The sequence below is a fragment of the Pelobates fuscus genome, chromosome 13, assembly GCF_036172605.1.
Source record: "Pelobates fuscus isolate aPelFus1 chromosome 13, aPelFus1.pri, whole genome shotgun sequence".
Taxonomy (NCBI): domain Eukaryota; kingdom Metazoa; phylum Chordata; class Amphibia; order Anura; family Pelobatidae; genus Pelobates; species Pelobates fuscus.
Genome location: NC_086329.1, coordinates 41,348,972 through 41,421,060, shown reverse-complemented (window position 1 = coordinate 41,421,060; position 72,089 = coordinate 41,348,972). Strand labels below are relative to the sequence as shown.

The 72,089-nt window shown below is 43.6% G+C and overlaps 3 protein-coding genes and 1 long non-coding RNA gene across 4 annotated transcripts; 2 read left to right on the top strand and 2 right to left on the bottom strand.

The window, feature by feature from the left end:
• The first annotated feature begins 20,148 nt into the window (after nucleotides 1–20,148).
• Nucleotides 20,149–21,081, top strand: LOC134582579 (olfactory receptor 11A1-like). The gene has a single exon (XM_063439254.1). The coding sequence runs from the start codon at nucleotides 20,149–20,151 to the stop codon at nucleotides 21,079–21,081; it is 933 nt and encodes a 310-aa protein (XP_063295324.1).
• Nucleotides 21,082–51,322: 30,241 nt separating this feature from the next.
• On the top strand, nucleotides 51,323–52,282 carry LOC134582578 (olfactory receptor 5G3-like). Its single transcript, XM_063439253.1, has one exon. It carries the CDS (start codon nucleotides 51,326–51,328, stop codon nucleotides 52,280–52,282), a length of 957 nt encoding a protein of 318 aa, XP_063295323.1. The 5' UTR covers nucleotides 51,323–51,325.
• A 1,134-nt stretch (nucleotides 52,283–53,416) lies between these two features.
• Nucleotides 53,417–55,303, bottom strand: LOC134582576 (zinc finger protein 239-like). The gene is made up of 2 exons (XM_063439252.1): nucleotides 55,240–55,303; nucleotides 53,417–54,375 (listed from the first exon to the last, which is right to left on the bottom strand). Exons 1-2 carry the CDS (start codon nucleotides 55,301–55,303, stop codon nucleotides 53,417–53,419), a joined length of 1,023 nt encoding a protein of 340 aa, XP_063295322.1.
• A 7,717-nt stretch (nucleotides 55,304–63,020) lies between these two features.
• LOC134583183 (uncharacterized) lies at nucleotides 63,021–66,204 on the bottom strand. The gene is made up of 3 exons (XR_010086307.1): nucleotides 66,029–66,204; nucleotides 65,805–65,878; nucleotides 63,021–63,070 (listed from the first exon to the last, which is right to left on the bottom strand). It is a non-coding gene; the product is annotated as an uncharacterized LOC134583183 (long non-coding RNA).
• Nucleotides 66,205–72,089: the final 5,885 nt, after the last annotated feature.

The window sequence follows — 72,089 nt, the reverse complement described above, 5'->3', positions numbered from 1 at the left end:
TCCACATAAGTCCATCCCTACAAGCGCGCTGTCTTGGCGTCATACTTGACTCTGGTCTCACCTTTGAGTCTCACATCCAGTTTGTTGCCAAGTCCTGTAGGTTCCAACTCAAAAACATAGCCCGCATCCGCCCCTTTCTTACGCAAGATGCTACCAAGGAGCTTGTCCATGCTCTAGTAATTTCCCGCATGGATTACTGTAACCCTCTCCTGATTGGTCTCCCCAAAAGCCGTACTGCCCCGCTACAGTCTGTAATGAATGCTGCAGCTAGACTGATTTTCCTATCCAGTCGGTCCTCTCACACCTCGCCCCTCTGCCAGTCCTTACATTGGCTCCCTGTATTCTATAGGAGTCAATTCAAAGTGCTAACCCATACATTTAAAGCACTGAACAATTCCAGCCCCTCTTATATCTCTTCACTGATCCAGAGGTATGCCCCTCCTCGTACCCTCCGCTCTGCCCGCGACCACCTCCTGACCGCTGCTCGCACCCGTACGGCCAACTCACGCTTGCAGGACTTCTCACGGGCGGCTCCTCTCCTATGGAATAACTTACCTACTGCCATCAGACTCTCCCCTAGTCTTCAATCATTTAAGAAGGGCCTTAAATCCCATCTCTTCAGGAAAGCGTATGGCCTCCCAGAGTAATCTCTCCCTTACATACCTGTCCCTATGGGATAGTGCTTTGCTCTCTCCTCCAGCTCTGCTTCACTCCTACTTGATATTTCCTATCCTAATGTTTCTAATACCCCACCTCCTATAGACTGTAAGCTCATTTGAGCAGGGTCCTCTTCAACCTATTATTCCTGTAAGTTTTCTTGTAATTGTCTTATTTATTGTTACATCCCCCCCTCTCAAAATATTGTAAAGCGCTACGGAATCTGTTGGCGCTATATAAATGGCAATAATAATAATAATAATAATAACCGAACACTTGTGGATTATGCACTAGAGTTCAGGTCTCTGGCGTCAGAAGTCAAGTGGAACGAGCCGGCGTATATGGATGTATTTTTGAATGGCCTATCTGATGTAATCCTTGATGAGGTTGCTACTAGAGAACTCCCTGAGAATTTAGAAGATTTAATTTCGTTCATCTCTCGTATAGATGAACGTTTAAGAGAGAGACAGAACACTCGAGAGAGGAACCGGAGACCTTCTTTTAGGTTAGCTCCCTCTTTTCCAAGTCCTGACTCCACGGTATCTTTGCTTCCTGAACCTATGCAGATAGGGTATACCCGCCTCTCTGAGGAGGAAAGACAGTACAGAAGAAGAGAGGGTTTGTGTATGTATTGTGGAGCCAAAGGTCATTTACTCTCGAACTGTTCTAACCGTCCGGGAAACGCTCGCACCTAAGTCTCTCTAGAGGACAGGCCTTGGGTGTTTCTATTTTGTCCTCTACTCCTAATTATAAAGATCACAGGCTTCTGCTACCAGTTTCCTTGACTTGGGAGAGGGAAGTAGTAAGGGCTATGGCATTGATAGATTCCGGTGCTGCAGAGAATTTTATCGACCAGGCCTTTGCGATTAAAAACAACATCCCATCCCAGCTAAGGGAGACACCCTTGGCCGTTGAGGCCATAGATGGTAGACCACTACTAGACCCTGTTATCTTTCGTGAAACCATACCCATTGATTTAAATGTTGGTATCCTACACGTGGAGAATTTATCTCTTATGCTCATTTCGTCCCCTTCCGTTCCCATAGTTCTAGGGTACCCATGGTTGAAGAAACATAACCCTATTATTGATTGGGAGTTAGGGGAGATACTCTCGTGGGGCCAGGGCTGCCAGGATAGGTGTTTAAGCAAGGTTTCTCCCTTAGCTAATATTAACATACCGGAGAATCCTACTCAGTTCACAGAAAGACAGATACCGGACCTTTACCTATACTTAAAGGCAGTATTTGACAAGAAGAATGCCGATTCTTTGCCGCCACACAGGTCATTTGATTGTAAGATTAAGCTTCTACCCGGGACGATGCCTCCGAGGGGCCATGTATATCCTTTGTCTGTTCAGGAAAACTCAGTTCTGGAGGAGTATATTCGGGAGAATTTAGAAAAGGGATTCATTAGGAGGTCTTCTTCTCCGGCCGGGGCTGGGTTCTTTTTCATTAAGAAAAAGGATGGCACGCTGAGACCTTGTATCGATTACCGAGGCTTGAATAAAATAACTGTCAGAAATGCCTATCCTATCCCACTGATTACCGAGTTATTTGATCGTCTTAAGGGCTCCAAGATCTTCACCAAGTTAGATCTTAGAGGGGCATACAATTTGGTGAGAATCCAGCATGGTCACGAGTGGATGACGGCATTCAATACCCGGTATGGCCACTACGAATACACGGTTATGCCATTTGGACTTTGCAATGCTCCTGCAGTATTTCAAGATTTGATTAATGAGGTACTTAGGGAGTTTCAACATGATTGTGTTATTGTTTACCTGGACGACATACTAATACACTCTAAGGAGATTGAGACTCACCATAAACAGGTCAGAAAGGTATTACACAAACTGCTGCAACATGGTCTATACTGCAATTTGGAGAAATGCAGTTTTGATCAGTCTCAGACAGACTTTCTTGGGTACATGATTTCTGGGGAAGGTTTTAAAATGGACCCTGAAAAACTCCAATCTATTTTAGACTGGCCTTTGCCCAAAGGACTCAAGGCTATCCAGAGGTTTATTGGTTTTTCCAACTACTATAGGCGCTTCATTAAGGGATACTCCTCTATCATTGCGCCTATTACCAATATGACCAAACAAGGGGCTGATACTAAGGTCTGGTCTAAGGAGGCTCTTGTTGCTTTCAAGACTCTCAAGGAACTTTTTGCCTCGGCTCCCATTCTAGTTCATCCTGATACGACCCTGCCTTTCTTGCTCGAGGTCGATGCCTCTGAGACAGGAGTTGGGGCTGTTCTATCCCAAAGGTTAGGGGTGGACAAACCGTTACACCCTTGTGGTTTCTTCTCTAAGAAATTATCTGGGCCTGAGAGCAGATATGACATCGGGGAGAGGGAACTGTTAGCGGTCATTAAGGCTTTAAAGGAGTGGAGACATTTACTGGAAGGGACATTACACCCTGTTACTATATTAACGGATCATAAGAACTTGTCTTATATTGGGGAGGCTAAGCGCTTATCCGCCAGACAGGCTCGCTGGTCCTTGTTCCTCACTCACTTTAATTATGTACTTACTTATAGACCTGGTTCTAAGAACTCTAAAGCCGATGCTTTGTCTCGTCAATATGAACCACCCTCTATAACTGAACCAGTCCTGTCCTCCATAGTTCCTAAGGGAAATATCATCGCAAACACGAATCTCAGGATTCACTCTCCATTGCTTTCCGAGATCATGAAGTCTCAGCATTTGGCACCCAAACAGACTCCTGGGATCGACACTTCGTTCCTGCCACTCTCCAACTGGAGGTGCTACGCTGTCTCCATAACAGCAAAGTGGCGGGGCATCCGGGCATCCGCAAAACATATGCTCTGGTCTCTAAAGATTTTTGGTGGCCTGACTTACGTAAAGATATTAAAGAATTAATCGGGGCATGTGAGGTTTGTACCAAGACTAAGCAACCTCATTCGCTCCCATGCGGATTTCTGCATCCTTTAGAGGTCCCTGAAAGGCCATGGTCCTGTTTGGCTATGGACTTCATTGTTGATTTGCCTATCTCTAAAAAGCAGACTGTTATCCTCACTGTGGTGGACAGATTTACTAAGATGGCTCACTTCATTCCCTTACCTAAACTCCCATCTTTGCCTGAATTAGCGGAGATATTCGCTAGGGAGATTTTCCGTTTGCATGGGATACCTTCCCAAATTGTCTCTGACAGAGGCTCCCAATTTGTTTCCCGTTTTTGGAAATCTTTCTGCTCCCAACTAGGCATCAAATTGAATTTCTCCTCTGCCTATCATCCTCAGTCCAATGGAGCTGCTGAACGCACTAACCAAAAAGTTGAACAGTATTTACGTTGTTTCGTTTCTGAACACCAGGACGATTGGGTCGGTTTGATTCCTTGGGCGGAGTTTGCACATAACAATCTCATTTGTGATTCTACGCAGTCTAGCCCTTTTTTCTTGAATTATGGCTTTCATCCTTCCATCCTTCCTTCGGAGTCTTCTTCTCAAGGGGTACCGTCGGTGGATATTCATGTTGCCAATTTAAGGAAGTTGTGGGATCAGACTCGACAAATCCTTCTGCACAATTCCATGCTGGTTAAAAAACACGCTGACAAACGTAGAAGGGCAGCACCGGTGTTTGTTCCAGGCGATAGAGTATGGTTAAGTACTAGAAACATTCGGTTAAAGGTGCCGTCCATGAAGTTTGCTCCTCGATATATTGGACCTTACAGGGTACTGTCTCAAATTAACCCAGTTGCGTATCGTTTAGCGTTGCCTAATGCCTTACGCATTCCGAATTCATTTCATGTTTCCTTGCTAAAACCACTAATATGTAACAGGTTCTCCTCCACGATCGCCCCTCCTCGCTCTGTGCAAGTGGAGGGTCAGGAGGAGTATGAGGTCAATTCCATAGTTGATTCTCGAGTCTCCCGGGGGAGACTGCAGTATCTGGTCGATTGGAAGGGTTATGGTCCTGAGGAGAGAAGTTGGGTACCTCAGGAGGAGGTGCACGCTCCCCGTCTCCGCAGGGCGTTCCACTCTCGCTTCCCTTCTCGCCCTGGTGTCTTCCACCCGGTGGGCGTATCTGAGAGGGGGGGTACTGTCAGGGTACCTGTGGTCTCTACCTCCGAAAGAGGTAGAGACTTAGCTGTTCCTCCATCCGGACGGTCTGTTGGCTCCCTTCCTCGCGGTTTATCCGGTCATGCAAAGCCGGCCGCGAGGGAGTGACTGCCTTTTACAGCATCACGTCTGGAAGTACGGCAGGACACTACCGGAACGACCTGTCAGTCAATTGCTGCAGGACCAATCAGGATGCCGCAGAGGCGTGGTTACTTTTCTGAACAGGGTATTTAACGGAGCTTCTCTCGTCAGCTCATTGCCCTGTCGTGGTTCTAGCTTGTTCTAGTCACTCAGTGCTTGTATTCTGCTTATCCCTTTTGGTTTTGACCCGGCTTGTTTATTCTACTCTGCTTACCTCTGTATCCTTGATTCGGCTTGTCTCTCGCTCTCCTGTCTTCTGTTACCCTCGACCTCGGCTTGTCTTTGACTATTCTCTCAGTACTACTTACGTTAGTCCGGCCATTCTAAGGTCCGGTATACGTATCTGGCTACTGTTTGTACGCTGCGTGTTGGATCCCTGTCCCGATCCTGACAGGCAATGAGCAGGGGCGTATTAGCCACGAGGCAAACAAGGCATTTGCCTTGGGCGGCATTTTCCAGGGGGCGGCCCCCAAACGCCCAGGGCAAATGCCTTGTTAGCCTTGCGGCTAACTGACATGCCGTCTGGGCGGGCGGGCGATCTGCTGGGCAGTGCTGGCGGCCGGCGAGGGAGCACTTTCTCTGAGCTGTCTGCTCAGCTCCCTCGCGCGCCGCACAGTGAGGCTGGGAGCCGGAATATGACATCATATTCCGGCTCCGCCTCCCAGCCTCACTCTGCGCGCGCGAGGGAGCTGAGCAGACAGCTCAGAGAAAGTGCTCCCTCGCCGGCCGCCCGCCAGCACTGCCCAGCAGCCACTGGACCACCAGGGAGAAATAGGACCCCCCCAGCATTCCCAAAGGTAAGGAGGCTGGGGGGGGGGGGGTAAATTAAAAAAAAAATGTGTTAAATATGTGAGTGAGTGTGTGTGTGAATGTCTGTTAGTGTGTGTGTGTGTGTGTGTGTGTGTGTGTGTGTGTGTGTGTGAATGTCTGTTAGTGTGTGTGTGTGAATGTCTGTTAGTGTGTGTGTGTGTGTGTGTGTGTGTGTGAATGTCTGTTAGTGTGTGTGTGAATGTCTGTTAGTGTGTGTGTGTGTGTGTGTGTATGTGTGAATGTCTGTTAGTGTGTGTGTGTGTGTGTGTGAATGTCTGTTAGTGTGTGTGTGAATGTCTGTTAGTGTGTGTGTGTGTGTGTGTGTGTGTGTGAATGTCTGTTAGTGTGTGTGTGTGTGTGTGTGTGTCTGTCTGTTAGTGTATGTGTCTGTCTGTTAGTGTGTGTGTGTGTGTGTCTGTCTGTTAGTGTGTGTGTGTGCCTGTCTGTTAGTGTGTGTGTGTGTGTGTGTGTGTGAATGTATGTTAGTGTGTGTGTGTGAATGTCTGTTAGTGTGTCTGTATGTCTGTTAGTGTGTCTGTGTATGTCTGTTAGTGTGTGTATGTCTGTTAGTGTGTGTGTGTGTGTGTCTGTGTATGTCTGTTAGTGTGTGTCTGTTAGTGTGTGTGTGTGTATGTATGTCTGTTAGTGTGTATGTATGTATGTCTGTTAGTGTGTGTCTGTTAGTGCGTGTGTGTGTGTCTGTTAGTGTGAGTGTATCTGCTAGTGAGTGTGTCTGTAAGTGTGTGTGTGTTTCTGTTAGCGAGTGTGTGTTTCTGTTAGCTAGTGTATGCGTATCTGTAAGTGAATGTGTGTGTGTGTATTTAGAAGGCGGGGCGGGGGAAGGGTGGGGGTGGTGCGGGCGGGGGGAGGGTTTGATGGGGGTGGCGCGGGCGGGAGGGGGGCGCCTGAGTTTTGTCCTGCCTAGGGCAGCACAAAACCAGGATACACCACTGGCAATGAGGTTAGGGGTTACACAGTATACAGAAATCTTTATAGTGTATACTACAATATTTACACTATATATACAACAAGGGAAAACAGCCTTACTATCAAATAAAAGGGGAGAAGGAAAAACCCTCATTAAGACCTCCTGGAGATAAAGTTTTGCGTTTATAAATCCATCTGCACTCTTTCTGGCGTAGGATTTTATCAAAGTCACCACGTCTTTGATGTCTTCTAACTAATTCTAACCCACAGAAACGTATGTGCTTTGATGAGCCACCATGACACCTTTAAGGTGTCTGGAGACCTGAGTGTCCAGACAGTTTCTAGTAGATCTTACATGCTCCTTAATACACTCTTTAAACGGCCTAAAGGTTTTGCCTACATACATCAGTTTGCAACTGCAGGTAAGAAGGTACACTAATCCTGCAGAGTTGCAATTAAAAAAATTAGTAATATTGAAGGTCTGTTTCCCTTCACTATCGCTCACCTTCTTGGAATCTCTGAGGATGTGTTTGCAGGCTACGCATCTGCCACAGCTATAGGACCCTACAGGGACTTTACATCCAAGCCAAGTGGTTGGTGGAATCTGTTTGGTTGTAAAGTGGCTGGGAACAAGGATATCACAGAGGTTTCTACCCCCCCGTGCTGTAATGGTGAGCCGGGGGCCTAGAACCTCTTTGAGATGGGTGTCTCTAAGCAGAATCGGACAAAATTTTTGTTCATTTCCGGTCAGCCCCCCTTTTGGTTCGCCAATGGGGACTGGCCACGATCGAGATAAGGGGTGTGTCTTAATGTCCCTTTATTAGGAGCTCCAATTGCAGTATGCCGGTTAGTTCTTGACAAAGGAGTGTGAAAACGCCGAAACGCGTGTCGGGCTTTAGTTTATATCGATGTATCTTATTTGACGTGTTTACTTCATTTTATTTTAATATCTGGAGATCTGCCCGATGGGGGTTAATCTGTTGGTTGCCGTCTTAATCCGTTTACTTTTTATGGGGCTTTAAGAGTTAGGCTGCCTCGAAGCAGCAGTGGAGGGATGTCTTATAGGTAGACAGGTTCTGATGTCTGTTATGGTCTTTTGTTACTCTATAGCTATTGAGCTCTATTTGACTATACCTCTTTCCTACTATCTCGGGATTTGAGCGTTATCTAGCCAGCCCTACAATACACTTGTCAGGAGAGCGCCTCCAGCCTAATAGATCTACTATTAATCTCTTAGATAGAAGGCATCTCTGAAGCTAGTTTTGCACCCCACCATACTCTATTATGAATTTGTCATGTCTTCTAAAGTAGATATAGTTTTGCACTGATATCTACTTATTAGAGATATCATTTGCAAGTTATTTATATATTAAGGCTGACAATAAACATTACTACGAACTGAATATTCCCTATATACTGCTGTATACAGTTTGTATAAAGTGTAGCATTTCAACTATACTGCTATATCCACTCCTGTGAGAGATTCACAATTATCACAAGTTTACATGGGATTACCACTAAGTATACACGGTAATATATTGACACGATTCTGACAGACTTTATATCAATTATAACCCCGTCTTTAGAATTATCTACTAATAGGATGGTCCATGCAATAATACAGTGATCCTTTTTCATTGGATCAATATCATACGTTAAGCTGGACCCTGGAAAGATGTATTAGTTATTTTTATAGCCAGGACAGATCTATCCAGATTTTTAAAGGTGTAGCACTTTTCACTTTATCACTTTTTTAGTTTGCAGTGACTTCACATATATGGTTTAGATTTTTTTGTTTATCTCTTTGATCTAATAAAGGTTTATACCATGAATATGGTATAACAGAAGGTTCCTATTCTGTTAATGTGACATTTATTAGGAGGTAATTGTGAATGAAATGTCTCCACACATTATTTGTGGGTGGATTTCCCCTCTCAGACATTTCTTGTAGTTTACCACCAGGTTTGCACACATCTCAGGAGGGATTTTGTCCCACTCCTCTTTGCAGATCCTCTCCAAGTCATTAAGGTTTTGAGGCTGATGTTTGGCAATTCGAACCTTTAGCTACCTCCACAGATTTTCTATGGGATTAAGGTCTGGAGACTGGCTAGGCCACTCCAGGACCTTAATGTGCTTCTTCTTGAGCAATTCCTTTGTTGCCTTGGCTGTGTGTGTTGGGTTATTGCCATGCTGAAATACCCATCCACAACCCATTTTCAATGCCCTGGCCAATGGAAGGAGGTTCTCACCGAAGATTTGACGGTACATGGCTCCATCCATAGTCCCTTTGATGCAGTGCAGTTGTCCTGTCCCCTTAGCAGAAAAACACCCCCAAAGCATAATGTTTCCACCTCGATGTTGGACTGTGGGGATGGTGTTCTTGGGGTAATAGGCAGAATTCCACCTTCTCCAGCGAGTTGAGTAGATGCCAAAGAGCAAAATTTTGGTCTCATCTGACACCAACACTTTCACCCAGTTCTCCTCTGTATCATTCAGATGTTCATTGGCAGACTTCAGATGGGCCTGTACATGTGCTTTCTTGAGCAGGGTGACCTTGCCGGCGCTGCAGGATTTCAGTCCTTCACGGCATAGTGTGTTACCAATTGTTTTCTTGGTGACTATGGTCCCAGCTGCCTTGAGATCATTAACAAGATCCTCCAGTGTAGTTCTGGGCAGATTCCTCACCGTTCCCATGATCATTGAAACTCCACGAGGTGAGATCTTGCATGGAGCACCAGACCGAGGGAGACTGATAGTTATTTTGTGTTTCTTCCATTTGTGAATAATCGCATTAACTTCTCACCAAGCTGCTTGGCGATGGTCTTGTAGCCCATTACAGCCTTGTGTAGGTCTACAATCTTGTCCCTGACATCCTTGGACAGCTCTTTGGTCTTGGCCATAGTGGAGAGTTTGAAATCTGATTGATTGATTGATTGCTTCTGTGGACAGGTGTCTTTTATACAGGTAACAAGCTGAGATTAGGAGCACTCCCTTTAAGAGAGTGCTCCTAATCTCAGCTCGATACCTGTATAAAAGACACTTGAAAGCCAGAAATCTTGCTGATTTATAGGAGATCAAATACTTATTTCACTCATTGACATGCAAATTAATTTATCATTTTTTTTTTTAACTACGAGTTACATAAAGCAATGGATTACATTGAACATTGATTATATTGAACAACCATTGTCACAATTATGTCGTTATTCCAACAGTTAATTAAGGTTGTGGTCATGGGTCTTGCTGTGTGTTTCAACTTTGGGGCTGTTGCCCCCGCTTAACTCTATTTAATTAACCAAAACCAATTGTCAAGTATAGAGTGCATATCGCTGTATTGGTGTACGTGGGGGGGGGAGAGGGGTTTGGGTATCTGGAGTGTGGGTCATGAAGGGGAAGTGGGAAGAAAAAATGATCTGGAGTCCGTTGTTTGGGCCAGTGTTCTACAGGGTCGTGCTATCTCTTATGAGTTATTTTTGAGGTATTCACACCAAGGTTGTCAAGTATCTGTATATACTTGGTATTGTTCTGTCATGGAATAGCATGTTTCTTCTAGACCACGTATCATTTCTACTCTTTGAATCCATTCGCGGATAGAGGGCGGATTTGGTTGCTTCCATAGTGTGGGGATGAGGGGGTTTGCGGCAGATATTAGGTGCATTAGCAGGGCTGTCTTCCATTTCAGTATTGTTTGGGGCGGGATAAGGAACAAGAGAGTTTCTGGTGTAAATGGGATGTGTGTGTTTAATACTGTTTGTATTAGACCATGTATGCGTTTCCAGTAATTATTGATGACCTTGCATGTCCACCAGATGTGTGTGGTGTTTCCATCAGGAGCATGGCACCTCCAACAGAGGTTGTTGAGTGCAGGAAAGAGTGATTTTAGTTTTGATGGTGTATAGTGCCACCTCGCTATCCTTTTGTAGTTTCCCTCTTGGGTTAATGTGTTTCGGGAAGTTCCGTGTATTTGTTTGAATATGAGGCGCCAAGTGTCTGGAGCTATACTGGTATTAAGTTCTTTCTCCCATGTTGTGGTGAAGGCAGGTGGGTGGTGAGGTTGCGTTTGTGCTACTGTTTTGTACATCAGATTATTTTTTTCTTTAATAAGTGTTCCTTGCATTGTTGTTTAAATCGTGTTTTAGCTCGTTATGGTTTATGCGCTAAAGGTCCTGTGCGGATGAAATGGGTGAGTTGTCTATATTGGAATAATTGCATTGCATTTTTTTTGTCTGTGAGGTCTCGTATTGGTTTTATCTGGTCTCCTGTGTCACCCATGAGGTCTCCTAATTTCAGGTAGTCTGTATGGGGGTAGTGTTTGAACATCCTACCGTCTTCCCCTGGTTGGAACAGTGGATTGTGCGTAATAAGGTACAGCGGGGATGGGTAGGGGGATATCAGGAGGTGCGTTCTTATTCTGGCCAACATGCGGAGTGTTGGGGTGATTGTAAGATGGGGGTTATGACATAGGAATGCTTGTCCCGATTTATGCCAGGGTATCGTAAAAATAGTGTGATTGTTGCGTTTAAGGCTTGGGGGGGGGGGAGATTGTCATTTGTGAGCAGTGAATTGAACAAATTTTGGAAGTGCTGTACTAGTATGTCGGCGTAATTCTTGTAATATTTGTCCATTAGACCATCTGGGCCAGGGCTCTTCCCTGTTGGGAGGTGTTTGATCGCGTCTAAGCATTCGTCTTTTGAGATAGGTTGGTTTAGGGATTCCCGGATATTTTGTGGAATGGTGGAGTGTATTCTTTGTGAAAGGAAATTGTGGATGTCTGTTGTGGAGGGGGGTGTTTGTCTTAGGTTGTAAAGTGTTGAGTAGTAGTCTTTAAATGCCTTGAGAATGTCAGTCATTGAGTGTGATAGTTGTCCCTCTGTGTTACGGATGGCTGCTATAAATGTGTGTTCCTTTTGTTTTTTTAGTGTGTGTGCCAGAAGTCTCCCACATCTGCCCCCATGAGCATAGTAGTTGCCTCTGGTTTTAGCTAGTGCTTATTTGGTGTTAACATTGAGAATTGTGTTCAGTTCTGTTCTTTTTTCTACCAGTGATTTGTATGTGGCTAATTTTAGGTCTTTTTTATGTGTCCCTTCCAGCTCCCTGATCTCCCTGGTTAGGTTTAGAGTACGGGATTCCCGTTGCTTTATGAGTCTTGAGGCTGCTTGGATAATTGTGCCTCTGATTGTGCTTTTGTGTGCTTCCCAAATTATAGGATATAAGGAGTCTGGTTGTACATTGAGTTCAAAGTATTGGGTTAGTGATTCCCTAATTCGGTTTTGGATCTCCGGGTGATTTAGTAGGGTGTCAATTAGTTTCCATTGTGACCTGGTAGGGTATAAGGAAGGGATAATGATATTGGGGGCGTGATCAGACCATGTAATTGAGGCGTACTTGCAGGTATTTACCAGTTTAAAAATCTGTGCGGGAGAAGAAACAGATCAATTCTCGAGTAGGTGCCTGATGAAAACGAGTAGTATGAGTAGTCTTGTTCTGTTGGGTGTGTTATTCGCCAACAGTCATACAGGGAGTGCAGAATTATTAGGCAAGTTGTATTTCTGAGGATTAATTTTATTATTGAACAACAACCATGTTCTCAATGAACCCAAAAAACTCATTAATATCAAAGCTGAATATTTTTGGAAGTAGTTTTTAGTTTGTTTTTAGTTATAGCTATTTTAGGAGGATATCTGTGTGTGCAGGTGACTATTACTGTGCATAATTATTAGGCAACTTAACAAAAAACAAATATATACCCATTTCAATTATTTATTTTTACCAGTGAAACCAATATAACATCTCAACATTCACAAATATACATTTCTGACATTCAAAAACATAACAAAAACAAATCAGTGACCAATATAGCCACCTTTCTTTGCAAGGACACTCAAAAGCCTGCCATCCATGGATTCTGTCAGTGTTTTGATCTGTTCACCATCAACATTGCGTGCAGCAGCAACCACAGCCTCCCAGATACTGTTCAGAGAGGTGTACTGTTTTCCCTCCTTGTAAACTTCACATTTGATGATGGACCACAGGTTCTCAATGGGGTTCAGATCAGGTGAACAAGGAGGCCATGTCATTAGATTTTCTACTTTTATACCCTTTCTTGCCAGCCACGCTGTGGAGTACTTGGACGCGTGTGATGGAGCATTGTCCTGCATGAAAATCATGTTTTTCTTGAAGGATGCAGACTTCTTCCTGTACCACTGCTTGAAGAAGGTGTCTTCCAGAAACTGGCAGTAGGACTGGGAGTTGAGCTTGACTCCATCCTCAACCCGAAAAGGCCCCACAAGCTCATCTTTGATGATACCAGCCCAAACCAGTACTCCACCTCCACCTTGTCGGACTGGAGCTCTCTGCCCTTTACCAATCCAGCCACGGGCCCATCCATCTGGCCCATCAAGACTCACTCTCATTTCATCAGTCCATAAAACCTTAGAAAAATCAGTCTTGAGATATTTCTTGGCCCAGTCTTGACGTTTCAGCTTGTGTGTCTTGTTCAGTGGTGGTCGTCTTTCAGCCTTTCTTACCTTGGCCATGTCTCTGAGTATTGCACACCTTGTGCTTTTGGGCACTCCAGTGATGTTGCAGCTCTGAAATATGGCCAAACTGGTGGCAAGTGGCATCTTGGCAGCTGCACGCTTGACTTTTCTCAGTTCATGGGCAGTTATTTTGCGCCTTGGTTTCTCCACACGCTTCTTGCGAACCTGTTGACTATTTTGAATGAAACGCTTGATTGTTCGATGATCACGCTTCAGAAGCTTTGCAATTTTAAGAGTGCTGCATCCCTCTGCAAGATATCTCACTATTTTTGACTTTTCTGAGTCTGTCAAGTCCTTCTTTTGACCCATTTTGCCAAAGGAAAGGAAGTTGCCTAATAATTATGCACACCTGATATAGGGTGTTGATGTCATTAGACCACACCCCTTCTCATTACAGAGATGCACATCACCTAATATGCTTAATTGGTAGTAGGCTTTCGAGCCTATACAGCTTGGAGTAAGACAACATGCATAAAGAGGATGATGTGGTCAAAATACTAATTTGCCTAATAATTCTGCACTCCCTGTATAGTTGGTGTGCATCTAGGAGTTTTTGGATCTGCCCTCTCGTGGATGCTTGATATGATTGTGTGTGAGATGTCGTGTCCAGTGCCCCATCTAGAGAGATGTTGATGTCTCCCCCTAAGATCAGAAGGCCTTCTGTGAAGTACTCTAGGTTTTTGATTATCGATCGTAATGCCTGGCATTGTTTTCTATTAGGGAGATATATGTTTGCGAATGTTGTTGATGATGATCCTGCATGGCCTTTCAAGAATATATATCTACCGTTGTCGTCCGACATGTGTTCTTTGTAGGTGAATGGTAAATGGGGGGAGAGGAGGATTGCTACACCCCTAGACTTTGATTCCGTGTAATTTCCGAAGTATCCCTTTGTGAAGTGTCTGGATCTAAGAGACGGGGCTGAGTCTTTTCGGAAGTGTGTCTCCTGTATAAAGACTACTTCGGCCTTACGTTTGTGGTAATCTGTGAGAGCTAAGTGTCGTTTTTCGGGGGTGTTTAAACCCCTGGCGTTGTGGGATAAAACTGTTATGGTTGCCATTATCAAGTTTTGAAAGGGGGAAGGGGTGGGGTGTGTTGTTAAGTGTGTACAAGTGAACCTGAGTACACCTTGGACTTTCGCATACAGTATACAGTGAATGCAGTATACAACTAAACAGATTATCGAGTTCTTTGTGTGTCGAAAACCAGCAGGAAGTTAGTACTATGACAAGTAATTTAGGTAGTACAATATAAACATAAACAAAACTATATACAATACAGTGAGTCGGTCGTGTGTTTGGTTTTTTAAGTTGTTATGAAGAGTGGGTTGTTGTGTCCGATCAACTGTAGGACACCTGGGGTCTGCCCCTGTGAATTCCCGTAGTCTACAGAGGGCTAACTTTAAATGACCCCGATATTAATAAAGGTTGGGGAGCGTGTGGGGTACTGTATGAGCGGATTATTTTTTTAAAAAATATTTTTAATTTTTTTTATTATTGCCGCCAGTCGTCTCCTGGTTGGTTCAGTGTCTAAAGTGTGATGAGCTTTTAAATGAGCTCACGGAGTATAATCACTTGAAAGGTTGTGGTTGCTTCTTGGAGGTTTGTGTGTGTCATTAGTGTGAGGTTAGGGGGGATGAGAACGTGTAGTATGAAGCGATGGTAGTTCTAATCCCTGGTATAGGGGATATGATAGTATATATATATATATATATATATATATATATATATGTAAGTATACATGTCTATTACCATTCGATTTTTTTTTTTTTATGTATTCATTTATTTATTTATTTATTTATTTGTATTATTATTTTTTATTTATTTTTTTAACGGGATATTATTGGTTTCCCATTCGCTAAGTTGTTGGGGAGTGTAATGTTAGTTTGTCACCGGGTAGGTTATTTTCGGTCCCTTATCCTTAGTCAGTCCCCGGCCCTGTTGGTTTTACTCTTACAGATCCGTCCTCACTATCGAAGATGTGTGGGGCCCTGTTATCTACCTTGTGTCTAGGGTATGAGTCAGTTAGGGATCATCGTTGATATGTCAGTAAAGGGTCACATTTTGTTCCAAAGTTTGGGTACATACAACTCATTATACATACAACCTTGGACGATGAGTCTAGCAGAGTTATTCTTGTACGAGGGTGTCTGTGCTTAATCACGACTGGTTCGGTGTGGTCGGCAAATGTCCAAGCTAGTACATTGACCGTATTTGGTACGGTATCTGGAACTGTTAGTATGGTAAGTGAGTACGTGAGGGAAATGTGAAATGTGATGGTTTAACTGGGAATGTCTATTGGAGTCCGTTTTAGTCTTTCTTGGTATCGCCTGTTCTTCTCTCTTCCCACTGCGGAGTTCCTATAGGGTTCGTTCTTTGTCTCTTAGCCAGAGATCTCCATCTTGTTCGTTGCTGCGCTGACAAAGCTGACAAGGCCGGATCAGGTGTGTACCAGTCCATGATAGATGTTTCTGCCAGATTTAGCGCTTTGGTGAATGGGATGATGTCTTGATGAGCTGCGATCGTGTAGGTGGATCCACGGATGTTGACTATTAGGGCGAAGGGGAACCCCCATCTGTATCTTAGGTTGCGTGTGCGTAGTTGGTCCGTTATGGGCCTCAGGGCTCTTCTTGCTTGCTGAGTGTGCCATGAGAGGTCCTGAAAAATTTGTATTTCATGGTCGTGGTATAGCATTGAAGTGGAGGTGTACCTTAATTTTCTCAGTACCTCTTTTTTAAGAGCAAAGTAATGGATGCGACATATAACATCTCTTGGTATTTCTCCCGTCCCCATTTTGGGTTTTAGTGAACGGTGAATTTATAACATTTTTGACATGCGTTTTTCCGGATTATTCTTTTGTTATTCTGTCTCTCACCATGTAAATACACCTACCATTAAAATTATATACTGATCATTTCTTTGTCAGTGGACAAATGTTCAAAATCAGCAGGGGTCAAATACTTTTTTCCCTCACTGTACATATATATTTTTTTTCTGCTCCTTTTTTTCCCCTCTGTTGGTCACCGGTACCACTCACTTTATCTGTGAATAAAACCCACATTTCATATAACCATCCTATTTTCCATCAATCAGCTTTTTTTTTTTGCGCCTCTGACAGAATTAGGAAGCAGACAAAACTGTTCATCCGTTGTATGTTTAATTTGTTTTGTGATTTGGTCATATGGCGATTCAGAGTTATGGAATTCGGACAAATCGCCTATTATTTGGACGAACTAGAATTCAATAGAAAAAGAATGCACAAGTCTATTCTCATTTGCGTTAAACTGGAGAGTTTGTTTTATGAAAGACATTTTTTTTCAATAATTGAATATTGTCTTAAAATAAGTTACTAGATTTTTGTCCCTGCACTAATTGGACTATTACCCAAGAGCTTTATGTTGCCTAGTTATTAATTTATTACCTATTCCCTACATGTTGAAATTCACAACTAAATGATGCAATAAAGGCACATAAACTGTTTTAAATATGTGTGCACTAGTCTATAAGCCGATGCAAAGTGTTCTGCTGAGCATTTGAACCTGCTAATAGTTCAGCACCATCTTTCTCTAGAATCACTTAAAAGATGTAGTTCACAGTTTGCATCATCTTTGATGCTTCAGGACCTAAAGGACCTATATGAAAGATTTATATCATGAAAATATATATAAATGGTAAGTTGATCCTCCCTTCGTCCTGTCTCTGTTGGAGTCACCCAAAGCTCTGTACTTGGTCCCCTTCTATTTTCTCTTTATACTGCCTCTCTTGGCAAACTTATTCCACTACCACCTGTACGCTGATGACATTCAGATATACCTCTCCTCCCTGGACCTCTTCTCTTCAGTCCTGCAATGTATCACTGCTTGCCTTTCTTCCATCTCTGACTGGATGTCCTCCCGCTTTTTGAAACTCAATCTCCCTAAAACTGAACTCTTTGTCTTTCCTCCTGCTGGTCTTTCCTCCTGCTGATACTGTTCCCCCTCTTTCGCTCTCCCTTCATTTAAGTGGTACCAACATCAGTCCATCCTTGCAAGCGCTCTGTCTTGGTGTTATACTTGATTCTGGCCTCACATTTGAGCCTCACATCCAGTTACCAAATCCTGTAGATTTAACCTTAAAAACATAGCCCACATCCGCCCCTTTCTTACACAAGATGCTACTAAGGAGCTTGTCCATGCTCTAGTAATCTCTTGCATGGATTATTGTGACGCCCTCCTTATAGGTCTTCCCACAAGTCGTATTGCCCTGTTACAGTCTGTAATGAATGCTGCAGCTAGACTGATTTTCCTCTCCTGTCGCTCCTCTCACACGTCTCCCCTCTGTCAGTCCTTACATTGGCTTCCTGTATCCTATAGGAGTCAATTCAAAGTGCTAACCCATACCTATAAAGCACTGACCTAGTCTAGCCCCTCCTATATCTCTTCACAGAGCCATAGGTATGCCTCTTCTCGATCTCTCCGCTTTGCCCATGACCTTCTCCTGTCCGCTGCTCGCACCCGTATGGCCTACTCACGCTTGAAGGACTTCTCGCAGGTGGCTCCTTTCTTTTGGAAAAGCCTTCCTACGACCATCAAGCTCTCATTTAAAAAGTGCCTTTAAAACCTTTACCTCACATACCTGTCCCTTGCTCTCTCCTAAAGGGCAGCACTCTATTCTCTCCTCCAGCTCTGCTTCACTAAACCTTGTTTGATTGCTACCTCCTGTCCTGTTGGGTTTTACGTCCACTTCCTATAGACTCTAAGCTCGTTTGAGGAGGGCCCTCTTCAACCTATTGTTCCTGTAAGTTTTTGTAATTGTCTCATTTATTGTTAAATCCCCCCCTTTGATAATATTGTAAAGTGCCACGGAATATGCTGACGCTATATAAATACCAGTAATAATAATAATATTAATAGCAATTAGAACAGGCTGAGATTTAGTATTTTTTCACAATTCTTAACACAATTTTGCGTAGTTTCATTTCTAAAATAATAAGCAGCTATTATTTTTTTTCACTTTATAGTCCTGGTTAATGCCTTTGCTTACTATGATTGATTTATACTAAAATGTCACAATATATTTTCTAATAATCTATCACCTTTGCTGTTAGTATTTAATAAGGTAGCTATTACAGACTGCCAGCATAATATTTTGTAGAATTCTTCACCCTCTTTCACCTCAACACAAAACATAGTTATGTAACTTTATGTTTATATATATATATATATATAGATAGATAGATAGATAGATAGATACAAGGTGCTTGCACTCCAGTTATATAATGACTGTGATGCCCGGTGCAATTCCAGCAAAAAATTATAGGTATCCAAAAAAACGGAATGCACTCCAGGGTCTTTGTAAAGTAAAATGTAATTTTTAATTTATATACAAAATAAAAATATATACATCAACGTTTCGGCTCACATCTGGAGCCTTCTTCAGGATGGCAGATATATCATTCAGTTTTTTTGGATACATATATATATATATATATATATGTATATATATATATATATATATATATATATATATATATTTATTTATTTGTATTATTATTTAATTAATAAATCCATTTCCCCTTGTTTTCCTGATGAAGTTGCACGGACAATTCTACATTCAATAAAGATGTGGAATAAATTAATGAGAATGGATAACCATAAACATGTAATCAATATTACTTCCACTAGTCAGGTAAGCTTTTCGAATCTTATAGCTATACTTAAAGGAAAATGGTCATCATTTTTATTATTGATTTTAAATAAGAAACTGCATGCATTATATATTATTTTTTACTTTATATTACTTTTTTTCAGTGCATCTCTTTACTTAGCCTTGACCTGTGGACCTATGGGGGCATCCATCTTTAGTCCTCTTTGGTCAGATTGAACATTTTTTTTTTTTTTGTTAATGTATTTTATTTGGGTTTTTAAATTCATCAAACGTTAACACAGTATGACACTCAGGTCTTAAGGATTAAACATAAATAGGGCCACGCATGCATCAAGTCAAAAAACAACAATTAGAGAATGGACTTGCAGGATCTTATATATGGCTAGAAGCCACGCTGGTAATCAATAATTAGTGAACAAATGCTGAAATCATGAGAAAGAGCTAAGCATCTAAAAAATGCACTCTAGAACAATACATACCTTCAAATTGTGTACAGTTTTAGCATTTGGTGCTCCTGACCAAACACAGCCAGAGGTGGCCACAATATCAAACAATATTTTAAAAAAACTATACACACAGAGGCTTTGTTACATGCAAATTTTTATCTTGAATAATTATAAAAAATGGTGATAGTTTTCCAGTGAGTTGCAAATGTTTTTTATACTTGAGAGAGGTGTTACATGTTGCTTATATTTTTCTAAACTTGTTAGAAATATATATATATATATTTATTTTTTATTAAACCCAAGCTTAGAGCAACTAAGAGATAGGGGTGGCTGGGTGGTTTTGTGTGGGCTACAGCTATGCGTCAACTTACTTAATCCCCGTTACCTTACATGCACATATAATTGAGTCGCCATCTTATTTAATTGAAATGAAAGTATAGTTTTGTGTTTTTGCCTATATAAATATGTGTTTTTGTTTATATAAATAGAGATATTTTAACAGGAACATAAATTGCACCTTCCTGTGATGGTTAAGAGAAGAATACAAGAGATGACTCTGATCTGATCTGTTCTACTAGGGCCTATCTCTAAATCAAAAAGTTTAGATAGGTAAAATGTAGATTTGTATGTTTTTATTTAGTCATTAATTACTACTTGTTATCGAGTGCAATGTGATGTTCTTTGACGGATGCCAGGTTTTGTAAATGTTTTCCTAATCCTTATCTCTTTCAGTACTAAAAAATTGCTATAAAATAATGATTTATATGATAAACGTGTTGCATTAAATGTATTTCACTATGATTAAGTACTTTGATTTATGGCCAAAATGATGTATTTATACATATATATACATATATATACATATTTTGGAAACTCACATTTGTTATTGCCTGGCAGGTGATGGATAGAGAAAAGCTGACTTTGGTTAAAGAAATTCATCTTTTGGGATTCCAAGCTCTTCAGAGCTTCAAAATAATGTACTTCTTACTATTTCTTACGCTATACATTGTGACATTGACTGGGAATATCATGATTGTCATACTGGTGTCAGCCAGTCCCAAACTAAACCATCCAATGTTTTTCTTCCTTGGTCATCTTTCTATAAGTGACATCATACTAACCACAAATATTGTTCCTAATATGCTATGTATCATACAAAGAGGACACAGTAGCATGTCTCTTCCATCTTGCATTGTCCAACTTCAGTTCTTTGGAATTTCATTAGGTACGGAATGCCTACTCCTTACGGTAATGTCCTACGACCGTTATTTGGCCATATGCAGTCCATTGCACTACAACACGATTATGGACACCAGACTTCGTCTTTCCCTTGTTGTTTCTTGTTGGGTATTAGGGTTTATAATATCCTTTGTAACCATAATACTGGTAAGTCAATTAAATTTTTGTGGACCAAATATCATTGATCACTTTTTCTGTGACTTAGTTCCCCTTTTACAGCTTTCTTGCTCAGACACTTCTGTTGTGCAAATAGAAAATATTGTCCTGGCCACTCCATTGACACTCTTTCCAGCTATAATTATCACTGTGACCTACATTTGGATTTTCATCACCATCCTTAAAATTCCTTCAACCTCTGGGAGACAAAAAATGTTCTCCACTTGCAGCTCCCATCTGGCCGTTGTATCTACTTTCTACGGAACGCTGGTCACACTCTATGTTATTCCCGCTAATGGTCACTCGTTGAATGCTAACAAGGTTCTGTCTCTGATTTATACTGTTTTGACTCCATTATTTAATCCTATTATTTATAGTCTGAGGAACAAGGAAATAAGAGTTGCGTTGGATAGATATGTATCTTTATTGAAGAGATAAAAATTATGAAATACCATATTTACTTGAATCTAATGCGCACCTTTTTTGGAAAATAATGTTTCCAAAATTTGAATGTGCATTAGAATTGATAACGCATTACATTCAGAGACAAAATTCTAAATTTTCCGGCAAAATAAAACTGGTGAATTAAAACTAGTGAATTCAAACAGACAAACTCAAACGAACTAAATCAAACAGTCAAATTCACACAGGCGAATCTCATTCTGGCGAATTCAAATAGGCAAATTTAGTTCTGGCGAATTCACACAGGCAAATTTCTTTCCTGAAAGAGGGTTTAAGAGAGACTTAACATGTAACACTAAAATTGAAATACCACCAATGTTACTATGGTATATGGCAATAAACATTTTCATTGTAGCACAATGTTGTATAGTAGTATCTTCTTGTATAAATGTGTATTACATTCGCCAGCAAATTTCTTTTTCAGATTCCAGGTTTAAAAAAAATCGAGGTGCGCATTAGATTCTAGTAAGTACAGAAATTATTTACCAGAGTGAGGAAGACAGAATGACCTATAAGATTAGGCAGAAAGAGGCTAAGCAAGTTATAAGAGCTTCCAAATCCCACACAGAAGAGAAAATAGCACAGTCAGTAAAAAAGGGGGACAAAACTTTTTTTAGATACATAAATGAGAAAAGAAAAGTAAAACAAGGATTAGTTAGATTAAAAACAAAAGAAGGAAGGTATGTAGATGAGGATAAAGGTCTAGCTGACTGCCTCAATGAATATTTTTGTTCGGTATTTACAGATGAAAATGAAGGAAAGGGACCTCTGTTAACAAAAAGGATAAATGAGTCATTTATTACACGTGAGTTTACAGAGGAAGAGGTTCTATTTCAACTGTCAAAAGTAAAGACAAATAAGTCAATGGGACCTGATGGAATACACCCAAAGCTATTAAAAGAGCTTAGTGGTGTACTAGCAAAACCATTAACAGATTTATTTAACCAATCATTGAAAACAGGAGTAGTCCCAGAAGATTGGAAGTTAGCGAATGTTGTGCCCATTCACAAGAAAGGTAATAGGGAGGAGTCGGGCAACTATAGGCCAGTAAGCCTTACTTCAGTAGTGGGGAAAGTGATGGAAACCATGTTAAAGGATAGGATTGTTGAACATCTAAAAACACATGGATTTCAAGACCAGAGACAACATGGGTTTACTTCAGGGAGATCATGCCAAACTAATCTTATTGATTTTTTTGATTGGGTAACTAAAATTATAGATCAGGGTGGTGCAGTAGACATTGCTTACTTAGATTTCAGTAAGGCTTTTGACACTGTTGCACATAGAAGGCTTATCAATAAACTACAATCTTTGAGTTTGGATTCGAATATTGTTGAATGGGTAAGGCAGTGGCTGAGTGACAGGCAACAGAGGGTTGTAGTCAATGGAGTATATTCGAAGCTTGGGCTTGTCACCAGTGGGGTACCTCAGGGATCTGTACTTGGACCCATTCTCTTTAATATTTTTATTAGTGATATTGCAGAAGGTCTTGATGGTAAGGTGTGTCTTTTTGCGGATGATACTAAGATATGTAACAGGGTTGATGTTCCAGGAGGGATAAGCCAAATGGAAAATGATTTAGGTAAACTAGAAAAATGGTCAGACTTGTGGCAACTGACATTTAATGTGGATAAGTGCAAGATAATGCATCTTGGACGTAAAAACCCAAGGGTAGAGTACAAAATATTTGATAGAGTCCTAACCTCAACATCTGAGGAAAGGGATTTAGGGGTGATTATTTCTGATGACTTAAAGGTAGGCAGACAATGTAATAGAGCAGCAGGAAATGCTAGCAGAATGCTTGGTTGTATAGGGAGAGGTATTAGCAGTAGAAAGAGGGAAGTGCTCATGCCATTGTACAGAACACTGGTGAGACCTCACTTGGAGTACTGTACACAGTACTGGAGACCCTATCTTCAGAAGGATATTGATACCTTAGAGAGAGTTCAAAGAAGGGCTACTAAACTGGTTCATGGATTGCAGGATAAAACTTACCAGGAAAGGTTGAAGGATCTTAACATGTATAGCTTGGAGGAAAGACGAGACAGGGGGGATATGATAGAAACATTTAAATACATAAAGGGAATCAACACAGTAAAGGAGGAGACTATATTTAAAAGAAGAAAAACTACCACAACAAGAGGACATAGTCTTAAATTAGAGGGACAAAGGTTTAAAAATAATACCAGGAAGTATTACTTTACTGAGAGGGTAGTGGATGCATGGAATAGCCTTCCAGCTGAAGTGGTAGAGGTTAACACAGTAAAGGAGTTTAAGCATGCGTGGGATAGGCATAAGGCTATCCTAACTATAAGATAAGGCCAGGGACTAATGAAAGTATTTAGAAAACTGGGCAGACTAGATGGGCCGAATGGTTCTTATCTGCCGTCACATTCTATGTTTCTATGTTTCTAAGTTCCCTTTATGGAATGACATAATGAATATAGTGAAAATAAATTGTAAAATAGATTGAAAGTAAAATAAATGCAAATGCATAAAAAATAATCCATAATATAAAATGTATCAATAATTGTTCAGGATTTACATTTTCCAAAAGAAGATCATAAGAAGTAATAATAATAGTACAATAATTATGCACTAGAGGTAAAATTAACAAGTAAAGCTAAAAAGGCACGCACAGGAAGTTGTAGATAGAGACATTTTCTCTAAATTCAATGTATTAACATGACTGCACGACAACAATAAAGAAAAAGATTTAACACTGTTCTCTTTGATTTTCAAGTGGCTAACAGCTTTGGCAAGTATGCCACTGGGATAGAAGCCGTCGAAAAAGGGGGCCCATTTCATTGTACATATTGGTTACCATTTTCTATTCATTTACCTAGTATGGCCTCAATATAAAAGACTTTCTTAACTTGAGAATTCCTTCGTTTTGCAAAACTTGATTTATTTAGTCCGGTGTGCCCTCTCGCCCGGTCTCTCGTCCGGTGGGTTTACTCTCCTCCACCTGTGTCCCCCTAGGCAGTGGTCTCTCCGACCCTCTCCACGCTCCCACCTGTCGCAGTCTGGGGCAATCTCTCATGATTTGCTCCTGGGGCTGTAGGTTAGCTGTCAGCAAGTCAGGGTGCATCTCCTTACTATTCCATTGGGGTTCCCCCGGGTGCCCCACCCAATTTCTATCGATGCATCAATTAGGATGTTTAGTGGCCTGTTGAAGGTCCCCTTTTCTACGCTATTCTCAGTGTACCTCTCTCCGCGCCATCCGTGACATGTGTTTGCTACATTCACTTCCCAGCAAGGCCCGGACCAGCAGATTGCCAGGTCAGCCGTGGGGATGGAACCACGTCGGATGCAGGGGCGGAGCTAAAGGTAGTCTCTTACTGCTGCACACAGAGGGGAAGCAGTAAGGAGTCCCTGCTTCCCCAACTCCAACCCACCAGGGACTCACTGAATCCACTCCTCATCTAGCCCAAGCTGACTGTGAGTGAGAGAGAGTGTTTGCTGTGTGTAACTGTGATTGTGTCTGTCTGTGTGACTGTCTATGACTTTGTGTGTGTGACTGTCTATGACTGTGTGTGTGTGTGACTGTCTGTGTGACTATCTGTGACTGTGTGTATGTGACTGTCTGTGTGACTGTCTGTGATTGTGTGTGTGGTTATGTGGGTTTATGTATTTGATTGTGCATATATATATTTAAACACTGCTCAAAAAAATAAAGGGAACACAAAAATAACACATCCTAGATCTGAATGAATTAAATATTCTTCTGAAATACTTTGTTCTTTACATAGTTGAATGTGCTGACAACAAAATCACACAAAAATAAAAAAATGGAAATCACATTTTTCAACCCATGGAGGTCTGGATTTTGAGTCACACTCAAAATTAAAGTGGAAAAACACACTACAGGCTGATCCAACTTTGATGTAATGTCCTTAAAACAAGTCAAAATGAGGCTCAGTAGTGTGTGTGGCCTTCACCTGCCTGTATGACCTCCCTACAACACCTGTGCATGCTCCTGATGAGGTGGCTGATAGTCTCCTGAGGGATCTCCTCCCAGACCTGGACTAGAGCATCTGCCAACTCCTGGACAGTTTATACAATATGGTGGATGGAGCGAGACATGATGTCCCAGATGTGCTCAATTGGATTCAGGTCTGGGGTGTATAAATTCGGCACACCATGGCAATCAGCTTTAAAGGCATAAAATTGGCACATCACAGCAATTAGTTTTAGAGGCATACAATTGGCACACCATGGCCATCAGTTTTAGAGTCATACAATTAGCACACCATGGCAATTAGCTTTAGACGCATACAACTGGAATATCATGGCAGCTTTAGGTGCATAAACTTGGCACACCACGGCAATTGGCTTTAGATGCATAAGTTTGGCACACCATGGAAATCAGCTTTAGATGCATAAAATTGGCACACTATGGCAATCACTTTTAGATACATAAACAACCTCACGTTGTGTATCTTAGAGATGGAACTAATGTAGAGAGGGAAACTCAACATGTACAGGCACTCTCTTACTCGTAGTGGTGCTAGGTATCAAGGTAGCCCACATTAAATACCATGGACATATAAAAATAAATACGTATTATACCGCATTCAAAAACTGATATAAAGTAAATGTATAATTATTACCCTGCCTATTGAAATTAGTCAGATTTATCACAATCTTTGTGAAAATATACAAATATTGCAAAAAAGTAGATTATCACACAAAACTATATCCTATATGGACACAGCAATGCAATACCGTGGGTGATATACAAAACATAATTGAATAAAATATCCCCAATGTTATATTGCAATGTAGAAGGCCACTGTGTAAGTGAAACACTGTCTGCAACAAATACACAAAAAGGAAAAATTATTTTAGAGAATTGAAAAAAAATGCAAAAAGGAAAAAGGGAAAAAGTGGAGAAACAAAACAAAACAAATGTATATACAGTCCCAGGGTGTACACACTAAAAATCCAAAAACATGCATCCATGTGTGGATGCTCTTGGACAGATCTCACCACCACTGATGTTATAGGAAGTCCTGAATGTTGTTCAATCTCTGGAACGTGGTATGGTGGTTTGACCAGGTTTGTCCAGATGGATGTCCAAATGTGTATTTGGGTGATTACAGATGTAGGGCTGTCAAGGTGAGTCTCTGGTTTCCATATATCACAGCTATCAATAGGGATCCTTAGGCTGTGTGCTCGGGACTTGGTCCGTCCCTTCGAAGAGAGAGAGCCCTGGTGCAAGTATGTTTTCTGGGAACCCCTCTAGTGCAAGTGTGACCAAAAGGTGGATCCCCATCTGTCGGAGAACTTCAACAATGCTATGCCAGCTGGGGATCTTCCATTTGCCCATCGTTGCAGGCTTGTATTTGTGAGCAGTGTTTGAGCATAAGCATGTTTTTGTATGAAGTATATGTGTGCATGTATGGGTGTATTGGTATGTACTGTTGCCTTTGGAATGTAGTGGTGTACTTGTGTGCAGGGGTGTACCTAGAGCATTTGGCACCCGGGGCGGATCCTGTGCTTGGCACCCCCTTACCCCCTCTCCCCCCCCCAAAAAAAAATAAAATAACGTAAATTTTTTTTAAATGTTTTCTTTTTTTTTTACAATTTGTAAACTTTGCAAAACCGCTGTCAGCCCCTCCTACAAAACCCTTGTCCTGCTCCGCCCCCTCCTACAAAACCCCTGTACTGCCCCCTTCTACAAATCCTGTACTGCCCCCGTCTACAAAACTCCTGCAACCCCCTTCCACAAATCCCCTGCTTATCCCCCCTTATAAAGACTCCTGTCCCAATACAAAACCCCTGCCCCCTTCTACAAAATCCCTGCAGCCCCACACTCACATTTACAGGCAGACAGTCACACACACAGTTACAGGCATACAGTCACACACAGTTACAGGCAGACAGTCACACGCACACAGTCACAGACAGTCATGCACACTGTTACAGGCAGACAGTCACATACACAAAGGGCAGCAGCAGACAGTCACATGCACACAGTCACAGACAGATAGTCTGATGTTACAGGCAACATCAAACAGTCACAGGCAGACAGTTACACATACATAGTCACATGCAGTCACACACACAGTTATAGGCAGACAGTTACACACACAGTCAGTTACAGGTAGTCACACACAGTCATAGCCAGACAGTCACGCACACCGTTACAAACAGTCACATATACAGTCACTCACTCACACACACAGTCACAGGTAGAGAGTTACACACACAGGCATACAGGCAGATACACACACACACACAGTTAAAGGCAGACAGTAACAGACACAAAGTTACAGGCAGGCAGTCTCACACACACATACACATACACACAAAGTTACAGGCAGACAGTTACACACACAGTTACAGGCAGACAGTCTCCCCCACACACACACATACACACACAGTCACAGGCAGACAGTCTCTCTCACACACACACACACACACACACAAAGTTATAGGCAGACAGTTACACACACAGTTAAAGGCAGACAGTTTTACACACACACACACACACACACACACAGACACACACTCTTACTTACAGACAGTGGGCTGGAGGAGGAGTGGATTCCCTGAAGTCCTATCCTGAAGCCTGTGAAGAAGCAGGGATTCCATCCTGCTGCACCTTTATGTGCAGCAGTAACAGCAGCGGGTAAGGGCCGTATTAAGCCCCGCCCCCGCTGACAGTTTGGCTCCACCCCCAATTTTGCTTAGCTCCGTCCGCACTCTCATTCCGTGCGGCCAGTTCAGCTGCTCCTTGTATGTGTGAGCTGTTCTGGCCACCCGACACCCTAACTACCATGGGGCACTGTGCGACCGTACATCTCACACAGCCCCCTCCAGCCCCCAGACTCAATATAAGATATATTGCATTATATGTATTATATAGATATTAATCCTTATCTCTATCTTATAGATGGATATTGAACCAATTCCACTTTATATCTGCATGTTGTTTAATTGTATTTATTTATTCCATTTTACAATGTTATATAATTTTGACAGTTTTCTATGTATATTTTTATACATATAATCCTCGATACATGTTTAGTTATTATTAAATATTTGTCTATGTTGTTCCCATTGTACATTGTGGGCTAGAATTTGAATTGTATATTTAGTTTTTTATTCATTTTTATTATTATTATTATTTAATTTTTATTTTTTTGGGCTTCATATTTAAAAAACCCTTGAAGCAGGGCCGGCGCTACCTGTTGGGCGGACAAGGCAGCCGCCTACGGCCCCCCTTGGGAAGGGGCGCCGCCAGGAGCACCGCCCCCCTGAGGCTGCAGCTGCCCGAGCGCTCTGCAGAGAGCCTCAGGCGGCTGCAGCCTTGCCCGGGCTGGTGCGTCCATGAGGGCGCACCACCCGGGCGCAGCATGAGGAGAGGGGCTGACAGGAGGTAAGCGCTCAGCGCTCCCTCCTTTCACTCCCTCACTGTAGCGTGGCCGAGCCCTGTATGGTTCGCGGGTACAGGGAGCATCTGTCTCCTGTACCCGGCCGAACTAACAGGAAGTGAACACTGAGTGTGCACTTCCTGTTAGTCTGGCCGGGTACAGGAAACAGATGCTCCCTGTACCCGCGGACCATACAGGGCTCGGCCACGCTACAATAGAGGTAGGGGAGGGGGGGTAAATTGTAAGGGAGGGGGGTATTAATTGACAGGGAGGGGGAAATTGAAAGGGGGGGGGAAATAAAGTGACAGGGAGGAGGGGGGATAAATTGTAAGGGGGGGATTAATTGACAGGGAGGGGGGAATTGAAAGGGGGGGAAATAAAGTGACAGGGAGGAGGGGGGATTAATTGACAGGGAGGGGTAGAATTGAAAGGGGGGGAAATAAAGTGACAGGGAGGAGGGGGGGATTAATTGACAGGGAGGGGGGAATTGAAAGGGGGGGAAATAAAGTGACAGGGAGGAGGGGGGGATAAATTGTAAGGGGGGATTAATTGTGAAGGAGGGGGGTTAATTGACAGGGGGGGAATTGAAAGGGGGGGAATAAAGTGACAGGGAGGGTGGGGGGGATACATTAAAAGGGAGGGGGGATACATTGAAAGGGGGGGAATAAATTGACAGGGAGGATGGGGGGATAAATTGAAAGGGAGGGTGGGGGATAAATTGAAAGGGATGGGGATACATTGAAAGGGAGGGGGGAATTGAAAGGGAGGGGGGAATAAATTGACAGGGATGGTGGGGGGATAAATTGGAAGGAAGGGGGGATAAGTTGAAAGGGGGGGAGGGAATTGAAAGGGAGGGGGAATAAATTGACAGGGAGGGTGGGGGGATAAATTGAAAGGGATGGGGGGATAAATTGAAAGGGAGTGGGATGAAATTAAAAGGGGGGGAATTCAATTGACAGGGAGGGGAATTGATGGGGGAGGAAGGGAGAATAAGAGTGGGGAGGGGGGAAGAGAGTGACAACGGGGGAGAAGAGAGTGACAAGGGAGGGGGAGAAGAGAGGGACAAGGGAGGGGGGAGAAGAGAGTGACAAAGGAGGGGGAGAAGAGAGTGACAAGGGAGGGAGAGGGGGGAGAAGAGAGTGACAAGGGAGGGGGGAGAGATTGACACCCATCACACACACACAATGCACCCCTTACACACAGAAAAACACACAATGCATTACACACACAGACACACACACACACACACACACACACAAGCAATGCATCCCTTACACACGCAGAAACACACAATGCATTCCTTACACACACTCAATGCACCCATTACACAGACTCAATGCACCCCTTACAGACGCACACACTGCATCCCGTACATACACAGAAACACACCTTGCAGCCCTTACACATACAAACACAGATTCACACAATGCATTCCTTGCACATATCAGGACATCCCCTACACACTTCACCCTCTGTGAACAAACTCATTGGTGGAACATGAAGGTGGACCCTGGGACCCAGACCTTGAGCTGTGTAAAGGGCTCTCAAAAAATGGATCTGCTTCCCGTTCTCCCAGAACATTGATTTTTGTGACCACAGTTACAAACAGCCTCCAGAGAGCCTGTTCTACACCAGACCAGTGGAGCCAAACTGCAGCCAGAGCCCATCACCATCCTCATCTGATTGTAAGTAGGCAATCTAGCATATTATTCATGGCACTTATCTCTAATTTACCTCACATTAAAGAAACACTATAGTCCCCAGAACCACTGCAGCTTAATGTAGTGGTTCTGGTGTCTATAGCCTGTCCCTGCAGGCCTTTCAAATGTAAACACAGCGGCACTGCAGCACTGGCGTTAGTTAACATGGCAGATCATATGGGTGGGGCATTGTGATGTCACATGGGGGGGGGGCGGCAAACTTTACTTTTGCCTAGGGCGGCAAAAATCCTTGCACCGGCCCTGCCTTGAAGCCATGTATTCTGATACCACAGAGTATATACTGTATTAGAATAATTATTTTTTACCATGTTTTGCATGCCATGTTTTAGATATGACATGCATTATTCTGGATTATATTATATTATATCCATTAACCTCCCTGGCAGTATTCCTGAGCGTGACTCGGGGTTAATTTTCGCTGCCAGAAGTGGTAAACCCGAGTCACGCTCGGGGTAGATAACAGAGCCCCCGGAGGTAAGATGTACTTACCTCCGCCGCGATCCGCTTCGGGAGGACTGCCTCACAGCCCAGGCAGCCCTCCCACGGCAAATCAGGCCCCCGGGGGCCATGTAATAGCTCTCAAAGAGCGACCACATGGCCCTCTATAGCTGGCTGTGGATCTGCCAGCAGGGGGACTGTTGAAATATCAGACAGTCCCCCTGCTGGTGGGAAGTATAAAAAAATAAATAAAAGACAAGTGTAAAAATAAATTAAATATATTTATATATATATATATATATAATATGTATATATATTATATATATAATATATATATATACATATTATATATATGTAACGTCATACAAAGTGTATTTTAATATTAATGCAAGTATATATATTAATATTAAAATACACTTAGAATGACGTTACATATATATAATATGTATATATATTATATATATATAAGATGTACATATATATATTATATATGTAACGGAATGCAGTATATTAGTACACGATATCCGTTGGTATCTTCAGGAAATCCACAGTCAGAGTAGAAAGCAAGGCAATATCCCCAATCCTCCCAATAACCGGACGAAACACAGTTTGGGAGTCAACTAACTCGGTTTATTCACAAGCAGCGTATTTATGCAGTTCCCCATGCAAGGGGTTTCCATACAGATATTCCAGGGGATTTCTCCCAACATGCATTGTGACTTTCCCAACAGGCATCGCTGCACGAGAAGGATACTCCCACTAAAATGGACGATTAAGTGGATTATCCCCTCGTGCAGCAAAACCGACAATTGACATTAAAATACATAATTCCCGTAATATTCGGCACTTTAGAATAACCGAACGTTCGGTAGATAGCTGGGGTCGGGGCGCACACTTTGTGAGAATACCGCTCCGATCCCAGCTGAATTGACCGAACGCCGCACATAATACATTTAAACATCAAGGTGAGTTTAAAAGTACCGAATAAATACGGGACACATAATGTACCGAACGCGGTACTCCCGAACGCTCTGGAGGTCCAGCGGTGTTCGGATCACTGAGTAGCCGTTTTCAGTTCCAGGCTCTCGACGACCGAACACCGCTGCAGAGACAAAGGATCCAAGATGGCCGACCGCCGCATGGTCGGTAGTGGATCGACGGCCACCTAGGAGAGCCCTTATGTACCGATTGCAACAATGTTGCAATCGGTTAATTGGTGCCACACGACCTGGGAATGTGTGGTCTACCTGGGGAGTCCACATTCGTACGGCGAACGGCCAGGATAGCCGTGTTTCGTCGTACGAATGCGTTGTATGCTGGCAGCGTACGGCTGCCAGCATGTGAACGGTCACAGTACAATACACATACAGTCAACGGGACACGTTATACATTCAGCCTACGGACAACCTGCAATGAATATAGTTCAGAAGTGGCTAGGTTTGCCACAATGCTCCCCCAGAACCAAGCCGGCATACACAGTCTGATCCCAACGGATCGGCTTGGGGATGTCCGGGAGAGTACTCACAGATCACTTCTCGAGTTCAGTCTGTCTGGATAACCCGTCAGCGTTACCGTTTTGTTTTCCTGGCCGGTAATGGATAGTAAAGTCAAAGGGCTGCAGCGCCAAACTCCAGCGCAGCAGCCGGGCATTGTCTCCAGACACACGGTTTAGCCACACTAACGGGTTGTGATCTGTGAGTAAGGAAAAAGGTTGTCCGTACAGATATGGCTGCAACTTTTTAAGGGCCCACACCACGGCCAGGCATTCTTTCTCGATGGCGGCGTAGCTCACTTCCCGGGGTAGTAGCTTGCGGCTTAGATAGGCTACGGGGTGTTCTCCGCCATCGGCTCCCACTTGGCTCAGTACTGCCCCCAATCCAAACATGGAAGCGTCTGTGTGAACAAGAAATCTTTTAGTTGGATCAGGAGCAGTTAACACAGGAGCATTGGTGAGAGCTGTTTTGAGTTGTTGGAATGCCTGCTCACACTCTGGGGCCCAGACAACCAGTCGGGGAAGGTTCTTTTTGGTCAGGTCCGTTAGGGGTTTGGCCAGGGTGCTATAGTCGGGGACGAACTTCCTGTAATAGCCGGCCGTCCCTAGGAACGCCAGCACCTGGGTCTTAGTCCTGGGGGTAGGCCACTTTGCTACGGCCTCAATCTTGGCTGGCTCAGGCCTCTGCTGCCCACATCCTACACGGTGGCCCAGATACTGTACCTCGGCCATACCTATGTGGCACTTGCTAGGTTTTAGTGTTAACCCAGCCTCCCCAATGCGATCTAGGATCGCCCCTATGTGGTGTAGGTGGTCTTCCCAGGTCTGGCTAAAGATGGCTATATCATCTAGATAAGCACAGGCATACTCCTGAAAACCGTCCAGTAGCCGATCTACCATCCGCTGAAAGGTAGCCGGAGCGTTTTTCATCCCGAAAGGCATGACCTTGAATTGATACAGGCCAAACGGGGTGACGAACGCCGACTTGGGGATGGCGTCATCGGCTAGAGGAATCTGCCAGTACCCCTTACACAAATCAATGGTAGTGAGGTACTGGCCCCGTGCCATCTTATCTAACAGCTCGTCTATCCGGGGCATCGGGTAGGCATCAGACACCGTTTTGTCATTTAGCCTCCGGTAGTCGACACAGAATCGGGTGGTGCCATCCTTTTTAGGTACCAGGACTACCGGCGATGCCCAGGGGCTATCGGAAGGTTCGATAACCCCTAGCTGCAGCATTTCGTCTAGTTCGGCTTTCATATGGGTACGGACTGATTCCGGAACCCTATATGGAGCCTGGCGCATAGGTAGCTGTCCCGGGGTCTCTACTCGGTGGGTGGCTAACGGAGTGTACCCAGGTAAATTGGAGAAGGTAGTCCCTTTGGCTACAATCAGCGCCTGTACCTGGGCACGCTCCTGGGGGCTTAGCCGCTCCCCCAGCTGGACTCCCCGGGAAGGCTCTATCTGTTCCTCGGGTTCTAGTAGGTCAGGTAAAGGTAGGTTCTCCTGATCCTCTAAGGAGGAGGCACAGATTGCCGTCACATCCTCGATCCTCTCACGGTAGGGTTTGAGCATGTTCACGTGGAGCATGCGTCTCTTCCCTACCCCTGAGCAGGGGCCGATCACATAGGTAGTGTCGCATCGCTGCTCCACTACCTGGTATGGGCCTTGCCAGATGGCCTGCAGCTTATCGGTGCGGACGGGCTTTAAGATCAAGACCTTCTGTCCCACCTGAAAGCTGCGGTCCCTGGCTCCTCTATCGTACCAGCGTCGCTGGCGTTGTTGGGCCGCCTGGAGGTTGGTGTGTACAGCCTGAGTTAGCGCCTCCAGACGGTCCCTGAACTCCAGGACGTATGATATGATAGGGGTTTCGTTAGTGGGACTCTCCCCCTCCCAGTGTTCCCTAATCAAATTCAAGGGTCCCCGCACCCTCCTCCCAAATAGTAGCTCAAACGGGGAGAATCCTGTTGACTCCTGGGGAACCTCTCTATAAGCAAAGAGTAGGTGAGGCAGAAACCTCTCCCAGTCTTTGTGGGTCTCCCCGAATGTCCGAAGCATCTGCTTCAGCGTCCCGTTGAACCGCTCACATAGCCCATTGGACTGGGGGTGGTAGGCGGAATTAACTATTGGCTTAATGCCACACACCTTCCACAGATGTTGGGTAACTTCGGCCGTAAATTGGGTACCTCGGTCTGAGATGATCTCTTGGGGAAACCCTACTCGGGAAAATACCTTCATTAAGGCTTCCGCTACGGTCTCAGCGTGGATATTAGAGAGAGCTACAGCTTCGGGGTACCTGGTGGCGTAGTCCACTATAGTTAGGATATATCTTTTGCCAGAGGGACTGGGTTTTGGCAAGGGCCCTACGATATCCACCGCTACTCGGCTGAAGGGTTCTGCAATGATGGGTAGGGGACATAGCCTGGCCTTGTGGCGATCCCCTCGTTTACCTACACGCTGGCAGACATCGCAGGAGGTGCAATACTGGCGCACATCCTGAGAGATCCCGGGCCAGAAGAAGGCATGGGTCAAACGGTATCGGGTACGGGTCATCCCTAGGTGTCCTGACAAGGGAATGTCATGCGCAATTCTCAGCAGTTCCTGTCTATATTTCTGGGGTACTACTAGCTGTTTATTAGTTAAGGTGACAGACCCCCCCACATCTTTTGCCGTGACACGGTATAGCAACGCTTTCTCCCAGATGAACCGCTCCCCCTCTAGCCCTGCTTGGTCTGTTTGTGCCCTGTCCCTATATACTTGGAGGGTGGGATCAGTCTGGACTTCGGTCGCAAAAGTCGTCGGGGTATCCCAGTACATGGGGGTCAGTTGGGGAACCGGGTCTCTTACCTGAGCCTCAGAGTGTATCGGTGTAGCCGTGGTGCGAGCCTGTTGTCGGGTGGTTACGGGGTGTGCCTCCTGGTACGGAGCCTGGGGAATAAAAGCGGAAGTCATTTGGCCCAAGTCATTCCCCAGCACAACATCTGCAGGTAAATTCTGCATCAGCCCCACTTCCACAGTTCCCTCTCCCACACCCCAATCCAAATGAACCTTGGCAGTAGGTAGCCGGTATACTGCTCCCCCTGCCACCCGTACTGCCACTGAGCCGCCAGTGTGGGTTGCGCCTGGTACCAAATGTGGTGCAACCAAAGTTAGAGTGGCTCCTGAATCCCGGAGCCCTTGTACCTCCTTCCCCTCCAGGGTTACTAGCTGCCGGTGATGTTGTCGGTTGTCGGTGGCCCGGACCGACATTACCTCATGCAGCACCCCTAGAGGCTCCTCAATTTGAGCACTCAGCAATTCTTGGGTGGCGGGGGCTACCTGGTAATGGTGCGCAGCAGCCCTGGGTGCCAAATTTTGTCGCACTTGATTCCAAGCTTGCCGGCTCCTGTTTTGGGTGCACTCTCGAGAAATGTGCCCCCACTGTTTGCATGTGTGACACTGAATGTTAGCCCGGCCGTTGTATCGGGAGGGGGGTGGTGGAGTATTCAGTGCTGGCCGGTGCAGGGGTACGGTGGGGCTGGTAGGGATAAAATTATTGGGTGTCCCTGTAATCCGAGGGAGAGTCTTATTTTGGGCACCGTGATGCCTCCTGGCATCAAAATGCTGATCCGCCAATTTAGCGGCTTCGGGTAGGGTGAGTGGTTTACGGTCCCTCACCCATTCTTGTGCTTCCGGGGACAAACCATTAAAAAACTGTTCCAGCAGCATTAACTGCCTCAACTCCTCCATGTTGGTAGCGTTGCTGGCCTGTATCCAGCCTAGTGATGCTTGGTCCAGCTTGTGCGCCCATTCTGCATGTGAATCTTTCTCAGGCTTGCGCAAGCCCCGGAATTTCCGCCGGTACGCCTCTGGGGTAATAGCATACCTCTCTAAGATCGCCCTCTTTACCTTAGGGTAATCTTTGCTGTCCTCTCGGGGTACAGCACGGTAGGCTTCAGCTGCCCTACCCGATAATTTGCCTGCCAGCAGCGGCACCCATGTGGCGGGTTCCAAATCGTGCAAATCGCACAGCCGCTCAAAATCCTGCAAATACCCATCGATTTCGTCCTTTTCTTCACAAAACGCTTTAAATGCGTGATGTGGGACTTTGGGTTTTACCTGTCCGTAGGTGGAGGCAGTAACAGACTCTGCCCTAGGCGGTGTTGCTGGTGTGCTGGTGGCCATCAGATAATCCTGTACATCCGATATCATCACGGTCATTATTTCCAGCGGTAATGGTTGTGGTAGGAACGCCAACCTGGTTCGTAGCTCTTTTTGGAATGGGGTCTCTTCCATGGCTGGTGGGGGCGTAGCGCTGCGGGCTTGGTCTCCCTCCATCAGTTCTGCGATCAGCACAGCCTTAGATTTGTTGCTGGCTATCTTACCCCTGGCTTCCAATAGTTCTTTTAAAGTCTGTCGTTTCAGTATGGTATAATCAATCTCCATACGAATTGCCCTTGCTTTCCTTGTTCGGTAGTTCCAGTTTACACGAACGCTGCTTTTCGGCTGTAAGGTTCGGATCCCGTCGCTTGCCACCAATTGTAACGGAATGCAGTATATTAGTACACGATATCCGTTGGTATCTTCAGGAAATCCACAGTCAGAGTAGAAAGCAAGGCAATATCCCCAATCCTCCCAATAACCGGACGAAACACAGTTTGGGAGTCAACTAACTCGGTTTATTCACAAGCAGCGTATTTATGCAGTTCCCCATGCAAGGGGTTTCCATACAGATATTCCAGGGGATTTCTCCCAACATGCATTGTGACTTTCCCAACAGGCATCGCTGCACGAGAAGGATACTCCCACTAAAATGGACGATTAAGTGGATTATCCCCTCGTGCAGCAAAACCGACAATTGACATTAAAATACATAATTCCCGTAATATTCGGCACTTTAGAATAACCGAACGTTCGGTAGATAGCTGGGGTCGGGGCGCACACTTTGTGAGAATACCGCTCCGATCCCAGCTGAATTGACCGAACGCCGCACATAATACATTTAAACATCAAGGTGAGTTTAAAAGTACCGAATAAATACGGGACACATAATGTACCGAACGCGGTACTCCCGAACGCTCTGGAAGTCCAGCGGTGTTCGGATCACTGAGTAGCCGTTTTCAGTTCCAGGCTCTCGACGACCGAACACCGCTGCAGAGACAAAGGATCCAAGATGGCCGACCGCCGCATGGTCGGTAGTGGATCGACGGCCACCTAGGAGAGCCCTTAAGTACCGATTGCAACAATGTTGCAATCGGTTAATTGGTGCCACACGACCTGGGAATGTGTGGTCTACCTGGGGAGTCCACATTCGTACGGCGAACGGCCAGGATAGCCGTGTTTCGTCGTACGAATGCGTTGTATGCTGGCAGCGTACGGCTGCCAGCATGCGAACGGTCACAGTACAATACACATACAGTCAACGGGACACGTTATACATTCAGCCTACGGACAACCTGCAATGAATATAGTTCAGAAGTGGCTAGGTTTGCCACAATATATAAATACGTATAATTAAAATAATAAATAAATAAAATAATAAAATAAATAAATAAATTTGATTGACATGCCTGACAACACAGGGAGAAAGTGCAGAGAATTTAATTCGCAAGCACTATATTTGACCCTGTAACTCTCCAAGACACCATAAAACCTGTACATAGGGGGTACTGTTTTACTCAGGAGACTTCGCTGAACTCAAATATTCATGTTTCAAACTGGTAAATTGTATTACAACGATGATATTTTAAGTAAAAGTGACGTTTTTTGCATTTTTTTTGCAAGCGAACTGCACTTTTATGGTCTATATTATTGTTGTAATATGTTTTACTGTTTTAAAACACTAATATTTGTGTTTAGTGAAGTCTCCCGAGAATAACAGTACCCCCCATGTACAGGTTTTATGGTGTTTTGGAAAGTTAGAGAGTCACATATAAGGCTTGCATTTCATTTTTTTCACATTGAAATTTGCCAGATTGGTTATGTTGCCTTTGAGAGCATATGGTAGCCCAGGAATGAGAATTACCCCCATGATGGCATACCATTTGCAAAAGTAGACAACCCGAGGTATTGCAAGTGGGGTATGTCCAGTCTTTCTTAGTAGCCACTTAGTCACAAACACTGCCCAAATATTCATTTTTTGCTTTTTTCCCACAAAAACAAATATGAACGCTAACTTTGGCCAGTGTTTGTGACTAAGTGGCTACTAAAAAAGACTAAACATACCCCACTTTCAATACCTTGGCTTGTCTACTTTTTCAAATGGTATGCCATTATGGGGGTAATTCTCATTCCTGGGCTACCACACCGTCTCAAAGGTAACATTACCAATCTGGCAAATTTCAATTTGAAAATGGAATGTTCTATATTTGACCCTGTAACTTTCCAAAACAACATAAAACCTGTTAATGGGGGGTACTGTTGTACTCGTGAGACATCGCTGATTACAAATATGTGCATTTTTTTGCAGTAAAACCTAACAGTATTATGACATTCACAGTTAAAGTGTCAGACGGAAATGCAAATGTAAAAAAAAATCTTATTTTCTCACATTTTTTTTACTTTTATTCATAATAAATGATGTTCCATATATGAATAGTTAATGCTAGATTAAAGTCCTGTTTCTCCTGAACAAAATGATATATAATAAGTGTGGGTGCATATAATTTGAAAGAGGGGAACTACGGGTGAACAGACATATAGCGCAAATTCCAGTTTTTGTTTACGTTTTGTTTTGATCAGAACGTGCACTATTGACTCCGTCCTGAAGGGGTTAACTTCTCCTTGCGATCCAGCGATGTCCCCGCGCTGTGATTGCCGGTGAGAGCCCCGGCGGATGCCTCCATCTGACTTCCTGGTTCCGTCTCTGTGAGCCGCAGAGGCTCATGGGGGCGGAACTGGGCGGGTAATTCAAATGCAAAAAAATGGTACCGCTTTTGGTACAAAATTCCTGACATAATCATACCGCCAGGGAGGTTAAGTTCATTTGATGGATATCCTTTTTTTCATTCCTATGTAGGTTTTTAGTGTCCTATTACCATTTTAGGAACATTTTAGGGACATATAATTCCCAGATTTTACTAGTAACATGACGTAAAGTCATGATTTTATTAAAGACACGGAGGCGAGTATTATGCATAACTCTTTCTTTATTTCCTCAGCAGCAAAGATAGAGGAATATAAATATTATCAAAAAATGAAAGAAAAAACTGTACAGGCATAACAGGTAGCCAATCACATAATAGAGGAAGTAGCTATATAAGTCCTGTGTCTCCCACAATCCCCCTCTTTCTTGCGAAACCGAAGACCAGGTAAGATAAAACGATGTCCCACTTGATCCAAACAGGAAACGGGAAACAAAACGATAACTTCAAGCTAAAAAAGATAGAAAAATATGGTAATTTCCAAACTCAAAACTGTAGACTTACCAAACATAACCGTGAGGAGTCCTACATGAAACAGGATTCTGGAATAGAAAATATATAAAATTAGAAACCAATATAAAACTGTTAAAATCATCTAAGCATGATAAAATTACATGATATAGATACATGATCCCAATACAGACCTAATTGACAACATACCTGCATAGCATCGAAGCATCTCTTATCCCAAATCCACACCGGGAGGGTGGGAGGGAATAATACTCGCCTCCGTGTCTTTAATAAAATCATGACTTTACGTCATGTTACTAGTAAAATCTGGGAATTTTATTAAAGACACGGAGGCTCATATTATGCAAGTTCAAAGCTGTGCTATCACTTGAGATGCGATGTGTTCAATTGGTCTGAAATAGAAGTCCCTGAAGGTCGATTCTCGGGACCAGTCCGCTGCGCCCATGATGTCTTCCAGACGGCAGCCAACTGTGGATGCCTTCGAGGCCATAGCACCTCGCACAGAATGAGGAGTAAAGATAGACGTGTCTATACCCGCTAGGGATAAAAGCCAACGAATCCAACGCGCTAGCGTCGGTGTCGAGACTGGGCGATGAGGAGCCCTAAACGAAATGAATAGGGGATGTCGGTCAGACGAACGCAACGCTCGCGTAGCATCCAGATAGGCCTTCAAACAATCCACCGGACAGACTGCTGGACATAACGAGAATCTAGGATATAAGAAGGATTTGGATGCCGACTTAGTCCTCCTAGATATGTTGAAAGTAACGCCTTCAGGAGTAAACACAAAGGCACCCCAGTCAAGAGCCCTGACGTCGGAGACTCTCTTACAAGAGATCAGGCAAAACAGCATAACCATCTTGGAGGATAGCTGCTTAACCCCTTAAGGACACATGACATGTGTGACATGTCATGATTGCCTTTTATTCCAGAAGTTTGGTCCTTAAGGGGTTAAGGGTCAAGTCATGGTTAGGATACCACGCCGACAGGAACCGCAACATTATGTTGACGTCCCAAAAGGCCGAAAAACGCGACCCAGGTGGACGGACGAGGCGAATACCCTTGAGAAGACGGCATACAAAAGGATGTTTGCCGACGGGTAAACCTTCCAAACCTCCGTGACCGGCAGATATGGCCGAACGAAAAACATTGATAGTTCTGTACGCCTTGCCCGAGTCGAACAGGGCTGTGAGAAACTCCAGGATCAAATGGAGAGGGGCAGATACGGGATCCATTGTCCGTTCCATGCACCAATCAGACCAAGACTTCCATGCAGCTCGGTAAGCTGATCGCGTGCCCGGAGCCCAGGCGTTATCGAGGAGCAAGAGAGTTGTCTGTGGAACGTCAGGGACAACCCAGCGTCCCCTGAAAGGAACCACGCTACCAGGGGCAACTGATGCCGTAGAACCAACTCGTGCGAGTTCCCATCCGGATCCAGAAGGAGGTCCTGAAAGTTCGGTAACAGACGAGGGAAGTCTATGGACAACTCCATCAGTCGAGGGAACCACGGACGGGATCTCCACAGAGGGGTGATCAGAGCCAGACAGCAGTCGTGACGAACCAGCTTCGAGATTGTACGAGCAATCATGTTGAATGGAGGAAAGGCATACAGGCGGCCCGGTGGCCATTCCTGAAGAAAGGCATCTGTCGCCACAGCCGCCGGGTCCAGTCTCCAACTGTAGAACTTTGGCAATTGAGTGTTCAGGCGAGAGGAGAATAGGTCCATCTCGAATCGCCCCCACAACCCAGATAGGCTTTGGAAGACCGAGGCGTGCAAGCGCCAGTCTCCCGAGTCTCTTAAATGCCTGGAGTTCCAATCCGCACCTGAATTGTCCAGACCCGGAATATGTTCCGCCGTCACCGAAACGTTGTTGAAAAGGCAGAACTGCCAAAAATCCTTCGCCAAGAGAGCCAACATCCTGGACTTGGTGCCGCCCAGGTGATTTATGTATCGGACCGCCGATACGTTGTCCAACTTGAGGAGAAAGCAACAGTTCGCCCTTCCAGGGGTAAGGCTGCGAATCGCAAAGGCTCCTGCCAGAAGTTCCAGGCAGTTGATGTGTAACGACTTCTCTGTGTCGGACCATCTGCCTCCCGTGGAAACGTTGCCACAACGAGCCCCCCAGCCGTGCAAGCTGGCATCTGATTCTATGATCACGTCCGGAATGGAACCGAAAATCGCCCTTCCGTTCCAGGCTTCCATGTGTGCTAGCCACCATACCAGCTCGTCTCTCGATTCCTCGTCCAGACATATCCGAGATTCGTAGGAGTGACCCGAACATAGGTGCGACCCCTTGAGCCGCTGGAGAGCCCGGTAATGCAGAGGGCCTGGGAATATCGCCTGAATGGTGGAGGCCAGTAGACCGATGATCCTTGCCAACTGTCGAACCGATAAGTCCGAAGCACGAAGAGCTCTTCGAAGCTCCTTCTGGATGGCTTTTATCTTGGATTCCGGCAAGTACAGGAACTGCCGTACGGAATCCACCTGGAACCCCAAAAACTCCATAGACTGGGCTGGGTTCAGGACCGACTTGTCCCAGTTGATCAGAAAACCTAGGTTCTGTAAGAGATTGACTGTCCAGTCCAAATGCAGTCTCGGGCATTCCAACGATTGGGACATGATTAGGATGTCGTCCAGGTAAAAAATCAGTCGAACCCCTCGGGTACGGAGGTACGACACCACCGGCTTCATCACCTTGGTGAAACACCAAGGGGCCGAGGAGAGACCGAACGGCAGGCATGTAAAACGCCAACGCCGTCCGTGCCAGGTGAAGTGTAAGTAGTCCCTGGACTCCACTGCTATCGGAACCGTGAAGTACGCGTCCTTCAGGTCCAACTTGGCCATCCAATCCGACTGTCACAGAAGGTCTCTGAGACAATGAATGCCTTCCGTCTGAAAATGTTGGTAGCGTAGGAAGGCGTTGAGAGGGCGAAGATTTATCACTGGGCGGACACCGCCCCCTTTCTTGGGCACTAGGAAGAGATTGCTCGTAAAGCCTGGAGTGGCGAACGGCAATTCTTCGATGGTGCCTTTCGAGAACATCTCCCCGACTTCCGCGGAGATCATCGCGTCCTGCTCCTGTGGGAGAGATAATTCCCTGGGGGCATACATTTGAACAGGCAGGGAGACGAAATCTAGTTGATAACCCTTTATGCATTGCAGAACCCAAGCGTCTGAGGTTATATCTGCCCACCTTAGGTAGAATAAAGCCAGCCTCCCCGCCACCCGAACCTGATCGAGAGGGGAAGAAAGGGTACTCACCATAAGGGCGTCTGCCCGAAGACCCACCACGGGGGTATCTGGAGCCCCACGATCTCCCTCTTGCCGGAAAGAAGGGAGGCGTTTTCGGATCTTGGAACCCTCGGGAGGGGAAAAAGGAACCTCTGGTGGCACGGAACGAGCCTCGGAAACCACGGCCGGGTGGACGGTTCCTGCTACGCCCGGCCCCTCCGAAAACCTTGGGCGCGAATACGCGCTTCATATTTGCCTGTGCCTTGTCAATCGCCGTAAATGTTTTGACATAGGACCCCATGTCCTTTACGAAGGATGTGCCGAACAACATCCCCTCATCTGCTGAATCAGGTTCAGCTACGGTCATAGCGGCCAGTTTAGGGTCTATTTTTAATAGAATTGCCTTGCGTCTCTCGGAAGACATGGCCGTGTTAGCATTCCCTACAAGGCATATAGCCCGCTGGACCCACCCGATGGCCACATCGACATCCAAAACAGAGTCACCAGTACGAGCGGCATCAAGGAGCTCGTATAGTTTTGATAGGGGGCCCAGCGTGTCTAGGATCTTGTCTTGGCACCCTTTCAGGGAGTGATCAAGACCCTTCTTAGGTTTCCATCCAGACTTATTTAAAAATTGGGCAATTTGAGGGTCAACGTCTGGGGTCTTACAGGCAGCGCCAGGGAGGGAAGGTCGTGGGCATTCGGCACGCAATTTATTGCGGCCTTCCTTGGACAGAGGTGTGCGTATTCTCTTAGCCACATATTGGGTGATATGGTCCGGAGGGACCCATTCAGCAGACCGCGGGTGACGTAGGTCGTCCGGGTCAAACAGGGGGTTACCCTGTGGGTCTAAAAGCCCTTTATTATCATCCCCAGCGGGGTCTGTCACTTTTCCTCGGGGGTTGGCAGAGGACCCAGAAGGGGTTACACCCGTAGGGGGTTGATCCTCGCCTGACTCGTCCTCCACATAGGAGTCATATTCCATAATATCGGAATCATCTTCCACACTCCGGTCGGTATCCGACCCATCATCCAGGGCTCTAGCCCGTTTCCACAATCTAGCCTTTTTAGCCCGGCCAGGGGCTCTTGTGCGCGTGGGATGCGCGCTATCTGCGACCGCCAGAGGCGTGTCAGTCATGGCAGGCAAAGCCTGCATCGAGGAGTGGGAGCCGATATGTCGAGACTTTGCCTTCGCCTTACGGGCACCCGGCACAGTTTGGGCAGGGGAAAGGGACCCCACACCCAGGGGGTTAGGGGCAGCCATGGAAGGCAAAAACACAGAGTGAAGTGACTGGGTAAAGGAGGATGAGACAGCCCCCATAGCGGAGGCAATAGCCTTTTGGAGGGAGGAAGCCATAGTAGCTTCTAATAAGGCCTGGAGTTCCTGAGAGGCCATAGCACCCTCAGGGTTATCTATTGGGAAATCCCCAGAGGGGTCAGTAGGCACATCCTTACTATCCTGCATAATGAGGCACAATAGAAAAACGGGCACTAATAGAAGCCGAAAAGGAAACACTAGAAATGGGTTGATTAACCCAGCAGAACAGAAACAAGCTAAACCTGACCGTTGGTGTAGCAGGGGAACCCGGAGAAGAGGGACCGACCGCACGGCAGAACAGGGTGATGCGAGTGACCGCCCAAAATGGCCGCCGCACGTGTCAGAGTGCGCTCGCGGACCGGCTCCCGGCGGGGGAAGGGGCGCGTGCACCTACCCGCGCGGGCAGCCCGCGAGAGGGGAAACGAGCACACTCAGCCGCGGTCACAGAGAAGGACCCACGCGGCTGAGATAGCGCCGAGAAGCGGCAAACAGGGATGGGAGGGAGGGGAAAAACAGCCCGCAAAGTCCCAGGGGAACCCCCAAATACACCAACGATGTGGGTACCAGAAAATATCAACAATGAATAAAAACAACAATAATAATAGTAATAAGTATAATCAGAAACATGAACCACAAGTAAACATCACAAAACAAAATGCAATGAGTAGGAGAGCTCAAGTAAAATACTTAGCTGTCTGAGGAAGCAGCAAAGAAAGAGGAGGATTGTGGGAGACACAGGACTTATATAGCTACTTCCTCTATTATGTGATTGGCTACCTGTTATGCCTGTACAGTTTTTTCTTTCATTTTTTGATAATATTTATATTCCTCTATCTTTGCTGCTGAGGAAATAAAGAAAGAGTTATGCATAATATGAGCCTCTGTGTCTTTAATAACATTTTCTTTTTTGCCCCATATTTGTATAATGGGAACCTATTGTGGTTCCAGAGGGGAAGCCTTTTCTGCTGCACCAGTATTAGTGCTAGCGGAGGGGGGCTCCCCTCGATCGGATTAGACCCGAAACCGGAAGTGATGTCATCCGTTCCAAGGTGGAACGCAGGAAGTTGAACGGCCGAAAACCGGAAGTAACATGTGATCGGAGAAAATTTCCCCACGAATTTGAAAATTGGCATGATATATAAACCATGAAGGTTACAACACATCTATATCCCTGAGGAAGTCACTGCAGTGACGAAACGCGTTGGATACTACACCTTGGACTTTTTATGCTAATTATTAGTACAGCTACTGTCATTATAGTCCATTTTATTTTATTAATTTTTTTTGTGCATCTCCATTCTGGGATCTCTTTTCATTTCCACCTGGAGACCTGGTCATTACTTCACTATGGAGATATGCTGTTTTACTACTGATTTCTTGTAAGTGCAATCTTTGGAATAAATGTTGTTATTTTTATACAATCTGCACTATTTCTTTTTTCTTTTATTTCTGAGCCGAAGAAAAAGTGACATTGCCGTATAAACGAATGAACTTGGAATTTCTCCTCTCTACATATTGTGAGATATACATCTGCTTCCACTACTATCCAGTTCCTATTATATATATCCGATCTTCAATTTGGACAGTACCCCTGACAGGGCGACAGGCATGATTACCACTTCTCTCTTATTCCACGTTCATTATCAGCCATATTCAGGTTGTATTGTTTCCATACCACCCTCTATTTGTATATATCACCCTCGGGTTTATATATACGTCTTTGTGCAGGGTCATGGCACCCCCTACCCTGGTGGCACCCGGGGCGGACCACCCCCTCCGTCCCCTCCACCCCCCCCCCCTTAGTACGCCACTGCTTGTGTGTAGTGTTTGCGTCTGAATGCAGGGGTGTGTTTGTATGTAGTGTTTGACTTTAAATACAGGTGTGCTTTTGTTTGTAGTGTTGGTGTTTAAATGAAGGGGTGTTTGTATATAGTTTTAATGTTTTAATACAGGGGTGTGTTTGTATGAAATGTTTGCGTTTGATTGCAGTGCATGTGTAGTGGATGCACTGTGTGTATATTGTGCCCCATGGATCAGTTTTGCACTGGGGCCCCATAGATTGTGTGTACGCCACTGGGTGTGGGTCAGCGCGACCCACTGGGAATCACCCGGCGACCCACACTTTGGCGAAACCTTGTATTAAAGAAAAACATATGATGTAAAAATCAAGTTTGATGTTATATAATTTTAATATAATTTTGGTTTAAAGGTTACTGTCCATCTTCAGACTGACACCTTGCTGGCTGACAATAGTTTTAAGTATCAATTAGTTTATAATGCAATCTACTTTGGCTCAATTTTTTGCAACTTTTTAAAAACCTAAACATCAGTATTGAACATATGATTTGTTTTCTGTATATATATTTTAAAGCTTATTTCACCTGTGTCCCTGCACTAATTGGCCTTTCACCCAAGAGCATTTCTTGCCTATTCCCCACATATCATAATACTCACTATATGGCTCAGTTTAAACATATAAACGGTATTTGGTTAAGGGATGCTGGGGGCATTGGAACATCGATCAAGCATTTTTAGCAGAATACAGCCAACTTTTTCGCTAATTTTATCCAAAAGAAGCAGTTTGGCATAAAACTTTTCAGTTATCTACAAACATCTGGGATCTGCATATTCTGCAACAAATTTATAACACATACAATGAACCTCTACATGCACGGTAAAAAGATTAAATATTTTTTGAGAGTTGTGATGTTCAAGTGTAAAGTGTGGACAAACAGACAGACAGTATAGACAGAAGCAAAACATTGTAGATAAATAATGCTATGTTGATATATATATATATATTCAATTTGAATTTTTTTATTTTGATATATATTTACATTTTATCATTCCAATGCACAGTGCATAGAAAGTGTTTTTTTCTATTTTTCTTTACGCTCAGTTATTAATAATGAAACACCTTGATTTTTTTCACTTTGTTTCAGACGTAAGCATTTGTTTATAGTGATTTTTGCTAATTTTTTAATTAAAAAAATATAAACCTATTTCAATAAGTTTTTTTAAAAAATAAAACAAAATATAATGAAATGTAATTATGCTTCATAGAGTAGATTAGAGAATAGGGAAAAAGATGGAATATTATTTATCAAACCATAACAATATTGCCTTGAAAGCATGATCATTAAAGAGTGTTTTATATTTAAAGTGACAAAAACAATTCATTGTGTAATCAGTAGTTGAGACGTTTGTGAATCCCAAGTTACAGATTTATTGAATTGTAAGAATTTTTTCTATACAAAACATTATAAGAATAAATATTTTTACATGCATGCTGGCATACTTGCCAACATTCCCAAATACATCTGTACAGCCATGATCTTATCCTGTCATACAGAACCTAATCAGCACAATTAAATACACTCAAGCTGCAATAGACAATAATACGTGTATTTAAACTCATTTGCAAGAGTCACTGTATCACTGGCTGTGTTTGACTGCATAGCTCAGGGGAAATAATGGATGCCATGATGATACTGCCCCATTGCAATCAAACACATCACCACTGATACAAAATGTCAACCACACCACCCTCACACCCCATCTTCTCCTGACATAATATTTGCCAAAGTTGGCAAGTAAGACAAGTCACTAAGCAGCTTCTAGCCAACATAATAACCAATGTTTTTGTGTGTTTTTTTGTACAGTTTACACTGTGGTGATGATATTCATATTACTTTTATAATCAGCTTGGTTAAAAATTAAAAAATATATATGTTTTACATATGGTGTATTCATTAATTAATTCCCAAATCTAGATTATGTCACATCACATGAACAAGTTAAAGCAGAAGAAATAAATGTATTTTGTAATATTACAGTTGGGCAGACAGAGGACAGATGGCAGGGTACCACCTGGGTATTGTAGTACAATGGCAAGATGGAGTGATTTAAAAAGTGGTCAAAATGTGACCAAAAAGAACCACATTGGGGAATGTGTATAAACGTATATCTATGAAAAAAGTGGTGAAATTGTGATGCAATTACATTCTGTGGTTTATATATATAAAAAAAATCCCTCCAGGAATGCACAATTTTTACAAGGTTTGGCAAAATAGTAAATTTATCTAATTATAATTTTATGTTGTGGCAGATTAAAATTACGAGCAAACGTGTGTAATTTTTGTTGACTTTTCTTGTACCTAGCATTATCTGCACTGTAAGAGACAGTCTCAAATATAAGAATAAAAAAGTTGCAATGTGTCCCTTTTTTCTCATGTGCAAAGCCCACTTAAAGATCTTTATACATTCTGTATAGGAGAATGGTTAAAATATGACCAAATAAATATTGCAGTGTGTTAAAGATTGCATTCCATTGTATACCTAACCTCTTCACTGCTTTTTAAGGTGTAGCATACATCTTGCTGGTTTTCCGTCAAACCTTTGAACATTATATTGTTACAAAAAACTATAGACAGCCAGACAGATCTATTTTTTTTTTTAATTCTTTATTTTGTTGTGCATAGCTTTTTCAAACAATTATGTGCTGCCATGTCAGGTGGTGACAGGCTTTGGTAGTATATGCTTAGAGAGGTAGTTACATGGCATAGAGGTAAAAAGCACATTTTCCATTAAGGAACAACAGGAAATTTTAACAGTTAGGTTAGTCACAGTGAGGTTAGTTTAGCGTTGTGTGATGTTTGGCTATGTAGTCTGTGTGATTCGTTGCAGTCTACTATGGGACTAGCTGGACTTGGTAGGGTATTCGTGCCGGGCAGGCGTGGTGGCTTAAAAGCATTACGGTGGCTTGCATCAGTGATGTGTTTGGATGGTCATATGTGTTCAGGCTTCAATGCTTGTATCTGTCATGCTATGAGTATATTAAACCTGTTGCGAAGGCATTGTGTGCATCTCTGGTGTTTTGGGCCTTGGGTCGTGCTGTCATTGGGGGTGTCTCGCCTTGTTTTGCCTCAGCATTGAGGTTGGTTACCCCTAACCATGGGGGGGGGGGGGGTGACGACTTTGTGTTTGTGGGGCTTAAGTTCGCATTCGGGCATCATCGGTGCTGTCCGGTCTTCGTGATATTCTAGGTCTGGGTACCTGAGTGTCTGTCTGTGAGTTAGTCAGGTCAGAAGAGAGAAGAAGCAATAAATCATAATGAAAGGCATTATAAACATAAAACATTAAAGTTAACTTCTGTCGGTTTCTCCTTCGCTGGGGTGCGGGTAGCGTGGGAAATAGTCCGACATGGTCCAACCTTGGGTTTTGCCAGTGGGTTAGTGTTCATGGAACCTAAGACCCCAGTCCACTTGTTCCCGGGGTGTGAGGGGAGGTGATCGTGTTTTCTCTGTTCTCTCTGTGGCGTTTCGGATTCTGGTTCGACAAGCTGAGGGTTGTCAGGTAGTTGGCTGCTTCCTCAGGTGATGTGAGGATTTGTGTTGTCCCTGCATGGGTAACTTCCATGGAGCCTCCTGCTCCCCACCTGTAGGCTACACCTGCAGCGCGTAACTGAGTGGCAGTTTGGCCATATGACTTACGCCACAGTAGTGTGGCTCTAGATAGGTCTTGGTAGAATGTAAGTTCTGAGTCTTCGAAGGACAGCGGTGTGCGATCCTTAAGCCCCGCCATGATATGGAGCTTGTCCTGTACTGTTACGCATCTTAAGATGACGTCTCGAGCTGCTGGTGATTTCAGGTGTGTGTAGGTCGGGAGCCGATAGACTCCATCTATGGTGAGTTTCTTAGCAGTTGCGTGTGGGAGTATGCTGGTCAGGAGGCGCCTAGCGTAGTGTGGCAATTCTTCTGCTGTAATTGCTTGTGGGATTCCTCTAATTTTAATATTTGTTCGCCTTTGTCGGTCTTCTATGGTCGCCATTTTAAGTACCATGAGTTTTTGGTGATGCTGTATGTTTTGTACTTGTTCTTCCAGTGTTGTCAGGTGTGTTTTGACCTCCACCACGTCTTGTTCTGTGGCAGTTACCCGGTCTGTGACCGTTTGCACCTCCGTCTTGAGGAGGGCTGTGTCAGCCGCCCAGAGCCTGTGTATATCAGTGAGTAGGAGTTTGAGATCGCCTTTGGTGGCAGGTGCAGCGTCGTCTGGGGCTTCAGGTTGCTGTGCCAGCGTGGTCTTGATGGCCAGCTGGGCCTCTGGACCACCCTGCTCTATATGGGGAGTGTGGTCCGACTCCCGGTCATCTCCCGTGGGCCTGGGAGCGGGACGTGGCTGCGCCGGGCGTTGCAGCAGCGCACCTATATCTCTGCTGTCAGCCGCTGGTTTTTGGGACCTGCGCCCCATTGCCGGTGAGAGAGCCGGTGGTTCCGTAGGTGTGGGGAGTAGTGGGTGCCCCTCTCTCTCTGTCCGTGGTCAGAACACAAATTCCTCTAGGTCCCGGATCGTTGGCGTGAGGTAGGCCCCAGTTTTGCGTTTCCGCTTAGGGAGCTTGTGCGGTTGTAAAAACGGCATCTATCGGTGCCTCTTGTTGTTCTGAACCCGTCTCTGTGGGTTGTAGGGCTGGATGGGTGCCCGTTTCAGGGATTTTGCCCAGATTTAGTGGTTGCAGTTTGGAGACTGTAGAAATGGCGTCTGGTGCCATGCGATGGCAAGCCCGCCCCCCAGACAGATCTATTTTATATCAGGTTTGTGTGCAAAGTAAATACATTTGGGAATGTTTATCAGACATTCTACCACATATTTTCTGTATTTTTTGTGAAATTAATTTTCTAACCAGAAGTCATCAGATTTTCCCAAACTTCTGCTACCTCTTGATCCACGCTTACCATCTCACCCATTCAAGTAGTAATGAACCAGCACATTCCTTTACTTTTTCAATTTCAAAATATAGCAAGGGTGCAAGGGAATGATCCTGTAAAAAATGTCATTCATCAAATTCCTTCCAATATACTACATTTAGATTTTTAAGATGTGCACTCCATACAAACCAACCCTGACACTCATTGAAGGTGTATTTACTACTTGATAACAAATATATTTCTGATGGTTTAGTAAAACCATCTTTCTGTTGGAAAAAAAAAAATATTCCTTTAACATCACTGATCAAGGGAGAGGTGGTATAGTTTACAAACTGGAGTGATATAATTCAATGTGAACACAGGGATTGGAACCAGAGAACTCAATCTATGCACCATGAACTATGCTATGAAGCAAAGTTATTCCGATACTTAAAGTGACCCTAACATTTATTTTCTTCCTAGGATTTACTTGTTGATGTGTAAAATCAATTGTAATTAACAATAATGTACAGGAAATCACATTAAATAAGAAAGATAATTTGACAAGCCCGCAGCAACAAATGATGACTGAAGAAAACCAGACCTCGGTTAAAGAAATATTTCTACTGGGATTCAAAGTACTTTACAACTTTAAGATCCCTTACTTCCTTCTGTTCCTTGTGCTATACACCATGACGTTGACTGGAAATCTCATGATTGTAACACTGGTGACAGTGAGTCCAAACTTGAGACATCCAATGTTTTTCTTCCTTAGTCATCTCTCACTAACCGATATCATACTGACCACAAATATTGTCCCGAACATGCTGTGCATCATACTAAATGGTGGGAAAATAATGTCTCTTCAAGCCTGTATAGTCCAACTTCAATTCTTTGGACTCTCCTTGGGTACAGAATGTCTTCTTCTTACAGTGATGTCCTACGACCGTTATCTGGCTATCTGCAGTCCATTGCATTATACCACTATTATGAGCAACAAACTTCGTCCTCAGCTTGCAGTTTCTTGTTGGCTGTTGGGTTTTATAATTTCCTTTATAACTGTGATACTAGTGAGTCAGTTACATTTCTGTGGATCAAACATTATTGATCATTTTTTCTGTGATTTACTTCCATTTCTGCAACTTTCTTGCTCAGACACCTTCATAGTGAGGTTAGAGAACATTTTACTGGGAACTCCAATAACGTTGTTTCCGGCGATAATCATCACTATAACGTATGTCTGCATTTTTATGGCCATCCTCAAAATACCATCAACGTCCGGGAGACAAAAAACATTCTCCACCTGCAGCTCCCACTTGGCTGTTGTAATTACTTTCTACGGGACACTGGTCACGCTCTATGTGATTCCTTCTAGTGGACATTCATTAAATGCAAACAAGGTTCTCTCCTTGATTTATACTGTGGGGACTCCGTTATTTAATCCTATTATTTATAGTCTGAGGAACAAAGAAATAAGGGTGGCATTTAAAAGATATATATATTTAATTAACATAGAGAAAAGACATCAATGTATGTAATGTTATTATTAACAGATGAAATTTGGGCAAAGAGCTGACCAATTTAGGTGAATAAATGGACGCCAATACCATTTATTTTTAAATCTACATGGTTATTATTATTATAATTATTATTTTTATTATTTATATAGTGCCATAAAATTCCGTAGCGCTGTTCATTGGGCGGACTAACAGACACGTAATTGTAACCAGACAAATGGAACCGCACAGGAACAGAGGGGTTGAGGGCCCTGCTCAATGAGCTTACATGCTAGAGGTCACAATATTTGGTACTCAAACCTGGTCCGACACCCATATTGGCTACTGAACAATAAATTTACCACCGTCTCCATCTTGGTAAAGCTTTTCACACTGGTAAAAGTGATATACAAGGTATTTTTTGGCACAGTCTTGTGGATTCAGCTGCATTTGTGGGAGTCAGCATTATCTGGAATAAAGATAATTTTTCATGCTTATAGGAATATTGTGTTTTATTTCATTAGTCCAGCACCTAGATAATGGTAGAAATTGATTTCATATAGGAAACCTCTCTTTTTTAATAAGGTCTGTTACTTTTTGTTGGCAGTAAGTTATCTGCTTATAGGATGACATATATGATATCATATGACAACACAAGAATGATTGTCGCCTCTGAAGTACAGGAGACACTATTGCCACTAGAGAAAATGCATGACTGTATGGTTCAACTGTCAGCAATGGATGCAGCTAAAATGTTTAAATCATTATTAAGGTTGCCGAATTCGTATAGCTATCTAGGGTAAAGCATCTAAATTTAAAGAATCAGGAAATAGGTGGTCTCAGCAACAGAAACATCATTGTAAATCTGTTAAATAATCTGTAAAGTATATCTTTATTCAGTCTACTTTGCCATTTTTTTCTTATAATGTTACAATATATACAATACGTAACATTCTTAAATATGGTTCCATATTATTTCTACATGCAGATCCGTGTGCTTGACAGTCAAGTGTTATTTTCACATTGAAATTATAGTTTGCTTTGTCCGGGTATGAATTTTCTGATGTGTAACAAGGTGTTCCTTACGGGTAAAACCTTTGCCACATTCAGAGCAAGCAAATGGACGTTCTCCTGTGTGTATAGCTTGATGTCTAACCAATGAATTATGAATATGAATTATGAATATGAATTATGAGTGAAGCTCTTCCCGCATTCATTGCAGGAATACGGTCTCTCCCCTGTGTGTGATCTCTGGTGCACCTTGAGTTTTGAGATACAAGTGAACCCTTTCCCACACAAAACACACATGTATGCCCACTCTCCTGTGTGAGTCGCCTGGTGTTTATGAAGTCTTGAGTTATCGACAAAACCCTTTCCACATTCGCCACAAACATATGGCTTCTCTCCCGTGTGTGTTCTATGATGAGTGACAAGAGCGGATGTGCAAGAAAAGGTCTTCCCACACTGGCTACATTCATAGGGTTTCTCTCCCGTGTGAGTTCTGTTATGAATAAACAGAGAAGAGTTACTGGTGAAGCTTTTACCGCATTCCCAGCATACATAAGGTCTCTCTCCTGTATGGATTCTTATGTGAGTAGAGAGAGTGGCTCGGCTTGTGAACCCCTTCATGCAGTGCGTACACTTGTAAGGTTTCTCCCCTGTTTGGGTTCTCTCGTGTATTACAAGACAGGACTTTCTGCCAAAGTTTTTTCCACATTCAGGACATGAAAAGGGCCTCTCTCCACTGTGAGATCTTTGGTGTGTAATTAGATGTGAAATATAATTAAAGCTTCTTCCACAATCGTTGCACACACACCTTTTGTAAGGTACATTTCTTTTACAGTCTGATTCGTCCAAAGAACTCTCACTACTTTCACTGTTCTTGTAGACATTGTCGAGTTTGGTCTTGGAAATAGGGCATTGGTGTATGTTTACCTTGTTATCCAATGCATAATGACTCCTTGATCTTTCATTTTGGTGGCAAACATTTGTGTCCGCCACTCTGAGATCAGGAGTAGATTCCACAATCACAGAAAGTCTTGAATTATTCTGTTTTTCAAGCTCTCTCTGAGGCATATTGTCCAACTTCCGACTTGATGATAATTGTTGATTTTGTTCATACATGATGTCACAATCTATTAAAGAAAAACATATGAAGTAAAAATCAAATTTGATGTTATATAATGTTGGTATAATTTTAGTTTAAAGGTTAAAGTCAATCTTCAGACTGACACCTTGCTTAGTGACAATAGTTTTAAATATCAAATAGTTTATAATGTGATCTAGTTTGGCTCATTTTAAATTTTTTGCAATTTAAAAAAAAACATAAACCACAGTATTGAACATATCATTTTTTTTTGTCAAGGCTGCACTTGGACTGTTGAAAAAGAGGGAAGAGTAATAGGTGTTTGCAGGAGAGAATCTACTCATTGCTCCTCCTCCCCAAATTAAATTCCCTTCTCAGTATTTAAATGCCTAATCTAATGGACAGTGGAAAAGAAGAATAAAAAAAAACTAAATAATCCCCCCCCCCCCCTTTCAACATTCATGATTGGGCAAACCATATTGACACTGACACTAGAGCACTTACACAGCCGTAAACACGCTACTTTTGAAAGAGGGGCACAGTCCTAACCAGACTAGCCTAGATAGATGCTCCTTGACCCCAACAAACACAGAAAAGTAAACTGGTGGCAACTGGAAAGATATGCTGGATTTTAACGTCAATCCTGTAAGTGCAATCTAAAATAAAGTCTACCTTAATACTTTTACTGGTGCACTATGTTTGTATCTCTCCCTCTTAATATTTTCATATTTCTATATTCTATATAATCTCTGTTCTGTCTGTAGGTTATCTTTTCGTTGATTATTATAAGTTGCATTGTTGTTCTGTTTTGATTGATGGATGGCTGCTTGTTTGAAAAAAGTTGAAACATAATAAAGTCCCAGAGGAAAGAGGGAATATTACTTGCTACACTACATACATACAAAAATGTTACTTGACATATGTACCAGACTCTTCAGAGTCTCTTCTGACTGGTCAAAATCAGCACTGAATGACATGACGCCTGCCACACTCTGCAAGATTCAGACAGTAGACTGTGAATGGTACTAGAAGCAGGCCAGAAGATCTCCTACTAAAACCAAAGGTGTGTATTCTAATCACAGGATTTTCTGTGGAGACCTAGACCTGGAGATACCCTGCAGGAACTCTCACTGCGGTTAATGTTTGTATGTTTTTGTGAGGTGTTCCTGTTTAGTTGTTCAGTTTGTTTATACACGTATTTCAGGAAGGAAGTTCAGTACTTACCAGGCCTACTTCGGCCTTTTGAGTCTTCCATTACCATTTCTTCTTTTGGGACAATCTCATGTTCCACAATAAGATCGCTTTGAATTCCATAGTAAAGACTGTGGTTTCAACATTGAAAACATTTTTCCGGGGGCGTGGCCTAACCTCGGAAGAAGATGGACGCTTGATCCCAGAGCTCTGATCCCCCCACGCGCTAAATCCACTGCCATCCGCATCCCTCACACCGCAAAACAGCCTGTTACTTCACCGGCCGAAGCCCCTAAGCAGCCTGCACCTGAATCCACACAGAGGTAATGGGGGGCAACAAAAAACGGAGGGACACGAACCCATCCGTGGCCTCCATATTCCGCACGCCGTCGGAACACCGGAGAGCTACCTCCTCACAGGCAGACGAGGAGTCAGGCTCAGACACAGAGAGCCTGCACACGATGACAGATCCGGCGGCCCCCATTACCATCGGGGTACTGCGGGACATGCTACACCAGGCGACCACAGACATCAAGGCCCATGTAGCCACTGAGATAGGACGGCATGTAGCAGGCCTGAAGGCAGATATAGTAGGCCTCAACGCCCGCACAGATCAGGTAGAAACCCGGCTCACATCACTCCAAGCCACCACCACAAATCACACCCAGGATATAGCATATCTATACGGCCACATGTCAGCCCTGGAGGACGGTCTGGAAGACCTAAACAATAGATCCAGACGGAATAACATTAGAATCCGCGGCCTACCTGAAACTGTCACCATGGAACAACTAGTACCAACACTTAAAAACATTTTTAAAGCAATAGCCCCTGAACTCACACCTCAGGAGCTGGAAATGGATAGGGCCCATAGAGCCCTCCGCCCACAAAACTTAGGCGCATCCACTCCAAGAGATGTGATCACTCGCATACATTTCTTCAAAACCAAAGAAAAGCTACTAACCCTGGCGCGGGACAAACCCCCACGCTACCAAGACACCCGTCTCACTTTTTTTCAAGACCTGGCTCCATCCACACTCAAAAAAAGGAGAGACCTCAAACCTCTGACACTTGCCCTGCAGAAACAAGGCATCAAATATACCTGGGGACACCCCTTCAAACTTATGGTCAAGAAAGATGATCAAATGCACATCCTCACATCAGTTGCAGAAATGTCACCCTTCGCAGAATCACTGGGGATACAGCTGCTGCAACTCGCCCCCTTCCACCAGAACAGAGAAGAAGGTCGTCCACACGAAGACCCTGATCACCTCAGACTGCCCAAGAAACAGAGAGTACCCGCTCACCCAGAGGAGCCACCTCCGCACCGCCGGGAATGCCGCCAGTAACCCACGCGGGGCTGAACGCTCACCACTTGGACTCACTCCAAAGGTTTATTGTACATTTTTATACTGTTTATGATCCATACAAACGAAATGCAAATGTATTGATGGGAAATGTAACCACACATTAGGACGAAATGTTTTACTTGTTGTATTTAATATGTTATTATCTAATGCTATCTACTACCTCGACTAGAAACCAAGAGCACGCTCCATGGCATGAAACACCTACAGGAACACAGACGGAGACAACACAAGAACAAACTCAACCACAGACAGAGGGACCACGAGCGGTACCTAACTCTCCAGACAGACGTTACAACAGCACCGAACCGTGAGTGCAACACCACACCTAGCGCGTGGGGGGGAGGAGTAACAGGGATGTGAAAACTCTTCCTCCTCTCCCCCACCCCCTAATCCCCGGGAACCCGGGAGACACCAGCCACATGACAAACCCAAGGTGTAAAACACCGCCACCCCCCACCTTACCTGGCAACCACCATATAAGACCAGGATAGACACCCCGTAATCCAATCCCCCGATCCCTGTAACCCCCCCACAACCATCCGACCTTTCATCCACCCCACCCACCTCGAAGTCCTGCCAGATGGAGCGACCATGTGCCTCGAGGCCCCCCTCACCCCAGAGCTCACACCACACTAGGGACACCCTCACTGTCACAACACCACAACACCTACACACACCCAGGCCAGAGCCAATCCCCTGCATCTCCATCAATTGCAAGGGACTAAACAACCCAGCTAAGAGACATCAAACATTACGCTGGGCCACCAGAACGAAGGCAGACATTATTCTCCTCCAAGAAACACACTTTGAAACAAAAAAGCCCTTCCCGCTCACCAACAAAAACTACAAACAATGCTATCTAGCAAATTCGCCCCAAGGCAAACAGAACGGGGTAGCAATCCTGATCCACAAAAAATGCCCAATCACAATCTCAAACAGCCTCCCAGACCCCCAAGGGAGATACCTGACCGTCACAGGCCACCTCGCCAACCACAAATACGCGATAACCACAGTCTATGCCCCGAACACACCCGACCCAGCTTTTTGGACGGCGCTACGCACACAATTAAAACTGTTCCCCTCCCACCACACTATTCTAGGTGGAGACCTCAATGCAGTCCTCGCCCCTTCCATAGACAGGAAAAATACAAGGAGAGATAAAACTCACGCACCCCCTACTAGGAAAAATGACACACTCCTTATGGAGTTCGTCACCCAAACTGGATTACAAGATATATGGAGGCTCCAACACCACACAACCCCGGATTTTACCTTCTTCTCACACCCACACTCCTCCTACTCCAGAATTGACCTATTCTTAATATCCCCCTCACTGGTGCCCCACACACGATCCACCTCAATTGGCTCAATCACCTGGTCCGACCACGCTGAAATCTCCCTCCACATAGACAAACCTCACACGGCCAAAGCATGGACCTGGAGACTGAACCCCACACTCCTACACAACCCACAAATAAGACAAACCATCCAACAACAACTCACAAACTACTTCATGACCAACATTGGATCAGTCCCATCCACGAGCACACTGTGGGCGGCCCACAAGGCCACAATACGGGGAACAATAATCAAAGCAGCCAGCATTCACAGAAAACAAACACTCCACGAACTAGAACACCACCTGACCTCCCTACGGACGCTTGAAATCAAACACAAACATACCCCCTCCCAACCATTACTTGACAAAATTAAATCCCACCAACAAGCAATAAAAACCTACATGTCTAAAGACGCTCATAAGGCCCTACAATGGACCAAACAATTATTTTATGAGAAATCCAACAAGTCGGACACCCTTCTGGCACGCAAACTTCGACAAAAATCACTTCACAAACGTATCGACAAAATCACCTCACCTGGGGGCCGAACCCACAACGACCCTGACCAAATAGCCTCCATATTCGTCGAGTACTTCACTAAACTATACAACCACAGCCCCACCCATACCCCAGCACACCCGACTTTAGGACAAGAAATACATAACTTCCTTTCAAAAATCCCCCTCCCAGCACTCACAAACCAGGAACGGGACTCTCTCGCATCCCCAATCACCGAAGAAGAAATAGCCCTCACGATAAAACACACAAAACCCAACAAAAGCCCAGGTCCCGATGGCTTCACAGGCCTCTACTACAAAACATTCAGCACCATACTGATTCCCCATCTGACCACTCTCTGCAATTCAATAATGGAAGGCGAACAGGTACCGCCGGAAATGCTCAAAGCCAACATCTGCCTAATCCCCAAACCACACAAAACACACCTAGACCCTGGTCACTACCGCCCAATATCCCTCCTCAACACGGATATTAAGATCCTCACAAAAACACTGGCCAACAGGATTCAACGACTCCTCCCAAAACTCATACACCCAGACCAGGTAGGGTTTATCCCCAACCGCCAAGCCTGTGACAATACCAGACGCACGATAGACTTAATATGGAGAGCCCAACACAAGGACACCCCCACCCTACTACTCTCAATGGACGCTGAAAAAGCGTTTGATTGCTTGCTCTGGCCCTTCCTATTCCGCACTCTACAAAAATTCCACTTCCCTGACACTTTCATCAAAGCCCTCACGACCCTATACTCCAACCCCACGGCGGCTCTCCTACTCCCCAACACCAACCCACATGAGTTCATAATAAAAAACGGGACCAGACAAGGCTGCCCGCTCTCCCCACTCCTGTTTGCCCTCTCCCTAGAACCTCTACTACAACTCATCCGCTCCACCCCCGAAATCCAGGGCCTTAAGGTTCGACAAGATGAATATAAGATCGCAGCATACGCAGATGATATCCTCCTGACACTCACAGACCCTACCAACTCCCTACCCCCCCTCCTCACGCTCCTTCAAGAGTACGCCCACCTCTCAGGTTATAAACTGAACCTGGATAAAACAGAAGCCCTCCCCCTCAACATACCACAACCACTCCTGACCCAAATAATCCGCTCACATCCATTTCGATACAACCAACAAAGCATTCACTACTCGGGCACATACATTCCAGCAGATCTATCCAAAACATATTCACTAAACTACACCCCACTGATCGAACGAGCCATGTCAGACCTGCAAAGATGGCAACCCATGCACAAATCCTGGCTGGGCAGAATCGCATCCATAAAAATGAATCTCCTACCCAAATTCTTATACCTGTTCCAGACTCTACCCATCCCCATCTCTAGATTGGACTTTAAAGCCCTCCAATCAAAAATAGACAAATTCATCTGGGCGGACAAAAGACCACGGATTAAACGGATAACAATGTACAAAACAGTGAAAACCGGGGGCTTAGGTCTCCCCAACCTCATGCAATACTACCAAGCAGCCCAGTTGGCCCAGGTGCAACACCTCCACTCCCCCCCGGGAACAAAACTCTGGGTAGATCTGGAACACGACCTTCTAGGTAGAGACCATCCCTCCCTCCTCTTTTGGCTCCCCAAAAATGACAGACCAGATCTCCCCCCGACAACACCTGCTCTAACCACATCCCTACAAGTATGGGACAGAACCAACGCGCGCCACCCCCTCATAAACTCCCCATCACCACTCACCCCGATCCTCAGAAACAAACGTTTCCCCCCAGGCATGACTCCACGAGACTATGCACATTATGAGGACAACGGACTAACCAGACTTCGGGACTTCTACAGAAACCAGCAGCTGATACCATTCCCAGAACTCCCGTGTACCACACCACTAAACACATTCGATCACTTTCGATATCTACAGCTACGCAGCTTCCTGATGGAACCCCAGAACACAAAAACAGCAAATACAAAACTCACACGATTCGAGACAAATTGCCTACATGCCCCCACACACAAAGGACAAATTTCCTTGATATACTCCCAACTAAACGCCAATTCCCCAACAGACACACTCACCTACACGAAGGCCTGGGAAAGAGACATAGGCCCACCGGATGACCCAACAGTCTGGACAAGCATATGGGAAGCGACCGCCTCACTTACCATATGCGTAAATCATAAGGAACAGGCTTACAAAACCATGCTCAGATGGTACCTGACACCACTGAGACTCAAACAAATGGGAATAGCCCAAACAGACACGTGTTGGAAAAAATGCGGCCAACAAGGCACGTATTTCCATATGTGGTGGCAATGCCCACACAGCTCCCACCTCTGGAAGGCGGTTGCCGACCTCACCTCTAAAATACTGCACGAGACCGTACCCATGGACCCCTGGACATGGCTACTCTCAAAACCCCAACCTCAACTACTGAGGGCACAAAATAAACTAGTGGCGAAAATAGCTCTCGCCACCAGACGCACCATAGCGGAGCAATGGGGCAACCAAAACACGCCTACACTAACAAAAATGGTCCAAAAAACCGAAGAAACAATGGAAATGGACAAACTCTCGGCAATATTACACGACACAACAAAACAATTCCACAAAATCTGGGACCCCTGGATTATGAGACACATAGTAGGGATATAATACCTGGGTCGGGGCGCACGGCCGCTTCAAGGTTCCCTTCCACCCCCCCTTCCCCTCGCCCTTGCGACACTATACCCCTGCACATAAACCTCCCATAATAAACTTGGGAAAATATACCCACTGAAAACCCCGTAGAAACCAAGAAGACAGAGGATACAATATCCACCCCCCAACCAACAGACCAAGACGCGACTGACACCACAAACGCATCTCTAACATAACCAGAGCAACATTACTATCGAAAGCAACCTGCGGAAATTCACACAAATAGGCTGCTAAACAGACCATAAGGTCAAACAGACACGCACACCCCACACACTACAGAAGACCGACACACACCACAAGACAACTAGAATACCAATCTTGCATAACGCAGACAAAGGGCACTATCACGTGAGACGTCCACCTCACACTCCCCATGGGACCCCCCCGGATACCCCCCGGGAATCCCTCGACACTACATCTCAGCTGTACAAAATAGAATAGTATTCGACACTCACGACAAGAACATACACCACTGATATGGGGACCACACGAACTACGAGCATTACACAAAACTCACACTGTGACGCAGACACACAGGCTACAACTAGACCTATCACACTGGACGTAATGGCTAGTAGAAATTACGTTAGACCTGTTATTTTCAGTTAACCCTTGCTCAGTTAACGATACGTGTAATACTACCTGAGCGGTTGTAAGTGGAAAACGACAATAATGTATGGAACGCTATGTAACAAAACGTCTTCCCTACTCCACCCCGCGTCAGCATATTGACGCGCACAGACGTTAAACGTGTAACTATACTTACCTATGTCGGCCCTGTATAACCTAGCAGGTCAGTCTTGTTTGAATACCAGCATGCCTACTTAAATCAATGCAGGTCATCAATCTACCTAGAAGCATCTTCTGTTAAAGCTATTATGCGAATTTATTATGTTAACCTATGTCAACGCTACCTTGTTTTGCATAACTCATGGTTAGACACCATGCTGACTTATCTGACAAACCTGTTTATTTCTGTTTATTTCTCCAAAAAAAAAAAAAATAAGCGCATCAAATCATCTTTAGCGTTTTTGTGCCGACCCATGTAACCAGTTAAATGCCATAATCTTATGATGTAATTGACAATGCGCTTCAAAAATAAAGAATTTAAAAAAAAGAAAAAAAATTTCCGAGTACAGATAATATTAGTTTCTGCAGAAAGATAAAATATTATATTTTAATTGTTTTTAGAAGGATACACGTTTCGTTCATGGGACAATATTGTCTTATTGTTCATTGTGTGTGTATATGTATTTGTAAACTTATATACCACTGGATGTAAAACTGATTGATAATCAGAAACTAAGTATGATGTTATATGTTTTAATGTCTTTTTGAAAAAGAGAAAAATTTCAAATAAAGATTATTTAAAATATAAAAAAAAGAGTCAAAAACATTTAAATGTATGCATATATTTTAATGCATTATCCATTTAATTCTTTAACCCCTTAAGGACACATGACATGTGTGACATGTCATGATTCCCTTTTATTTCAGAAGTTTGGTCCTTAATGGGTTAACAAATGTATGGTTAATAAATGATAAAAGGGTGGGAATCAACACTAACCTGGAAAAAAAATGACGCATGTTACTGGTTATGAGAACGCAGGAGCGTCTGTCAGAGGATGGCAGAAGTGTCCACATTGAACCTGGAAGATACATTTAGGTAACAAGCAACTGCGATTTTGTCGGAATATCATTTTGAAGAATGAGAGAATGTTCTCATTCAGTGCTTAGTAACTTAGATCAGAATTTAAAATAATTGCAATTATTAGATTATTCTCCAAACAAGGTGTCTAACTCTTATCTCAAGAAAGCTAGCTTTCACAACATAACTAGTACTACATTATTTACCAGAACTACTATTATCTTCTGAACAACGGTTTTCTAAATTGCCCTTGCCATTTCACTCAGATTGGCACTTTGCGATCTATTCCTTTGGTAAAGCCTTATGATATAGATATATACGCAGGAGTACATAAAAGTCGGTTGTCGTGTGCCAAAACCGACGTACAGGTAGGCCTGTAAAATAAAGAGGGCACACCTATAAAGGTGTGTTGAATAAAAGGTGTATCTGAAGAAGAGGGAGTGGAGGGAGGGGAATGTAAATTGTTGACTAACGGTATAGGGGAATGAGAGTCCCTTCAAAAAGGGTAACAAGCCCCTCCCACAACTCCAGGCTATGCCTTCACATTTGTGTTCAGGACACTAAGGCTGTATCGCAGAAGTGAGTAATTAAAACATGCTTAACGTAACACAGGGGTGAAAAGAGAGAGAATACTATTCATATATTTATTACAATCAACAATATACAAATATAATCATTCACTTGGTAACCATAATCACGTGATTATGGTTGGGAGGATACTAATCATTGTGGCTGGCCACCCATCACTTTCAGGCGTTCGCTATTTTTTTAATGGTATATAAGGGTGTGTTTTACCCTTTTGCAACATGCTCCCTTGATAAAGGCATTTTTTCTGCCGAAACGTTGGGGGCTTGCTGGTTGACTTTTCCCCTCTTTTCACTATTTCTGATATGAATTGGTTTGTTTTGTATGTATTATTTGTTGGGTTGTTATGTCCTGGTATGTTTATGGCCTAGTAGTTATTCTGTTTCTTATGAACCTGTTTGTTATCATTCCTGCTTGGATGTAATTGCAGAATGTTGTGCACTTTCTTTGTACTATTATCATGTGATTTATGCTTTGATTATCTGATATGCATTTTGAGACACCTGCTTTTTGTGGACCTATTTAATAAAGTGTCTTTTAATTTTTACGGTTGTGCTCCTCATTGAGTAGTATTAATAATATCCCAAAACCCTGGTAATGCACATAGTACAATCATAAACTAATCATAATAGCATATCTATATATTGAATATGAGAGAATATAATGAAAGTAATGTAAAACAATTTAAAAGTTACCTAAGTTGTAATAATCATTAAAACCACTAGAGGGCACCCATGATAATAAAACCGAGTACATTTCTAAATATGTGTATACAACATAATGCGAATAGTATTACATTCTACCTAGCAAATGACAGTGTAGTGTTGCTTAATGGCTTGGCCAAATGAGTGTCAAAATAACCATAATGAATTATTGTGTATAGAATTGTATGAATTGCGAAAACATGCAAGCGAATATATTACATGAACTAACAATGTGTTAGTGTGAATTATTATAATTATTATTGCCATTTATATAGCGCCAACAGATTCCGTAGCGCTTTACAATTTTATGAGAGGGGGGATTGAATGATACCAAATGCTCGTTATGCCCATAGAGCATTCATGATACCGCAAGCTAATGTGTAATGCAGAGCATTCATGTGAATGTAAACAAATGCTCCACATGAACCAAACAACGTGGCAGTGCAAATGGAACGCTCAACACTCTACTTGGAATAGCAGTATGTTCATGCAAACATGACTTAGTTTGTTTTCCTAAGTCTGGCAGAATAGAGTCTGTGTGCATGCACCTGGTGTTGTGAGACAGCCGGAAGCCTTTTACTGACAATTCTGGCGGAAATAAGGGAAGCCTCGATGGACCATGAATTGAAGTCAGCGGCCCTAGTTATCAGAATCTGGACTCTGGAGTACCACTTTCCAGTACTCTAAAGTTAGGAGGTATGGTGTGAGACTTCCTTACTGGGAAAAGCAAGTGTTGTTGCTTGACTGGTTTGCAGATCTGTATTTAAGAATGTATTGACTATCTACTTACTTTAAGTGGAAGGGATTTTCAATCCGTTTTTTTCCCACCATTATTTTCTTGGTGTCTATATTATATTACACTCTGAATTTCTGTGCCCAAGTGGTGGACTTCCTAAAGTTAAACTGGAGATATGCAGGTGAAGCACTCCAGTATTATTTTTTTTTTATCTGCTTCAAATTATGAGTAGCTTTATCATGTTTGGTCTCATCACACATTATTTGGCACCGCAACCTATATTTGTGTTCGGGGCAAAATCGATTGAAGTAAGATTGTTGTTAGCAAACCTGTGATAGGAAAAAGTTGGTTGAGGTGTGCCAAAACCGACATATGCTGTAGGCCAGTTAATAAAGTGAGCCTACACTAGAAGAGTATGGTGCATAAAGGGAGTGAAGGGTGGGGCAGCCGCTTGTCAGACCAATTACGGTAAGGTGGGGAAGGGGGGAGTCCCTTTTAAAGGTCCATATGCCCCTCCCACAACTCTAAGCACAGCTTTCCTAAATATCTAGCTAAATATACATCTTAGAGGTGAAAGTGGAACTGTCACTTCTCTTTTCTTTTCTACTTCTCTAAAAGTGACAGGTCATCATCCTTTATCTCAGCAAACGCTATTAAATTGCTGACTGGAGAGGGTACCATAGTAGAAGTAAAAACGAAAACATACTTACATCAGCAGAACTTCGGTGTCTAGAGAACATTATCATCCCGTGTTGCTGCAGGGACGTCATATGAGTTCAGGCATCTGTAGAGAAAGGACATATGAGAATTCCTTCCACAGTTCCACACATATAGGCGGGCACCCCAGAAAAAGTATACATTCGTGTAAAAAAATACTAAAAACACCACTAAAGTCACCCAGACTACCTCATCGCAATGGTCCTATAATTTATACCCTGCAATGTAAAACATTGTTTTGGGAGGCTTCTTTCTCCAGAACCAAGTTGTGCTGCACATATGTTATTGTCTCCAGTGTTTGTCTTTGAGAAGCATTGAATTGGACAAGATCCCGGAAGACGTCGGCAGGAATGTTGGCGTCTTTGGAGGTCGAGAGGGGGGATGCTACGAAGGAATCTTAGCGCTGGAAACAAGGTGAGTAAATTTAATTTCATATTAATTTTACAGAGAAAAGGGGGGTGGATAGTGACCACACTGCTAGAAGGGAATCGATAGTCCCCCCCAAAAAATGTATTGTTATTTTTGGGACTATAGATTCCCTTGAATAGCTCATACTTTTTTATTTGTCAATCTGAAAATGAATTGATAAATAATCACTTAAATTACCTAAAAATACTATACTATAAAGCATAATAACACCACAGTCTTGCTCTTTGCAACACGAGATATAGAAATGAAAACAGTTAATTGTCATGATTTTTGCCTTTAGCCAGAGTTAACCCAAACAGAAAAAATGGAAGAGAAACTATCTGCAAGAATGTTGTGGCTAGGCACGCCTATGCATATCACTGTGAATACGGTATTGGATGGGATTTACTTAAAGGACCATTCAGTGCAACATAGCATCTCCATCTCAATGAAGTTGTTATGGTGCCAGAAGGTCCCAGGCACTGTCTTACCTTAAGGAATTAAACCGTTACGAACAGTTTAACCACAAACCTCTGAAGACGGTGCCCATCCACTCAGTCCAGCTCCTTCAGCCAATAGTCCGAGGGTTCAGTCAGGAAGCAATACTTTGTTATACAAAGTAGATACAAAGCAATACTATGTTTGACAAAGGGTGTAGGATGGGAAATTCACTTTTCACCAATGAATTAACTATAGCAGGAAATAAAATTACTAAAAAAAAAAACAAAGTATGATTGCAATTATTCTCAAAGGAAAATCAACACATTTATACATTATATCACCAAATATTCAAGCACATATTTATAACTTGTATGATACATTTAACAACCATAAATGGAAATAGATCACTTTGAGAGCCAGCTCTAGGTTGTCTGCTTTTATGTATATAATTCTATTGTTCTAATAATCTAACAACTCATTAACATTTCTCTATTAAGTTGGTGCCTGTGTTCATCGACATATCATAAGAAGTGTGCATCATATGAAGCCCAATGTGTTTACCCCAGTGCATGAAATGAGCTGATTAACAAGTTCAAATTATGTTTTTTGCTTATGCTTAACCCTTTGAGTGCAAGATGTCAGATACATGACACAATCAAAGGATTCATGGGATATTACAAGAGCTCCTACCTGGAGGAGATCTTGCAGACTTAGGCAACAGACATACAAGTGGAACAAAGAAGCCTCACTTTGAACCAGTGAGCGCACTGGTGGACACTGATCACATGATATTATCAGCCCTGTGCATTCTGGGATGTGTAGTTCTGAAAAGAATAAAGGTTTAGCTTGCAGTGCAGAAAAAACAGTGTCATGTTTTTGGGGTAACAGCGCCTAACTTTGTAACATTAGGTGTTTAAGAGTCTAAACCAGGCTTCCCCAAACTCCGGCCCTCCAGATGTTGCTGAGCTACAACCCCCATGATTCTCAGCCTATCTGTTTCATTCATTGAATCATGGGAGTTGTAGTTCAGCAACATCTGGAGGGCCAGAGTTTGAGGAAGCCTGCTCTAAACAGTGACAGTCCTGCTGCCTTGGACTACATTTCCTATGATGCATAACCAACTATACAATTTGGTCACAGCGTGGGTAATGTAGTCCTCAGCAGCATGAGTGCCAAAGGTTAGCAGTAGCTGTAAGAACTGATTAAAGGAAAGTGATTATATCTCTGTATTTCTTTTTGAGGTGTGAAAAATAGGGTTAAATTGAGAAATTCACACCTGATTATCCTGCAATTGGGCGACTCCATCTTGGCATCCTGTCAATAATTTTTATAAACTCCGTTCTTTGCACCTGCAATCAGCATAGAGAAAGCATACAGTGGAGGAATGAAACAATGTTTCTATTCCTCCTCTTTATTTGCAAAGCTTTGTTCTGTTCTATGTCACACGAGTAGAAGACTCTATTAATTTCTATAGGGCATTAAATGGGCTATTTTAGTTAAACACCATTTATAAAGAAATGACTCACAATAAACAAATAGTGCAGAATCCTGCATTCCTCTGATGTTTATATAATTTTATTCTTCTACAAATTTTAACTTTTGTAGACAAACATGTTTAGTATAAGGGTCATGTTTTGATGCCTCTTTAACTTGTTTAGGTTTCGCAATATAATTGTAGCGTTGTGCATATTGTTACAACACGACAGTGGATGTTCTCTAAAACGACACCAAATAACCAATAGAAAACCTGTTATAACAGAAAAAAACTCAAATGTGAACACAGCAAAATTGGTGATGCTACCTTTGTTGATGGTGGTAGGTATCTAGAAGTTGAAGGTGAATATGAGAGACATTCAACTGGGATTAAATGGGATGTCACACCATATGGAATGAAGAGTTAAATCCGGCAATTAAACAGAAATGTGAGGGTTCTGGATACCAGTACTCATAGGTCAGCATCCAAAGAAAACCAATAATTAAGTAAAATCTAAGTAGATATCCAGAAATCAGAAATCCAGTGTTTAGGTCACAGCTGAGAGGATTAAATGGGCCTCAAAGTCCACTATGCAAGTCAGGATTACAACCATTTACAAAATTAATAGTGAGAGGGTTACTCGGGAGTCAAGAGTCCAATGTCCAAGCCAGTCAGAATCATGTAAGCAAGCAGCGTAGAAAGGGTTAACCAGCAATCAAAGTCTATTTACCAAGCCAGGGTCGGAATGATCAAAGCAATCAGCAAAGAAGGGGCTAAGCATAATTCAAAGTCCAGTTTCCAAGCAAGGGTCAGTACTATTAAACATGCAACTCAGTGTGTCAGTGTGGGTTTATCCATAATCCAAGGTAGAGAGTTGCAGCCAAGTGGCTGGAGAGGGGGAGACCTGGAGGGAAAAAGATAGACTAGCATGGATTAACAGTATGGCAAGGTTCCGGCGGCATGATGTTAAATAGTGTTACCAAGACAGGCCTTAGGGGTGAGCAAACTGTGCAGCCGCATAGGACATGTTGGCAAGCGGGGCGCCGGATGGTAAACACAGCTCGCACACGCAGGGGCCAGCAGAGTTTGAAAAGCTGTCCAGTCCACATGTAAGGGAGGAGGTGGCTGAGAATAATATTGGTGGTGCTAAATGGGCAGCGGGGCAGAGCTAAATGCACCTTGAACCCGCTGCCCGGTTGGTGCTGCACACTGAAGGGAAGCAGGAAGGAGCCCATGCTTTCCAACAAATAGACACCAGGGACTTCAGTGCACTCCAACCCTCCACCACCAGCCAGTGACAATATAGAAAGAGGTGACTGCATGTATGTGTAACTGTAACTGTGTGTGACTGTCTACCTGTGTCTTTTTGTGTAACTGCCTGCCTAAAACTGTGTGCCTGTAACTGTGTGTTTGTCTGCCCGTACCTGTGTGTGTGTTACTGTCTGCCTGTAACTGTGTGTGTGTGTGTGACTGTCTACCTGTGACTTTGTGTGTGACTTTCTACCTGTGACTGTGTGTGTGTGTGTGTGTGTGTGACTGTCGGCCTGTAACTGTCTGTGTGTGCCTGTTTGCCTGTAATTGTGTGTGACTGTCTACCTGTGAAGAGCGATCTAAGTCTGACAGTGGTGATCTGAACATTAAGGAGCTCAACTAAAATAAAATGTTTAGGCTACAGCAGACAATATTATAACACCTACAGAGTTGGCCAAAAGCACTGCTAGACTGCCATAGCATACCTCTCAACAATGCCGGATATGACAGGACCATCCCAATTTCAGTGTCTTGATCCACTGTCCTAGGTGTGTTCCCTGATTCCCAAATGTTAGGGCATTCCAGGCACCCAGACTACTTCTGCCCATTGGAGTGGTCTGGATGCCAACTCCCTCTACCCTTAACCCTGCAACTGTAATTATTGCAGTTTTTATAAACTGCAATAATTACCTTGCGGAGTTAACTCCACTTCTAGTGGCTGTCCCCATGGAGGGCACCCCTCCTGGATCCATAGCACAGAAAACCTGTGCTAGAGCATCGCTGGATGTCCTCACGCTGTGTGAGGACCTCCAGCGCCGCTCAATTCCCCATAGGAAAGCATTGAAAGCATTTTCAATGCTTTCCTATGGAGAGCTCGGCATGCGCATTAGGTCTCCCTGGCCGGTGGGTGGGATCAGTCTCGCCCACCGGCCGACGTAATGAAGAGGAGGAGCGGCGGCAAGAAGAAACCACCGCCGAGGGACATTGGCGGGGGTCTCAGGTAGGTGACAGAAGGGGTTTTCACCCCTTCAGCAACCGGGGTTTGGGAGGTGGGAGGGAGAGGTGACCTGCAGTGCCAGGAAAATTGATTGTTTTCCTGTCACTGGAGTGTCCCTTTAATGCAAGAGCATCAATAGACGAGCTTACTCTGAACGGAAAGGTGTCAGCTCACTAGTGTCTTCTTAGCAAATGTGTAACAAGTTATCCCATACCTCTACTAACCAGCTCTCCCCTGGGTTTTCTTTCCCAGTGCACTGTTAAAATAATCTGCATGGGAATAGAAACTGTTTCAAGTAGCGCATTTAATAATGCAATACCTCCCACTTTCCCTATTTAGGAGGGACAGTCCCTATTTTTTACCCAAATCCCTATGTTCCTCTTTTCTAGGAGCTCCATATTGTTGGTTTGTTTTGAGTGTATAAGAGAGCTCCACGGCAATAATGCTCCCAGTAATGCGTCTTTAAACTACAATAAATGTGTTTAGAAATCAGTCTGTGTAAATAATATACATTGTTCTTGTTCTAACCTACATTATAGTTGCATAAATCATTATTAGTAACTTGGACCTCTAAAATTAAAGTGAAATTCATTTTAAATTCACATTGGATTCTCACTTTAATCATTAACCCTTGAGTAAATAATGATATGATTACTCAGTAGCGTTCACACCCTGTGTGTTCTGATTATCATAAACCTGTTTCAATCTATTTATGGTTATACTGACTACATTCATGGATGTGTTAGGTCACAGGGATAGGCAGCCTTCGGCACTCCAGATGTGGACTACATCCCCTTTAATGCTCTTACACACATAATGCTGGCAAAGCATCATGGGAGGTGTAGTGTAAACAAGCATCAGCAGTGCCAAAGGTTGCCTATGCTTGTGTTAGGATGTGAAAGTGAAAGTGAAAATAACGGGTGGTTGCAGTATGACAAAAGAAACAAAAAAATAAAGATTTTGAGGAAGCGGGTAGAACTCTGCAGCTCTCTGAAAAGGTGAGATTCTATCTACATATATATTTATTTGTGTGCTTGCTGGCATACTGTTTAATCATTTTATGTCGTTTATAAAAACATGTCTGGAAGAGAGCTCTAACAAAACACTTTTTTTCTGCCCCCTCTGTTTTCTTAACCACTTCTTTATAACTTATGAATCGTTTTCACATACGTATTAACTTATATTTAGAAAGATTAGTTCATATGTATATCAAGACCCAAGAAGGTCGAAACGTTGATGCCCGTTTGATGAATATATGAAATGAAAAATACGTAGAGAGTGCTCCTTTTTGACCATTGATACATTCAGCACTGTTCAGCACCCAGGTGGTTACTATTAGCTTTGTTTGTCGTTGGGATGATTGCCAGATGTTTTCTGTATATATATATATATATATATATATACACACACACACAGTCATGGGAATAGAAAGTACTCCCTCTTTGAATTCTATGGCTTTACATATCAGGACATAATAACAATCTGTTCTTTAGCAGGTCTGAAAATGAATTAGATCAATACAATAAAATAAATACAAATCAAAGATAAACAACTGCTATGTTTGCATCTGAAGGGTTAAAACCTGAAACTCGAGGGACCTGGCACCCAGACCACTTCATTGAGCTGAAGTGGTCTGGGTGCCTATAGTGTCCCTTTAAAATAAAACCAAAATGGAGAAATGTGTGAAAAACTAAGTACACCCTTACT

Coding starts and splice junctions, on each gene's coding strand:
- LOC134582579 (XM_063439254.1), top strand. CDS start 20,149: ATGGATAGAGAAAAGCTGACTTTGGTTAAAGAAATTCATCTTTTGGGA.
- LOC134582578 (XM_063439253.1), top strand. CDS start 51,326: ATGATGACTGAAGAAAACCAGACCTCGGTTAAAGAAATATTTCTACTG.
- LOC134582576 (XM_063439252.1), bottom strand. CDS start 55,303: ATGTCATTCAGTGCTGATTTTGACCAGTCAGAAGAGACTCTGAAGAGT. Junction 54,376..55,239: donor GAGTCTGGTACATATGTCAA/GTAACATTTTTG, acceptor TTTCTTTAATAG/ATTGTGACATCATGTATGAA.